The following is a 72089-nucleotide window of genomic DNA, read 5'->3' on the forward strand; positions in this document are numbered from 1 at the left end:
ATCTGATGTCAGCAAGTAAGCAGGGTCTCTCTGGGATGGGAGAGTCTTAGTGTTGTCATCTCTGCATTTCCCCTCCGCGTGCTCAGGGACAATTTGCTCGCTAGTAAACGCAAGTCAGCCCTTGTTCCATAGATGACAGATTCTTTTGTTTATTGGATATTTTATGTACAGTTCCCCTTTCTCCCCTATCCCTTCTCCCCTCCCCATGCTTCTATAATGAAGCTCCCACTCCTACCCACCCACTCCCACCTCAACACCCTGGCATTCCCCTACACTGGGGAAACGAGCCTCCACAGGACCAAAGGCCTCTCCTCCCATTGATGCCAGACAATGCCATCTACATCTAGCTACATATGCAGCTAGAGCCATGGATCCCTCCATGTGTACTCTTTGGTTGGTGGCTTAGTCCCTGGGAGCTCTGGGGGATCTGATTGGTTGATATTGTTGTTCATCCTATGGAGTTACGAACCCCTTCAGTTCCTTCAGTCTTTTCTCTAACACCTCCATTGGGGTCCCTATGCTCAGTCCAATGGTTAGCTACAAGCATCCTCATCTGTATCAGTAAGGCTCTATCAGAGCCTCTCAGGAAACATCCAAATCAGGCTCCTGTCAGCAAGCACTTCTTGGCATCAGCAATAGTGACTGGGTTTGGTGGCTGCATATTGGATGGATCCCCAGGTGTGGCAGTCTCCAGATGACCTTTCCTTCAGTCCCTACTCCACTTTTTGCCCTGTGTTTCCTCCCATGAATATTTTGTTTCCTCTTCTAAGAAGGACTGATGCATCCACATTTTGGTTTTCCTTCTTCTTAAACTTCATATGGCATGTGAATTGTTTTTTGGGTATTCTGAGCTTTTGGGTTCTTAGGGGAACAGAAAAAGGCAGCTTCATGGTGAATTCACAGGACTCAGAAGCCTCTCTAGTGCAGAGTGCTGATGTTACTGCCTTAGAGCTCATTTAATTTCTCATGTGTCAGTTATTTTTTCTCTTAATTTTGTAAAGTTACATTTATTGTATTTTTTGATGCTATGTCACTCTTTTTTTATTGGATTATTTTTATTTACATTTCAAATGTTATCCCCTTTCCCAGTTTCCAGTCCATAAACCCCCTATCCCATACCCCTTTCCCTTCTTTTATGAGGGTGTTCCCCCTCCCGAACCACCCACCCCTTCCCACCTCCCCACCCTGACATTCCCCTACCCTGAGGGTTCCAGCCTAGAAATGCCCAACATCCTTAGTCATCAGGGAAATACATTTATTATATTAATTAATTTACTGTGTGCTATTTATTATTTATATTCTTTTTCTCTCTTGTGTGGGTATGCATGTGCGTGGTGTGTGTGTGTGTGTGTGTGTGTGTGTGTGTGTGTGTGGAGGTCAGAAGTCACCTTGAGATAGTCAATCATTTTCTCTTTTTACTATGTGCATTCCAGGTATCAAACTAGGGTCAGTCTTCAAGCTTGGTAGCAAGAGTCCATACCTAATGTGCCCTCTTATTGGCATGGCTGCCTCAAGAAAATTCTAACAATTAAGGGTAATTATCACCCCTAGTTAGTACCTTAGACAGCTACAGTGTTAGAATTGAATGGAACCCTGGGAAGAAAGAAGAAAGCCGGGCAGATTCTCACTGTGAATGCTAATTAGTTTCAAATGATTCCGTCACTGTCTTCCTAAGAGACCTGTCTCTATCATACTTTTCCCCCTCTTCCTTTTCTCCATCTTCCATGCCTCCCTGTCCTCCTTTACTTCTTCCTTAATACTTTACTCCAAATGCCACTGCATCTGAATGGCTAGAGCATACAGCTGGTTAGGTGGGGAAATTCAGCATGGAAATGTTGTGGGCATGGATACAGAACATCTTCAGGATACTGAAATGCAAGCTGTAGAAGTGTGGTGATCAGTGAACGGGAAGAAGGCTTTGGAAAGGAAAGACAATCTGTTAGCTCAGATTAAATAGGCATTTCAAGAAGCTTCGATGAACTATGCAGAGTGAGATGAAACTAGCCAACCAGATTAGGGGCCACTTTGGACCAGTAAGGCATTTGAGCAGGAGTGTCGGTAACAAGATGTCACAAGCCACGTGAGGTGGTACATGGATTTTGTTTGGGAGGCAGACACCTGCAGGAAGAAGCTTGGGGATGGCACAATGAGTTCCTAGATAAGCAATGGCAGTGTCCTTTTAGGGAGCCAGAGATGATGTCTAGTGAGATACTAAGAGTGTGAACAAGGTTGAGACTGTATCAGATGGAAGGGTATGGCAGAAGGAAGCAGGCTAGACAGATACAAATGTAAGTCACGTGATAAATGGATACTCAAGATATAGCTATAGTCTGTTTCTCATTATTGTGGGCAAAGAGTTTACAAATGTAGAAAAGAGCATGCAGAATAAAATGAATATTTAGTAATTGATTCTAAATTCTAATCATCAGCATTATCTCATGAAGTTTGATGTATGACTATAAACATAACTAACAGCTCAATATACTCATTTTTCTTTCGACTGCCTTCATGATATTTCATTAACTGTGCATAAATCTTTAAGACACATTATTTGTCAATATTTTCTTCAAATTCCATGAGCTGTGTGTTCTAACTGGTATTGTCCTTAGAAGCACAATACTTTTGGTCTTGATGATTTTACCAATCTTTCCATTTGTCCCTTGCAATTTTCTCACCCTTAAAAACCATCGCCTGCCCAACATTGTGCAAAGTTAGCCCCATATTTTCTTCTATGACTTTAATAGTCATAGATAGCATAAGTAATTATCTCTCTGCTATCTCTTGAACCATTTTGGTAAGTGGTATAAGATAAGGTTCTTATTTCATTCTGTGTGAATATTTCAAAACTCTCAATTGGAACTAACAAAACGAGGTTTGGTTACATCGGGTCTAGAAATGGAGAGAAGACATAGACTTCATGCTATCACCTATGCTCTGGCACGGAGCATACAGACACACATTGGAGTTGGGGGAGGGGCTGGGCATAGAGAACTGACCCAGTAAGCTTTGACATACAGCATCGACAGACTGTATCTCATCTCACATAGAAACGCTCCTGTTCAGTGATTAGAACAATAGACCTATTCATATTTAATACATGCCAACAGCTCAGCATCTGCCCTGTACCTGTACCTGTTTCACTCTATTTACTTTGCATCAAGTTTTATTTCCACATTCTCTCTCGTTGTCTTCTTGTGGTATGAGCTTTTCTTTTCTTTTCTCTTCTTTTCTTTTCTTTTCTTTCCTTTTCTTCCCTTTTCTTTTCTTTCTCTGTGTGTGTTGGCTTTTTGAAATCCAGTGATTCCATTTATAAAACTTTTGAAAATTTGTGGGAAAGTACAAAAGGAAATGATTCTGGCTGTTTGCTTTACACAATTCTGGCAAAATCACAAAAGGATGCACTTCAGTTGTTTTCCTGGGGATCATATACACATCAGTTCATATTTATTGAAATGCTCACTCTTGGAAGTTAACTTGCTGTGATCTAGAGTCAGTTAAGAGCCACATCTTCTGGGTAGGTTGGTAAGGATAGTTCCAGGATTAATTTAAGAGTAAGACTCTCACAAGGATGTGTGATATCTTCTGGCCACAGAAGAGGGACTTTAAGACACTAGTTTCAAGTCTACCTTGAAAGCAGAATAGAATAAGTGGAAGTCTTACAAAGTTTGCTGTTAAGCTGTAATATTTTCCTAAGGATGAACCTTCTCAGATTTCTGAAAATGCATGAATCATTTCAAAGTTTGCAAAGAGGATTTTGATGCCACGTGTCAGTATTCTTGTTACATTTATTAAGCAGATATGGAGAGGCCCTTGTCTCACCATTCATTAAAATGTATTCTCTACCTTCCTTTTGAATGGGTCTGTTGGTTTTAAGTCATTTCAGTATCAACACCAAAATGCTTATTTAACTCACTTCCAGATGTTTTTGTTTGTCCTTCTCTATGTTTGGCTTTTGGTTGTGTAAACTTTCATTGTTAGCTGAAGGCCAAGGCAATCTGAAATCTGTGCATGTTTCTCCTGTTGCATTGGTTTGTTCTGTCTCTTTCTCTCTGTGTCTCTGTCTATCTCTGTCTCTGTCTGTCTCAGTGTGTCTCCCTGTCTCTCTCTCTCTGTCTGTCCTCTCTCTCTCTCTCTTTCTCTCTCTCTCTTTCTGTCTCTCTGTCTCTGTCTCTCTGTCTCTCTGTGTCTCTGTCTCTGTCTCTCTCTCTCTCTCTCTCTCTCTCTCTCTCTCTCTCTCTCTCTCCCCCCTGCTGTCCATTGCAGTCATAACAGCCATCCTTCCCTTTACCTGCAATACCCAATAATAGCACTGTCTTCCTGGGAACAAGACAGATGCCCAGTGTCCTTTAAACCCACACTCTTCTTGTTCTTCATTAGCAGGTCCATGTTGCTATTTACCCCACAGATTTCTTAAGCTCATGATCTCCAGTGCAGGGACTGCTTCATTAAATTTCTATTTCACCACACAGGACTTATATCACTAATTTACCAGTGAAAACACTCACCCAGCTTACTGATTGCTGACTCAAGTTAGTCAAGGCTAAACTCATTTTTGAACAAACAGCCAAAAGCTCATGTAACATTGAAATCTTGAAGCAAAGAATTAATAAGGACAGTTATAGTGTTTGTTAAAAATTAGGGTGCTTTCAAAAATACACTTATTCCTTAAATATAAAGCAAAGATTGTGTTTTTTCTGAAAGTTTTCCAAAACACACCCCCTCCCAATACTCCTCACTCTCCTTATGTATTTTGTTCTAGAATTTTTCAGTTCCTAAGCTATTCTTTGTGATGTTAAAAAAAAATCACCATTTCAGTAGCTACGATGCTACTTAATTCCACTAGAGGGCACTAAAATGGCTCTCTTTTTAGCCATTTTCTCCTTTGCCATTTTTCAGATTGTTTCCCATATTGGTTTGTAAGGGAGAGTCACAGTTAAATGCTCCGTGAACACAGACATGACATATTTACATAGAGTGACATCAAACATTTATACGTTTTAGAAGTAGGGAAACAGGAGGGTTTCACTCGTTTAATTGGGGAGACCACAGCTGTTTAGTAGAAGTTTGTCCTGGAGGTTGCAGGACACCCGGGGTTTCCTCATATGTTGCACCTGTTTGCTACATCCAGCCTAAAGGGAACAACTAGAGACAAAACAAGGCTGGAGAAAATAAGGAAGATAGATGTCTAAGAAGATTATAAAGAGCTTATAACCATACTAAATGTTGTTTATTAAAATAATAAGTAGAGATGATATGAAATATTTGATTTTCTAAAGTTTAGAAAGTAATCACGGTGGAAAATCAACACAGATTATTGTTATTCTTTGAAATCACAGCATCTTTTTTATGCAGAATACACTAGTAAAGCTGACTTTTGGCAAAGGTGATTGTATTTGTCTGTCTCTCCTTCTGTCCATCCATCCATGCATCCATCCATGCATCCATCCATCATCCATCCATCATCTATCTGTTTATCTATCTATCTATCTATCTATCTATCTATCTATCTATCTATCTATCTACCTACCTACCTATCATCTATATATCTATTGTAAGGTTAGATCGACCCAGGAAGAAAAGAAATAAGTATGACTAGCCAGGGATGAGACCTGTACCACTTCAGTCTCCCTGGACATTCTGTGCATCATCTTGACTCATGAGAATCTTCCTGGCTCACCTGGTAAGACATCGAACATTAGAAATGTCGACTTAGGCTAAGATGTCCAATTTAGAGGTACTTATAACTGTCCATTAGAGAAATGATTCCCATTTTGAAAGTCACTAATTGTGAAGAGATTCTGGGCATCAGAGTAGAGTATTATCTTCATAACTTTTTCATTATCGCCATAATGGGTAGTAGTCCTTGGATTGGAAATGGCTTCTGAGATCACTAAAATTAACACCTGTTTAATAAATCTGTAAGCACCATTGTGCAAATAAATGATGGATTATATCTCTTCCGGCATGACATCCATGAATGGGAAAATATTTCAACTTCTGTTGATACAATTTTTGTTTATTTTAATTTTATTTACTGTATTTTTGACCCACAGGCATTGATTCATGACTTTCAAAGATAACTGCTTTAGTCACTGTCTTGCATCTCTCAGTACTAAAACATTATTTCAATAGAGACAGAGCAAAAGGTGAAAACAGACACATCTGTGTGAGAATCACTGTAATTTGATGCCTTGCATTTGGAAATTTCTTCTCATCAAATCTCTGTAAAAACTCTATTGTTCCTTTGGGGCTGTTGAACTGATATTTTGGGTAATGTAAATTTCCTTTTTTTTTTATTAACTTGAGTATTTCTTATATACATTTCGAGTGTTATTCCCTTTCCCGGTTTCCGGGCAAACATCCCCCTCCCCTTCCTTATGGGTGTTCCCCTCCCCATCCTCCCCCCATTGCCGCCCTCCCCCCCACAGTCTAGTTCACTGGGGGTTCAGTCTTAGCAGGACCCAGGGCTTCCCCTTCCACTGGTGCTCTTACTAGGATATTCATTGCTACCTATGAGGTCAGAGTCCAGGGTCAGTCCATGTATAGTCTTTAGGTAGTGGCTTAGTCCCTGGAAGCTCTGGTTGCTTGGCATTGTTGTACATATGGGGTCTCGAGCCCCTTCAAGCTCTTCCAGTTCTTTCTCTGATTCCTTCAACGGGGGTCCTATTCTCAGTTCAGTGGTTTGCTGCTGGCATTCACCTCTGTATTTGCTGTATTCTGGCTGTGTCTCTCAGGAGTGATCTACATCCGGCTCCTGTCAGTCTGCACTTCTTTGCTTCATCCATCTTGTCTAATTGGGTGGCTGTATATGTATGGGCCACCTGTGGGGCAGGCTCTGAATGGGTGTTCCTTCAGTCTCTGTTTTAATCTTTGCCTCTCCCTTCCCAGCCAAGGGTATTCTTTTTCCTCATTTAAAGAAGGAGTGAAGCATTCACATTTTGATCATCCGTCTTGAGTTTTGTTTGTTCTAGGGATCTAGGGTAATTCAAGCATTTGGACTAATAGCCACTTATCAATGAGTGCATACCATGTATGTCTTTCTGTGATTGGGTTAGCTCACTCAGGATGATATTTTCCGGTTCCAACCATTTGCCTACGAATTTCATAAACTCGTTGTTTTTGATAGCTGAGTAATATTCCATTGTGTAGATGTACCACATTTTCTGTATCCATTTCTCTGTTGAAGGGTATCTGGGTTCTTTCCAGTTTCTGGCTATTATAAATAAGGCTGCGATGAACATAGTGGAGCATGTGTCTCTTTTATATGTTGAGGCATCTTTTGGGTATATGCCCAAGAAAGGTATAGCTGGATCCTCAGGCAGTTCAATGTCCAATTTTCTGAGGAACATCCAGACTGATTTCCAGAATGGTTTTACCAGTCTGCAATCCCACCAACAATGGAGGAGTGTTCCTCTTTCTCCACATCCTCGCCAGCATCTGCTGTCACCTGAGGTTTTGAACTTAGCCATTCTCACTGGTGTGAGGTGAAATCTCAGGGTTGTTTTGATTTGCATTTCCCTTATGACTAAAGATGTTGAACATTTCTTTAGGTGTTTCTCAGCCATTCGGCATTCCTCAGCTGTGAATTCTTTGTTTAGCTCTGAACCCCATTTTTAATAGGGTTATTTGTTTCCCTGCGGTCTAACTTATTGAGTTCTTTGTATATTTTGGATATAAGGCCTCTATCTGTTGTAGGATTGGTAAAGATCTTTTCCCAATCTGTTGGTTGTCGTTTTGTCCTAACCACAGTTTCCTTTGCCTTAAAGAAGCTTTGCAGTTTTATGAGATCCCATTTGTCGATTCTTGATCTTAGAGCATAAGCCATTGGTGTTTTGTTCAGGAAATTTTTTCCAGTGCCCATGTGTTCCAGATGCTTCCCTAGTTTGTCTTCTATTAGTTTGAGTGTGTCTGGTTTGATGTGGAGGTCCTTGATCCACTTGGACTTAAGCTTTGTACAGGGTGATGAGCATGGATCGATCTGCATTCTTCTACATGTTGCCCTCCAGTTGAACCAGCACCATTTGCTGAAAATGCTATCTTTTTTCCATTGGATGGTTTTGGCTCCTTTGTCAAAAATCAAGTGACCATAGGTGTGTGGGTTCATTTCTGGGACTTCAATTCTATTCCATTGGTCTATCTGTCTGTCTCTGTACCAATACCATGCAGTTTTTATCACTATTGCTCTGTAATACTGCTTGAGTTCAGGGATAGTGATTCCCCCTGAAGTCCTTTTATTGTTGAGGATAGCTTTAGCTATCCTGGGTTTTTTGTTATTCCAGATGAATTTGCAAATTGTTCTGTCTAACTCTTTGAAGAATTGGATTGGTATTTTGATGGGGATTGCATTGAATCTGTAGATTGCTTTTGGTAAAATGGCCATTTTTACTATATTAATCCTGCCAATCCATGAGCATGGGAGATCTTTCCATCTTCTGAGGTCTTCTTCAATTTCTTTCCTCAGTGTCTTGAAGTTCTTATTGTACAGATCTTTTACTTGCTTGGTTAAAGTCACACCGAGGTACTTTATATTGTTTGGGTCTATTATGAAGGGTGTCGTTTCCCTAATTTCTTTCTCGGCTTGTTTCTCTTTTGTATAGAGGAAGGCAACTGATTTATTTGAGTTAATTTTATATCCAGCCACTTTGCTGAAGTTGTTTATCAGCTTTAGTAGTTCTCTGGTGGAACTTTTGGGATCACTTAAATATACTATCATATCATCTGCAAATAGTGATATTTTGACCTCTTCTTTTCTGAACTGTATCTCCTTTTGTTGTCTGATTGCTCTGGCTAGAACTTCAAGAACTATATTGAATAAGTAGGGAGAGAGTGGGCAGCCTTGTCTAGTCCCTGATTTTAGTGGGATTGCTTCAAGTTTCTCTCCATTTAGTTTAATGCTAGCAACTGGTTTGCTGTATATGGCTTTTACTATGTTTAGGTATGGGCCTTGAATTCCTATTCTTTTCAGGACTTTTATCATGAAGGGGTGTTGAATTTTGTCAAATGCTTTCTCAGCATCTAATGAAATGATCATGTGCTTTTGTTCTTTCAGTTTGTTTATATAATGGATCACATTGATGGTTTTCCGTATATTAAACCATCCCTGCATGCCTGGGATGAAGCCTACTTGATCATGGTGGATGATTGTTTTGATGTGCTCTTGAATTCGGTTTGCCAGAATTTTATTGAGTATTTTTGCGTCGATATTCATAAGGGAAATTGGTCTGAAGTTCTCTTTCTTTGTTGTATCTTTGTGTGGTTTAGGTATAAGAGTAATTGTGGCTTCGTAGAAGGTATTCGGTAGTGATCCATCTGTTTCAATTTTGTGGAATAGTTTGGATAATATTGGTATGAGGTCTTCTATGAAGGTTTGATAGAATTCTGACTAAACCCGTCTGGACCTGGGCTCTTTTTGGTTGGGAGACCTTTAATGATAGCTTCTATTTCCTTAGGAGTTATGGGGTTGTTTAACTGGTTTATATGTTCCTGATTTAACTTCGGTACCTGGTATCTGTCTAGGAAATTGTCCATTTCCTGAAGATTTTCAAGTTTTGTTGAATATAGGTTTTCATAGTAAGATCTGATGATTTTTTGAATTTCCTCTGAATCTGTAGTTATGTCTCCCTTTTCATTTCTGATTTTGTTAATTTGGACGCACTCTCTGTGTCCTCTCGTTAGTCTGGCTAAGGGTTTATCTATCTTGTTGATTTTCTCAAAGAACCAACTTTTGGTTCTGTTGATTCTTTCTATGGTCCTTTTTGTTTCTACTTGGTTGATTTCAGCTCTGAGTTTGATTATTCCTGCCTTCTACTCCTCCTGGGTGTATTTGCTTCTTTTTGTTCTAGAGCATTTAGGTATGCTGTCAAGCTGCTGACATATGCTCTTTCCTGTTTCTTTCTGCAGGCACTCAGCGCTATGAGTTTTCCTCTTTTTTTTTTTTCACATGCCATATAGTTTATTCATTTGAAGACAGTGTTCAATGGTTTTTTTTTTTATTAACTTGAGTATTTCTTATATACATTTCGAGTGTTATTCCCCCGGTTTCCGGGCAAACATCCCCCTCCCCCCTCCCCTTCCTTATGGGTGTTCCCCTCCCAACCCTCCCCCCATTGCCGCCCTCCCCCCATAGACTAGTTCACTGGGGGTTCAGTCTTAGCAGGACCCAGGGCTTCCCCTTCCACTGGTGCTCTTACTAGGTTATTCCTTGCTACCTATGGGGTCAGAGTCCAGGGTCAGTCCATGTATAGTCTTTAGGTAGTGGCTTAGTCCCTGGAAGCTCTGGTTGCTTGGCATTGTTGTACTTTTGGGGTCTCGAGCCCCTTCAAGCTCTTCCAGTTCGTTCTCTGATTCCTTCAATAGAGGACCTATTCTCAGTTCAGTGGTTTGCTGCTGGCATTCGCCTCTGTATTTGCTGTATTCTGGCTGTGTCTCTCAGGAGCGATCTACATCCGGCTCCTGTCAGTCTGCACTTCTTTGCTTCATCCATCTTGTCTAATTGGGTGGCTGTATATGTATGGGCCACATGTGGGGCAGGCTCTGAATGGGTGTTCCTTCAGTCTCTGTTTTAATCTTTGCCTCTCCCTTCCCTGCCAAGGGTATTCTTTTTCCTCATTTAAAGAAGGAGTGAAGCATTCACATTTTGATCATCCGTCTTGAGTTTTGTTTGTTCTAGGGATCTAGGGTAATTCAAGCATTTGGACTAATAGCCACTTATCAATGAGTGCATACCATGTATGTCTTTCTGTGATCTGGTTAGCTCACTCAGGATGATATTTTCCGGTTCCAACCATTTGCCTACGAATTTCATAAACTCGTTGTTTTTGATAGCTGAGTAATATTCCATTGTGTAGATGTACCACATTTTCTGTATCCATTTCTCTGTTGAAGGGCATCTGGGTTCTTTCCATTTTCTGGCTATTATAAATAAGGCTGCGATGAACATAGTGGAGCACGTGTCTCTTTTATATGTTGAGGCATCTTTTGGGTATATGCCCAAGAAAGGTATAGCTGGATCCTCAGGCAGTTCAATGTCCAATTTTCTGAGGAACCTCCAGACTGATTTCCAGAATGGTTTTACCAGTCTGCAATCCCACCAACAATGGAGGAGTGTTCCTCTTTCTCCACATCCTCGCCAGCATCTGCTGTCACCTGAGTTTTTGATCTTAGCCAATCGCACTGGTGTGAGGTGAAATCTCAGGGTTGTTTTGATTTGCATTTCCCTTATGACTAAAGATGTTGAACATTTCTTTAGGTGTTTCTCAGCCATTCGGCATTCCTCACCTGTGAATTCTTTGTTTAGCTCTGAACCCCATTTTTTAATAGGGTTATTTGTTTCCCTGCGGTCTAACTTCTTGAGTTCGTTGTATATTTTGGATATAAGGCCTCTATCTGTTGTAGGATTGGTAAAGATCTTTTCCCAATCTGTTTGTTGCCGTTTTGTCCTAACCACAGTTTCCTTTGCCTTACAGAAGCTTTGCAGTTTTATGAGATCCCATTTGTCGATTCTTGATCTTAGAGCATAAGCCATTGGTGTATTGTTCAGGAAATATTTTTCCAGTGCCCATGTGTTCCAGATGCTTCCCTAGTTTGTCTTCTATTAGTTTGAGTGTGTCTGGTTTGATGTGGAGGTCCTTGATCCACTTGGACTTAAGCTTTGTACAGGGTGATAAGCATGGATAGATCTGCATTCTTCTACATGTTGCCCTCCAGTTGAACCAGCACCATTTGCTGAAAATGCTATCTTTTTTCCATTGGATGGTTTTGGCTCCTTTGTCAAAAATCAAGTGACCATAGGTGTGTGGGTTCATTTCTGGGACTTCAATTCTATTCCATTGGTCTATCTGTCTGTCTCTGTACCAATACCATGCAGTTTTTATCACTATTGCTCTGTAATACTGCTTGAGTTCAGGGATAGTGATTCCCCCTGAAGTCCTTTTATTATTGAGGATAGCTTTAGCTATCCTGGGTTTTTTGTTATTCCAGATGAATTTGCAAATTGTTCTGTCTAACTCTTTGAAGAATTGGATTGGTATTTTGATGGGGATTGCATTGAATCTGTAGATTGCTTTTGGTAAAATGGCCATTTTTACTATATTAATCCTGCCAATCCATGAGCATGGGAGATCTTTCCATCTTCTGAGGTCTTCTTCAGTTTCTTTCTTCAGTGTCTTGAAGTTCTTATTGTACAGATCTTTTACTTGCTTGGTTAAAGTCACACCGAGGTACTTTATATTATTTGGGTCTATTATGAAGGGTGTCGTTTCCCTAATTTCTTTCTCGGCTTGTTTCTCTTTTGTATAGAGGAAGGCAACTGATTTATTTGAGTTAATTTTATACCCAGCCACTTTGCTGAAGTTGTTTATCAGCTTTAGTAGTTCTCTGGTGGAACTTTTGGGATCACTTAAATATACTATCATGTCGTCTGCAAATAGTGATATTTTGACCTCTTCTTTTCTGAACTGTATCTCCTTTTGTTGTCTGATTGCTCTGGCTAGAACTTCAAGAACTATATTGAATAAGTAGGGAGAGAGTGGGCAGCCTTGTCTAGTCCCTGATTTTAGTGGGATTGCTTCAAGTTTCTCTCCATTTAGTTTAATGCTAGCAACTGGTTTGCTGTATATGGCTTTTACTATGTTTAGGTATGGGCCTTGAATTCCTATTCTTTCCAGGACTTTTATCATGAAGGGGTGTTGAATTTTGTCAAATGCTTTCTCAGCATCTAATGAAATGATCATGTGGTTCTGTTCTTTCAGTTTGTTTATATGATGGATCACGTTGATGGTTTTCCGTATATTAAACCATCCCTGCATGCCTGGGATGAAGCCTACTTGATCATGGTGGATGATTGTTTTGATGTGCTCTTGAATTCGGTTTGCCAGAATTTTATTGAGTATTTTTGCGTCGATATTCATAAGGGAAATTGGTCTGAAGTTCTCTTTCTTTGTTGTGTCTTTGTGTGGTTTAGGTATAAGAGTAATTGTGGCTTCGTAGAAGGAATTCGGTAGGGCTCCATCTGTTTCAATTTTGTGGAATAGTTTGGATAATATTGGTATGAGGTCTTCTATGAAGGTTTGATAGAATTCTGCAATAAACCCGTCTGGACCTGGGCTCTTTTTGGTGGGGAGACCTTTAATGACTGCTTCTATTTCCTTAGGAGGTATGGGGTTGTTTAACTGGTTTATCTGTTCCTGATTTAACTTCGATACCTGGTATCTGTCTAGGAAATTGTCCATTTCCTGAAGATTTTCAAGTTTTGTTGAATATAGGTTTTTATAGTAAGATCTGATGATTTTTTGAATTTCCTCTGAATCTGTAGTTATGTCTCCCTTTTCATTTCTGATTTTGTTAATTTGGACGCACTCTCTGTGTCCTCTCGTTAGTCTGGCTAAGGGTTTATCTATCTTGTTGATTTTCTCAAAGAACCAACTTTTGGTTCTGTTGATTCTTTCTATGGTCCTTTTTGTTACTACTTGGTTGATTTCAGCTGTGAGTTTGATTATTTCCTGCCTTCTACTCCTCCTGGGTGTATTTGCTTCTTTTTGTTCTAGAGCTTTTAGGTGTGCTGTCAAGCTGCTGACATATGCTCTTTCCTGTTTCTTTCTGCAGGCACTCAGCGCTATGGGTTTTCCACTTAACACAGCTTTCATTGTGTCCCATAAGTTTGGGTATGTTGTACCTTCATTTTCATTAAATTCTAAAAAGTTTTTAATTTCTTTCTTTATTTCTTCCTTGACCAGGTTATCATTGAGTAGAGCATTGTTCAATTTCCACGTATATGTGGGCATTCTTCCCTTATTGTTATTGAAGACCAGTTTTAGGCCGTGGTGGTCCGATAGCACGCATGGGATTATTTCCATCTTTCTGTACCTGTTGAGGCCCGTTTTTTGACCAATGATATGGTCAATTTTGGAGAAAGTACCATGAGGAGCTGAGAAGAAGGTATATCCTTTTGCTTTAGGATAGAATGTTCTATAAATATCCGTTAAGTCCATTTGGCTCATGACTTCTCTTAGTCTGTCTACATCTCTGTTTAATTTCTGTTTCCATGATCTGTCCATTGATGAGAGTGGGGTGTTGAAATCTCCCACTATTATTGTGTGAGGTGCAATGTGTGTTTTGAGCTTTAGTAAGGTTTCTTTTACATATGTAGGTGCCCTTGTATTTGGGGCATAGATATTTAGGATTGAGAGTTCATCTTGGTGGATTTTTCCTTTGATGAATATGAAGTGTCCTTCCTTATCTTTTTTGATGACTTTTAGTTGAAAATTGATTTTATTTGATATTAGAATGGCTACTCCAGCTTGCTTCTTCTGACCATTTGCTTGGAAAGTTGTTTTCCAGCCTTTCACTCTGAGGTAGTGTCTGTCATTGTCTCTGAGGTGTGTTTCCTGTAGGCAGCAGAATGCAGGGTCCTCGTTGCGTATCCAGTTTGTTAATCTATTTCTTTTTTGGGGAGTTGAGGCCATTGATGTTGAGAGATATTAAGGAATAGTGATTATTGCTTCCCATTATATTCATATTTGGATGTGAGGTTATGTTTGTGTGCTTTCATTCTCTTTGTTTGGTTGCCAAGACGATTAGTTTCTTGCTTCTTCTAGGGTATAGCTTGCCTCCTTATGTTGGTCTTTACCATTTATTATCCTTTGTAGTGCTGGATTTGTAGAAAGATATTGTGTAAATTTGGTTTTGTCATGGAATATCTTGGTTTCTCCATCTATGTTAATTGAGAGTTTTGCTGGATACAGTAACCTGGGCTGGCATTTGTGTTCTCTTAGGGTCTGTATGACATCAGTCCAGGATCTTCTGGCCTTCATAGTTTCTGGCGAGAAGTCTGGTGTGATTCTGATAGGTCTGCCTTTATATGTTACTTGACCTTTTTCCCTTACTGCTTTTAATATTCTTTCTTTATTTTGTGGGTTTGGTGTTTTGACAATTATATGACGGGAGGTGTTTCTTTTCTGGTCCAATCTATTTGGAGTTCTGTAGGCTTCTTGTATGCCTATGGGTATCTCCTTTTTTAGGTTAGGGAAGTTTTCTTCTATGATTTTGTTGAAGATATTTACTGGTCCTTTGAGCTGGGAGTCTTCACTCTCTTCTATACCTATTATCCTTAGGTTTGATCTTCTCATTGAGTCCTGGATTTCCTGTATGTTTTGGACCAGTAGCTTTTTCCGCTTTACATTATCTTTGACAGTTGAGTCAATGATTTCTATGGAATCTTCTGCTCCTGAGATTCTCTCTTCCATCTCCTGTATTCTGTTGGTGAAGCTTGTATCTACAGCTCCTTGTCTCTTCTTTTGGTTTTCTATATCCAGGGTTGTTTCCATGTGTTCTTTCTTGATTGCTTCTGTTTCCATTTTTAATTCCTTCAACTGTTTGATTGTGTTTTCCTGGAATTCTTTCAGGGATTTTTGCGATTCCTCTCTGTAGGCTTCTACTTGTTTATTAATGTTTTCCTGTGTTTCCCTAAGTGTGTTCATGTCTTTCTTGCAGTCCTCCAGCATCATGATCAAATATGATTTTGAAACTAGATCTTGCTTTTCTGGTGTGTTTGGATATTCCATGTTTGTTTTGGTGGGAGAATTGGGCTCCGATGATGGCATGTAGTCTTGGTTTCTGTTGCTTGGGTTCCTGCGCTTGCCTCTTGCCATCAGATTATCTCTAGTGTTACTTTGTTCTGCTATTTCTGACAGTGGCTAGACTGTCCTATAAGCCTGTGTGTCAGGAGTGCTGTAGACCTGTTTTCCTCTCTTTCAGTCAGTTATGGGGACAGAGTGTTCTGCTTTCGGGCGTGTAGTTTTTCCTCTCTACAGGTCTTCAGCTGTTCCTGTGGGCCTGTGTCTTGAGTTCACCAGGCAGCTTTCTTGCAGCAGAAAATTTGGTCTTACCTGTGGTCCCGAGGCTCAGGTTTGCTCGTGGGGTGCTGCCCAGGGGCTCTCTGCAGCGGCAGCAACCAGGAAGACCTGTGCCCCCCCTTCCGGGAGCTTCAGTGCACCAGGGTTCCAGATGGTCTTTGGCTTTTTCCTCTGGCGTCTGAGATGTGTGTGCAGGGAGCAGTCTCTTCTGGTTTCCCAGGCTTGTCTGCCTCTCTGAAGGTTTAGCTCTCCCTCCCACGGGATTTGGGTACAGAGAACTGTTTATCCGGTCTGTTTCTTTCAGGTTCTGGCGGTGTCTCAGGCAGGTGTCCTGCCGCTCCTGGGCCCTCCCCCACGGGAGCCCAGAGGCCTTATACAGTTTCCTCTTGGGCCAGGGATGTGGGCAGGGGTGAGCAGTGTTGGTGGTCTCTTCCGCTCTGCAGCCTCAGGAGTGCCCACCTGACCAGGCTGTTGGGTCTCTCTCTCACCGGGTCTGGGAGCAGAGAGCTGCTGCGGGCCGGCGAGTTTTCCTCTTAGCACAGCTTTCATTGTGTCCCATAAGTTTGGGTATGTTGTACCTTCATTTTCATTAAATTCTAAAAAGTTTTTAATTTCTTTCTTTATTTCTTCCTTGACCAGGTTATCATTGAGTAGAGCATTGTTCAATTTCCACGTATATGTGGGCATTCTTCCCTTATTGTTATTGAAGACCAGTTTTAGGCCGTGGTGGTCCGATAGCACGCATGGGATTATTTCCATCTTTCTGTACCTGTTGAGGCCCGTTTTTTGACCAATGATATGGTCAATTTTGGAGAAAGTACCATGAGGAGCTGAGAAGAAGGTATATCCTTTTGCTTTAGGATAGAATGTTCTATAAATATCCGTTATGTCCATTTGGCTCATGACTTCTCTTAGTCTGTCTACATCTCTGTTTAATTTCTGTTTCCATGATCTGTCCATTGATGAGAGTGGGGTGTTGAAATCTCCCACTATTATTGTGTGAGGTGCAATGTGTGTTTTGAGCTTTAGTAAGGTTTCTTTTACATATGTAGGTGCCCTTGTATTTGGGGCATAGATATTTAGGATTGAGAGTTCATCTTGGTGGATTTTTCCTTTGATGAATATGAAGTGTCCTTCCTTATCTTTTTTGATGACTTTTAGTTGAAAATTGATTTTATTTGATATTAGAATGGCTACTCCAGCTTGCTTCTTCTGACCATTTGCTTGGAAAGTTGTTTTCCAGCCTTTCACTCTGAGGTAGTGTCTGTCATTGTCTCTGAGGTGTGTTTCCTGTAGGCAGCAGAATGCAGGGTCCTCGTTGCGTATCCAGTTTGTTAATCTATTTCTTTTTTGGGGAGTTGAGGCCATTGATGTTGAGAGATATTAAGGAATAGTGATTATTGCTTCCCATTATATTCATATTTGGATGTGAGGTTATGTTTGTGTGCTTTCATTCTCTTTGTTTGGTTGCCAAGACGATTAGTTTCTTGCTTCTTCTAGGGTATAGCTTGCCTCCTTATGTTGGTCTTTACCATTTATTATCCTTTGTAGTGCTGGATTTGTAGAAAGATATTGTGTAAATTTGGTTTTGTCATGGAATATCTTGGTTTCTCCATCTATGTTAATTGAGAGTTTTGCTGGATACAGTAACCTGGGCTGGCATTTGTGTTCTCTTAGGGTCTGTATGACATCAGTCCAGGATCTTCTGGCCTTCATAGTTTCTGGCGAGAAGTCTGGTGTGATTCTGATAGGTCTGCCTTTATATGTTACTTGACCTTTTTCCCTTACTGCTTTTAATATTCTTTCTTTATTTTGTGGGTTTGGTGTTTTGACAATTATATGACGGGAGGTGTTTCTTTTCTGGTCCAATCTATTTGGAGTTCTGTAGGCTTCTTGTATGCCTATGGGTATCTCCTTTTTTAGGTTAGGGAAGTTTTCTTCTATGATTTTGTTGAAGATATTTACTGGTCCTTTGAGCTGGGAGTCTTCACTCTCTTCTATACCTATTATCCTTAGGTTTGATCTTCTCATTGAGTCCTGGATTTCCTGTATGTTTTGGACCAGTAGCTTTTTCCGCTTTACATTATCTTTGACAGTTGAGTCAATGATTTCTATGGAATCTTCTGCTCCTGAGATTCTCTCTTCCATCTCTTGTATTCTGTTGGTGAAGCTTGTATCTACAGCTCCTTGTCTCTTCTTTTGGTTTTCTATATCCAGGGTTGTTTCCATGTGTTCTTTCTTGATTGCTTCTGTTTCCATTTTTAATTCCTTCAACTGTTTGATTGTGTTTTCCTGGAATTCTTTCAGGGATTTTTGTGTCTCCTCTCTATGGGCTTCTACTTGTTTATTTATGTTTTCCTGGAATTCTTTCAGGGATTTTTGCGATTCCTTTCTGTAAGCTTCTACTTGTTTATTAATGTTTTCCTGTGTTTCTCTAAGGGAGTTCTTCACGTCTTTCTTGAAGTCCTCCAGCATCATGATCAAATATGATTTTGAAACTAGATCTTGCTTTTCTGGTGTGTTTGGATATTCCATGTTTGTTTTGGTGGGAGAATTGGGCTCCAATGATGGCATGTAGTCTTGGTTTTTGTTGCTTCGGTTCCTGCGCTTGCCTCTCGCCATCAGATTATCTCTAGTGTTACTTTGTTCTGCTATTTCTGACAGTGGCTAAACTGTCCTATAAGCCTGTGTGTCAGGAGTGCTGTAGACCTGTTTTCCTCTCTTTCAGTCAGTTATGGGGACAGAGTTTTCTGCTTTCGGGCATGTAGTTTTTCCTCTCTACAGGTCTTCAGCTGTTCCTGTGGGCCTGTGTCTTGAGTTCACCAGGCAGGTCACTTGCAGCAGAAAAGTTGGTCTTACCTGTGGTCCTGAGGCTCAAGTTCGCTTGTGGTGTGCTGCCCTCGGGCTCTCTGTGGCGGCAGCAACCAGGAAGATCTGCGCTGCCCTTTCCGGGAGCTTCAGTGCATCCGGGTTCCAGATGGCCTTTGGTGTTTTCCTCTGGTGTCCGAGATGTATGTGCAGAGAGCAGTCTCTTCTGGTTTCCCAGGCTTGTCTGCCTCTCTGAAGGTTTAGCTCTCCCTCCCACGGGATTTGGGTGCAGAGAACTGTTTATCCGGTCTGTTTCCTTCAGGTTCCGGTGGTGTCTCAGGCAGGGGTCCTGCTGCTCCTGGGCCCTCCCCCACGGGAGCCCAGAGGCCTTATACAGTTTCCTCTTGGGCCAGGGATGTGGGCAGGGGTGGGCAGTGTTGGTGGTCTCTTCTGCTCTGCAGTGCCCGTAAATTTCCTTTTAAGTCGGAAAAATAGCATAAGATTTGATCATGAATAATAATGACTTGTAATTTAATATGTAAGAAAAATATGATGAAAACATAGGCATTGGCTGTCCTGCACATTTTATTTATTATGTTCACCCTGGACACCATTTGCAGAGCTGTGCTGCAGTCACCATTATCTCTTGTCTTTACCCCACAACCCAGCCAGCAGCTAGAAAAGATGAGAAGGGGAAGCTGTAACTTTCGTTACCAAGGACTAGCAAATCTTGCGCATCCCACCAAAACACAAGAGCTCGTTGTGAAGTCTGAAAGTTATTTCATTTCTGGCTACTCCACACATGGCTCCTTGCCATTCACAGGAAACAGCACTTACTATTTGGACAGATACCTGGGTCTTTATCCCAATCAGAACTGTGCTTTCAAATCTCTTCATCTCTGGAAAGGATTTTAGTACGTTAATGATTTCTGACTTTAAGGAGAAAGGAAACCAATCTGATGATTTTGTGGGCTGGTGTGTGTGAAGAGGCAATGTATGTGCACAAATATTTGTGTGTTTGAAATAACAGAAATTTAGTAAATCGGTCCCATGGTCTGTTTCTTTCTCTTTAGTAGTTTGTGTACTTGTGTGAAAAAAAAAACGAGATGCCAATCAAGGATCAGTGCTGTATTAATATTATTTTCATGACTGCAAGGTCACAAGAGGGAGAAAATTAATCTTCGAGGTTAAGTTTATTTGCCATTTGTTGTCCGTGTTGTATGATAAGAACAAAATTAATGGGATGGGGTTTTTCTGGACGTTGGGAGTAATGAGTGGTGAATAAGGTTAATTTGAGTGGGAGGGGTCAAAGTCTTTGAGAACACCTTAGCGTCTGAAATGACAGCCACGATGGTACAGCTCTTCTTTCATGAGGATTCAATCATTATATCCAACCACCTCTCATTAAATGTAAGTGTCAATACATATTAAACTCAAGGTGATATGCTTGGCGCTCTAAAGAAAAATGTATAGCACAGGAAATGATGTCATAGCATTTATTATACTTAGAAGTCTAAGGCATCTTCCAATATCGGGACTAGAAACTGACTGCAAAATTCTACTTCCAGATGAGGAAAATGAAATTTAGCCATGCCTAATCAACCAAGTCCTGTGCATCTATTTAATTTCTCAGTTGTTTATGTTTACAGGGAGCATTTTCTAGGACAAATTTAACAAGGACACTTTATGAAGGGACAGGAAGATGGTGTGCAAAATGGAAAATGGGAAGTGATTTCAATTTAGATATGCACTTGGCTGGGCCCTTGGTATATGGGGTGAGTGAAGCATTCCCTTCAACAAAATACATGCAGACATTTATCTTCTATGCTCCGAGCATGACTCTTTATGCATACCGCAGATTTGCCCAGATTCTCTTATAGCATGTCTAAGTAATTATTACGTTCCCCAATGGCTTGAAAATCCACTGCTAGGAAAAATGTAATTTCTTGTCATACGCCTAGAAAATAGATGTGACGGCTGGTTTTGGTTGTCAACTTGAGAAGAGAGAACGTATCAACATAGGAATTATCTACACCAAGTTGGCCCGTGAGCATGCGTGTGCATCACTTCCTTGATTGTAATTGAGGTAGAAATGCCCCGGCAACTGTGAGAGGTGCCAGCCCCAAACGGGTGGAACTGGGCTTTATGAGAAATGTAGAAGGGCTTGAATCTTGTTGTTCTTTTTTTTTTCTATTCTTTTATTGGATATTCTCTTTGTTTATATTTCTAATATTATCCCTTTCCTGGTTCCCCTCCGGAAAACCCCCATCCCATCCCCTGCTTCTATGAGGGTGCTCCCCCCCATGCACTCCTTTCCTCCTCCCTGCCCTGACATTCCCCTACGTTGGGGCATCGCACCTTCACAGGGACAAGGGTTTCTCCTCCCATTGATGTGGGACAAGGCCATCCTCTGCTACCCATGCAGCTGGAGCCATGGGTTGTTCCATGTCTTTAGTTGGTGGTTTAGTCCCTGGGAGCTCTGGAGGGTCTGGTCGGTTGATATTGTTGTTCTTCCTATGGGGTTGCAAACTCCCTCAGTTACTTCAGTCTTTTCTCTAACTCCTCCATTGGGGACCCTGTTCTCAGTCCAATGGTTAGCTGCCAGTATCCGCCTCTGTATTTGTTAGACTCTGGCAAAGCCTCTCAGGAGACAATTATTTCCAGCTCCTGTCAGTGTGCATGTCTTGGTATCCCCAATAGTAATTGGGTTTGGTGACTACATATGGGATGGATCTCCATGTGTGGCAGCCTCTGAATAGCCTTTCCTTCAGTCTCTGCTCCACACTTTGTATTTCCTCCTGTGGGTATTTTGTCCCCCCTTTTAAGAAGTACTGAAGCATCCACACTTTTGTCTTTCTTCTTCTTGAGCTTCATGTGGTCTGTAAATTGTATCTTTGGTATTGAGTTTTGGGGCTAATATACACTTATCAGTGGGTTCATATCATGTGTGGACTTGAATCTGAAAGCAAGCCATTAAGCAGCAGATCCCCCAAGGTTTCTGTTTCAAGCACTTTTGTTGCGCTCCTGCATGACAAACTACAAGCTATAACCTAAATCAATTCTTTTCCTCCCGAAGTTGCTTTTGGCAGTGTTTTATTACAGCAATCAAAAGCAAACAGGACAAGAGAGTGCCTCTAGATTGGTGATCTGCACTAATGTAAAGATTGCAGTGAATACAATTGTTCCAATTTAAGGAAGAGCAAGACAAATCAACATGAAGAGTTGTAAAATACAAACCATAGTGTAGTGGTCTCATTCACATCACACCTCAGGGAGGCCTTGAGAAACCATAGACACTCCAACAGACAGATATATGAGCAAGTCGAATGGCTTGAGTCTTTTTATTATTTTTTTCTATTCTTTTATTGGATATTTTCTTTATTTACATTTCTAACCCTTTCCTGGTTTCCCCTCCAGAAAACCCCCATCCCATGCCCCCACCACACCCCCACTCACTGTGGATTGAAACACAATCAATACCAATGTATAGGAAAGAATTATATTGAACCAGGAAATAGTCTACCCACAATACTTCATTATATACTCACTGCAAATTAAATTGCAGACATATGCATTTGACACTGAGTTCCTTTCATAAAATGCTGTCACATTGACATATCATAGAGTTTCTTAAAGACATGATGTGTTGTATTAAACTGGCATGATTTGTTGATATTTATTTCGGCATGCCAGGATACAGAAATGTATCTCTCTCACCCACATCTGCTATAATATATTAGAATAGCACTCCCCAGTGTAACATAAGAGGCTCTTTCTACTTCATTAATATTAAAAATTTTAACCATAGAAGAGGAAAAACCTGTATATGATTAGTCTTAAATGCTGAGATTCTATACTTGAAGAATGGCCCAATAGTTTAAGGTTGAATGATGATAATGAAATGAATATTTAAATATAAATACCAATGAACCAAAACTTTTTTATTGGATACTTTATGTATTTACATTTCAAATGTTATCTCTCTTACCCCCTCTTCCCCCTCCCCCTGCTCCTATGAAGATGCTCCCACTCCCACCCACCTACTCCCACCCACCCAGTCCCACCCACCCACTTCCACCTCAATACCCTGGCATACCCCTACACTGAGGAAAGGAACCTTCACAGGACCAATAAAGCCAAAACTTTTAATACATTTTGACTTTTTGTCTTATTTTATTTTTTTAAGGCAACTGACCACATGCTTAGACCCAAGAAGATTGCAAGTTAGAAGTAGACCTTTGAATGTATCCTAACATCCATATGTTGAAAACTCAATTTCTAACACAACAGTATTGTGAAGTGGAAATTTCTGGTTTCTTTGGAAACTCAGTTGTGCTACATGGTGGTTTTTTTGTTTTGTTTTTTCTTTTTTGTTTTTTTTTTGTTTGTTTGTTTTCTGGAAGCTGTCTTGTGAGAGGATGTTTTGCTGAAACAGACATGTGGGAGTACATGTGATGTTTTGCTAGAGCTGACACTGGAGAAGATGCATGATGTTTGGGAAGTGTATAAATAGTCTACATACAGTAAGTAGATGTCCTTGCATTTTGATATCATGCAATGCTTCATTGATCTCTGCTGGCCTGCAATGCTTGTCTTGTCTTGCTTACTCACAGGTCTTTGCTGGTCTTTACTTCACAAAGAACTTCTCATGGTATTGTGGCTGGCTCTTGTCACTTCTGCTGACTTGTGCTGATTCAGCAGAGCCTTGTGGTTTCTGCTGCATCAACCTGCTGTTACTGATTTGTGTTTAGTATTTGCTATTGGACTGGACTGTTGCTACCACTTCACACTTGGTGTTTGCTATTGGACTGGTCTGCTGATATCCGCAAAACAGGTCCACAAAGTTCCTTTCCTTCTTTCTTCCCTACCTCTCTGGTCAGTGGTCTACAAGCATTTGAGCATCTAGAAGCATCTAGAAATTGAAGCATTTAAGAATCCTATATAAATTAGGTTTAGAGAAAAATGTATGCCTACAGGATTGAGGGAAGGAAGCTATGGCGATGAAAAAATGGGTTATTATATTGTCCAAGTCCATTAATTATTGTGAGTCTAAGATCTTGATTACAAGATGTACTTGCTTCATTTCCTTCATCCCACCTCCGTTAATTTTCACACTTATACCTTCAGCTAAACAGTTATGTGGCAAGAAGACCAGATATTGGTCAAGGGACTAAGGACTTCCCAGCAGCCTTCATCGTATAAGATATTGATTTCCTATTTTCTTCATAAATTGAGTCTGAGGTATCTTGAAATAGTTCCAGAGAACAGACCTAAGAAACAAAGGAAGAAAATGTGTGTGATGTATTCCCAGACTCTAATATGCACATAAGTTCCTAGAGATTTCACTAAAATGGATGACCTGATATTCTGCATGCCTAATATGTTTCCAGTAACTGATGTTGCTATGTGGATAATTCTGAGTAGATCTAAGCTAATATACTTTAAAAGGAATATGAACCAGAGGAACATATTAGTTTCATAATCATCCAGACAGCAGAAATACAGTGGTTGGTACTTACCCTATGCCACATGATCCAAGTAAGTAGATCTTGATTAATTTGGATTTATAAACATTTCCCAAGAGATTCCAATGTGGAACCAGGTTTCAGGGCTGATTAATGTTACCTTACATAATAATGTGTACTTTGTGGTATTTAATCATAAAATTTCAAATCATACCTGAAAAGTAGGCTTTTCTTAATCATGAATCGACATAGACTATCAAGACAACTGCATAGAGTAATATAGCAAAAGATCTGGAGAAATACTTGACACAAGAAGGGACCCCAATTGAGAAAATGCCTTTATAAGATCCATATATATGGCACTTTCTTAACTAGTGGTTGATGGGGTGGTGGTAGGGCAGCCCAGTGGCCTGGGATTCTGTAAGAAAGGAGGGTGAGCAGGCCATGAAGGACAAGCCAGTAGGCAGTGCCTCTCCATGGCCTCTGTGTCATTAGCTCCTTCTCTAGGTTCCTGTCCTGTTTGAGTTCCTGTCTTGGCTTCCTATGGTGATAAAACTTTTGATGATGGACAGTGAAAAGGAAGTGTAAGCCTAATAAACCCTTTCCTACCCAACATGCTTTTTCATCCTGGTGCTTCATCACAGCAATAGTAACCCTCACCAAGACAAACCTTTTAAAGAGCAACCTTTCTTTTGTGTTTTTAACATTTGTGACGACATTTAATAAGTAGGGATGGCATGGAATCTTCCTGTTACAATATCCATTGAAACTCTGAACATTTTGTTTATGTGTTATTTTCATTACTATGGGCTTCAATTTCCACAGATTTTTTTTTTCAGATCCCAAAGTACGTGTACAAACTTAAGTTTGATAAGACATGAACAAAGAGAAATATCCTCCAAGATGTGTTACTGCTCTGTGGTAGTTATAGAAATGATTCTGGTGGTTCATCAGAAGCATGAGTATGTGTGTTGAACCCTCACTCCATAAGTCATGTATCTCCAGTTGTAGAAGCAGGATAAAATCACATGTCAGAGAGTGACCACGATGACAAGCAGGGCATTCAAACACAGTTTCTTAAAGAGCGAACATTTTGAAGTGCGTATTGGAGCTTTATTGTCCATAAATCAATCGAAAAGGTCTTAGTGCTCCGTGATTACTGAGTATTAGTATGCATATCACATAAGGCAATTTTGCAACCTCAGTAAAAGTCAAGTATGTCCTGACCCATAGCAATGCATTGCTTTGTCTCTCTGCTTGTCCTGTTATGGGATTAAAGGGTCTGGACCATTGTTGTTTGTTTGGTTGTTTGTTTGTTTGTTTGTTTGCATTACAGTTAGCAGTAACACTAATTTTGTGTGATATGCATGCAGCAACCTCCAACCAAAACACAAAGTGAGAATTCCTTTCTTTTCTCCTAAGTCATCTCATTCTAGCTCAGTTGGAAGCAGTGTTGGCTAATGGTGAGGAATGCAAACCTGGGGGCCAGGGTGCTGACATTTAAATCACCTGAAACCAATCTCTCACACTCTGCTTCTTCATTTACAAAACACAAGGGAGAACAGCAAGTTGGATTAAGTTGTGATGTGAGGCAGAAGAATGAAAGTGTTTGGCAGAGTGCCTGGTTGCAGCCAGTGCTGCTTGGATGCTAGATATCATGGGTAAACCATGGGAAGGAGCAGAGTGCAAACATAAACATCACTCCTGCCTGGTGGATGGCTACAATTTTGCAAAGTAACTGATCATAACCTTAACAACCTACCATGATCTAGCAAGCAGAAGGAACACCAATTGCTTATTTTGGAACCGGATATTTAGAATAGAGTCCCTGTGAGTATATGCACATTAGAGTCAAAAAACCTTAAGAGTGTTGTTGTAGACTTATGCATCAACAGAAATGAACTGAACTGGAGATTGTAGATTAGATTGCTGTCAGGTTACCATTTTGAAAAACTAAGTCATAAAAAGTTATTACAAATGTCAGCAAACACGTAAGTAAGCATCATTGTATTATATTGGCTTGGCTTCTGTGACTCGAGGTGATATCTATACCCAGTTTGTATAACAAAGATACATTTAATATTTTTTCTATAATACATACCTGTCCTGTAGACCAGGGATACAGTAATATTTCCTAATCAAGTCCTTCAAAAGAGTATAAACCATTTTGACATTGTTTCTTCCAAGTGCTTTCTCAGTTTCAGTCCTGTACATGGAGAAGTAGGAACAGAGGCAACTTTTGACATCAAAGGACTCGTTTTGGAAAAGAGTGGTGTTGCCGCATTGTCAATGTCTTTGAAGATAAAAATATTTCAAATCACATACTGCTATCAGAAACCCCAGAAGAAAGCTTCTGTACTATTCTGACTCCCCCCATTAGAGTGCTTCAGAGCATCGAACCCCTAAAATAAGGATTAGATTCAGACAAATCATTGCTAGGATGGTTCGTTAATATGCAGACTATGAGCTGTAAAACAAGCAGAAGTAGTCATTTAAAAAGTTCCCTGGATCCATCCCAGAGATCCTGAGATGGATAAACATACTCAAACCAATAAATACAATTCAGCACATAAAGAGACTCACCACACACACACATACACACACACACACACACACACACAATCTTCATCATCATCACTATCATCATCATCGTTGTCGTTATCATCATCTCTTAAGATGCAGGAAAGATCATAACATTAATCCTACCAGTCTAGAAATATGGACTTTGCATCTTTTTTTAAACTTTGTTAGTTTTTAATTCTGAAGTTTTCACTGTATAAGTCATGCATTTCTTGGTTTTGATTTATTTCAACATAATGTTGTGAAAAGGATCATCTTACCTAAAGCAATGTACAGACTGAGCACCGCAATTGCCAACAAAATCCTGATGCAGAAATGAAAAACCCCACAAGATTCATATGGAAACACAAAAGCCCAGGAGACCCAATGCTGAACAATAAAAACCTTGTCAGAGGTAGCACACTTCCAGATTCTTTGTTATATTACGGAGATATGACTACAAAAGCAGCTGAATACCAGCATAACACATAGACATTGATGAGTGGAACAGAACTGAGGATTCAGATAATGGCCTGCATTCCACCTGTTGCTCAATTTTTGATAAGGAGGCCAATAATAGGCGTTGAGGAAAAGACAGCATCTTTAACAAAGGCTACTGGTCAAACTAGATAGCAACCTGTAGAAGAATGAAATAGGATCCTCATTTCTTACCTTGCATAAAATTTGACTCCACATTGATCAAGGGTCTTGCCCTAAGATCTGATATCCTAAATCTGATAGAGGAGAGAGTAAGACACACACACTGAAGTTAGGAAGACACACACAAGGAAGGATTTTCTGAATAGAACATCAAGTAATCCAGGCATTAAAGCCAAGGATTCAAAATGGTACCTTGTGAAACCATTAAAAAAAATCTTCTGTACATCAAAGACCACTATTACATAAGTGAAAAAATTAGCTTACAGAATGGGAAAAAAATCTGTCCCACCAAACCATCTGGCAGAGAACTTGTCTAGAAAAGACAAAGAACTAAAATAATAATAATAATAATAATAATAATAATAGTAATAAAATAACCCAATTAAAAATTGCGTCACAGAACTTAACAGCAAGTTCTCAAAAGAAGCAAGATTGTCTGAGAAATATTTTTTGGCTTTCAATTAATTAATTAATTAATTATTTTCTTTGTTCATATTTCAAATATTATCCCCATTCCGGGTATAAACCCCCAACTCCATACCCCTCCACTTTGCCTCTAAGAGGCTGCTTCCCAACCACTCACCCACTCCCACCCCTCCCCTCTAACATCCCCCTTCGCTGGGGCATCAAGCCTCCATAGGGCCAAGTGCTTTCCTTCCCAGTGATTCCTCTGCTTCATATGTAGCAGGAGCGGTGGACTGGCACACGTATACTCTTTGGTTGATAGTTTAGTCCCTGGGAGCTCTGAGGGGTGCGGTTCACTGATACTATTGTTCTTCTAAACTTCCTGGGGCCTCCAGTCCCTTGAGGGTTAGGTACATCTTCTCTGACTGAACCCAGACCTGGCAGTCCTCTGTTGTGTATGTGTTGGGGGTCTCATCTCAGCTGGTAGATGCTGCCTGGTTCATGATCCAGTGTCTAAGAGATCTTGGAGGTCCAGGTTAATTGAGACTGCTGTTCCTTCTACAGGATCACCCTCCTCCTCCTCTTCTTAAATACTCAAATCCTTGGCTAGAATGGGAGTGCAAATTAAAACCCCTTTGGGATATATCATGTTCCCCAGCTCAGAATGGCTAAGGTCAGTAAATCAAATGACAATGAAGGTTACAGTGGATGCAGGGGGCAAAATAATCACTGTTAGCGAGAGTGCAAACCGCTGCAGCCACTGTGGAATTCAGTCGTGGGTTCCTCAAAAATTAGAAATAGGCCTACTACGTGATTCAGACCTGCTATTCCTGCATAGATTTCCAATGACTATATATCTCACTGAGAAAAAAAAACACCTGCTCATTCATGCGCATTGATGCTTCATTCACAATAGCTGGGAAATGAAAATGATCTGCATATCAATTAATGGATGAATAGATAACAAACATGAATTTATATAGAGTATAAGAATCTATTCAACTCTAAGGAAAAAAAATCACACTTAAATGGGTGGAGCTAGAAATGATCATTCTGAAGAATGTAACCAGAAAGACAAACACTGCATGTTCTCTCTCATGTGGACATGCTAGCTATGAATCTTTAAATGTGTGTATTTAAATTGGATTAAACATAAAATCAGAAAACTATTAAGGAACCTGGGGGATGCTTCAAAATAAGGCAACTAGGACCCAGGCTTTATCAGAAACGAAAGGGAGATAACATAAATGGTTAAGTGGGGTTCAGAAGTGGGGGTATCTTGGGAAGGAGGGATTACAGGGAAGGGTAACTGACACTGAAGGACTTTGGAAACACTTCTTGGAAACCCACTGTTGGAGAGATTTCCTAGAATATATGTGTATAGAAATGGAGTTTGGGTGGAGTTACATTATAACCTGGAGATAAGGCCTCCTCCAGACTCTCACTATAGGGTATAAAAAGCCCAGACTTAGGTATGGGTTATCTCTCCTAGTTCATGATCAATAGAGTCCCATAGAACCCCCCAAGCATGACAGTCTATTGGGTTTGGAGCCTCCTTCCCTGCCAGAACTTGATGGAAATACCTTACTGGTGAAGACACTACATACCGTGGTCATTGAGCATGGAGAAACCAAGCTGGTACTGAACTGGCAAGTTCATCCATCCTGCTACCTTTCATAGTTCTGGAGAGTTCTACACATGGATTTTGGGGAAGAAAAGCCCAACTGTGAATCTTGTGAATGATAATAACTGCCTGTGTGTCAAGGAATGCCCAGGTGGGGCAGTGTAATTGATGCACAAATGTTTCGGATTCATTTTAAAACTCACTCTGCAAGCAAATGAAATTCACAAGTGGAATGAATGCATTCACCTGATATCATCAACGGGCCATAAAGTCTATGCTTGGCCTACATTATAGACCTTAAAGGAGAACATTGTAGTATTATTCTAAGTGAGCATAGTAATAAACTTCTCCTGAGTTCTTACGGCTATACCCGTTGATGGTTGTATCTCTCAGCTCTCCTCAGAGAATCTCCTTCAGTAGATCATGATGAATCCAGATCCACAGCATATCCATGTGTATAGAATGCAAGACTGTGATGTACTCAGCTTAATAGGGTGGCTATGTAACACTCCCCCGTTCACCATTCTGGAACCATCATGAAAGAGAGGGCGAAAAGACTGTAAGAATCAGAGGAAGTAGGTACTGGTATAAAACAGTATTTTGTAGACATGGAAACTCAGTTGCATGCACTAGCTGATAGCAGCTATGACGATATTCCTAAGATTTGCTCAAGATCAAGCCATACCAGATCCTAGTTTCTGGCGGTGGTGGGGGAGGTCCAATGAAGTACCACACTTATCTGAGGAGCTACTGAAAATTCTGCTAGGGATGTAAAAGTCGGTTTACTACAAGTCTGCAGGCCCAAAGAAGATGTCCATGTTCCAGTAGATGGCCCCATGCTAGTGCACAGATAGACAGTACTAAATGTCTCAATGAGTATTAGAAGAAAAACCAAGACAGTCTACATGCTACTGGGAGAAAAAAATGAGCACATAGGTGAAGAGTTGGAAGGAACAGAATGGACGGTAGATTACTCAAAATGCATTATATGCATGCATAAATATTAAAATACTAAAAAGTAAAATGAAGCAATGTCATAATGATCATGAAAATAAATCACCTTATATTCTGTGTTGTTTAAAATGGTGAGTAGTACTAAACTCTGAGCTTCAAGAAGCTTAAGCTAATAAAGTTTAGATGTCAAGTATGAAGATTTCACACAATGGGAATGTCTAATTAATGACATTGAAACTGATCACTTCCTTAGAAATAATTTATAATGGAATAATAGAAGGAAATGCCATATGTAAGTGTGTCATTTGGAGAGGTCTTTGATTTGAGCAGTGGGAGCTAAAACTCATCAGAGTCCCAACTGTCAACAGATTTAATTGGAAAACCTCCCAAAAGCAGTTTAACAACCACTGATTTCATTAACATTCCGGGCAGCCTAGAAGAAAGGCTGTGATTGTCCAGGTCTTTGGCAAACACTGTTGATTACTTTCCCAATATCTGTTCTCTTGCTGACTTCTACCTTCCTAACAAGGTCTAACCAGGTCACCCCTCTTGCAGGAAATCTCAGGCTCACAAATGACTGCTCTTTGCATGTATGTGAGTGTGTGTGTGTGTGTGTGTGTGTGTGTGTGTGTGTGTGTGTGTGTGATTCCGTGAGTCATACAAATCTTCCAAATATTGATTAATTTCCTCATACAACAGCAAACAACTCATATTGTTAAATGCGCGCGCACGCACACACACACACACACACACACACACACACACACACACACACAAAGGTGCCTGCTCTCAGGGCATCTTCTTATTCTTTCAGGATTTATAAGGATCTTTAAGATTTTATCTATTGATATTTAGTATATCCAAGGTGATACAGAGTGATTAAATACCGTTTAAAAATTTCTGTAATAGGCATTATTATTATGTTGTATATCATGTTAGTAGAAGTACATATTTTATGGCCTAGCACTTTTTTCCCAAGTTAAAAACTATTATTTTAAAAAGGGATGCTCCTTTCAGTTGAACATATAGCTCAGTGGACTGACTTTCTGCCTAGCACGCCCCAAACCCTGGTAAAATCTCCAGCAGAACATGAACTGGGTGTAGTGGTATGTTACCTATAGCCTTAGCATTCGGGAGGTGGAGGCAGGAGGTTCAGGAGTTCAAGGGTAGTCTGGGGTAAATTCATCAAATTCTCAATAACTAAATCCAAATGGCCACAGCTAGCAAAAATGACACTGTTCTACATTGTCTAAGGTAAATGACTCTGTTCTTTAGAGGATAGTCGTAATATCATCCTCAAGACTCGTGCCCTGCATTTCATCATTTGGGTGCTAGAGTGTGAATACACTAAGGCCTTTGGAATCCTCCATTTTTAGGTAAAAGAAAGGCACAGTTCAGTAGCACACCAAAGACTTGTATTTATTCTACTGTGATCTAACCCCAAATTTAATAGGTGGGAATCTCCTAACAGTGGAATTGTGGGACTTGAAAGCCCATGAACAGACTATTTCTATCAGTATCAAAACACCTCGAACTATACTGAAATAGCAACAGCTTCTTCTTCCACATTTATATTTATAACAGCCAATATTGGTTTGGAAAATAATGATTCTGTGAGTCGTACAAATATTTCAAATGTTGATTAATTTCCTCATACAACAGCAAACAATCATATTGCTAAATGCACTCATCAATTTCATTAGAAAATTCTTCAAATATTGAGGTGTTTTCTAATTCTTTCTGACAAAAAAGAAGCTTTTCTTGATTTCAGCTTTTTGCCTGAAGAATTCATATTTTGTCACGCATCAAGAAAAATAGTGTCAGTTGTTTTCCTGGTAGTCACAGACACACTTTGTTCATTTGTTCCAAGTTTCCCTGTATTTGGAGGTAAGTTATGCACTAAGAAAAAAAAGTGGTGGTGGGCATGAATAGCCTATAGCGCAGCCCGTGACCCAGACAAGTCCCCGAGGCTTTTCTAACTCACACTCACCCACATTTTGGTGGGAAATATTAATGCTTGCATTTTAGCATGCAAATAAAAAAGATACATAGTCACAGTAGAAGCTTCAATAAATCAAGAGTTTTAGTGGTTCATCAATGCTTTGTTTGCATAATATATAAAATCACTTTGTGTCATGAGCACACACACGTGTGTGTGTGTGTGTGTGTGTGTGTGTGTGTGTGTGTGTGTGTGTGTGTATGTATGTGTATGTGTAAATTTGGGCCCAGGAGCATGCCCTGGTTTACATCTAAAGATCATAGGATAATGTCAACTATTGGTCTTCACCTTCTTCTCTTTCTTCTCTTCTCCTTCTTTTCCTCCTCCTTTCTTCCTTTTCTTCTTTCTCTTCTTCCTTTTCTCCTCCTCCTCCTTCCTCCTCCTCCTTCCTCCTCCTCCTCCTTCCTCCTCCTCCTCCTCCCTCCTCCTCCTTCCTCCTCCTCCTCCTCCCTCCTCCTCCTTCCTCTCCTTCTTCTTCTTCTTCTTCTTCTTCTTCTTCTTCTTCTTCTTCTTCTTCTTCTTCTTCTTCCTTACTCCTCCTCTTATTTCTCCTTCCTTCTTCCTCCTTTCTCCTTCCTTCCTCCCTCCCTCCCTTCCTTCCTTCTCCTCCTCCTCCCCCTTCCTTCTCCTCCTCCTCCCCCTTCCTTCTCCTCCTCCTCCCCCTTCCTTCTCCTCCTCTTCCTCATCTTCCTCCTCCTCCTCCTCCTTCTACTGCATGCTACAGTTGGCTGGCAACCTTCTAGAATCCTCTTCTCTCCACTTCCTACTTCACCTAGGTGTGCTGGTATTATAGGCACATATTCCAGTGTCAAGATTTGCATGGAATCTGGTAATTCAAACTCTGTCTTCACCCTTCCATGGCTAGCCTTTACCTCCTGAGCCATTACTCTCTCATCTGACTTGTGATTGCATAGTGGTAAAAGGTGCAGTTAATGCTAGTGCAGTTTGACATTGCTTCTTGTTTGGAACCAAGGTTCTAGCTGGTTTATTTCCCATTGCGTTTTGACAAAAGAAGAAAGACAAAAGACCACTATATCAAAATTCTGGCACTACTCCTAAGTGATTGGGGCATTCTTAGCACCCCAGTTAAGGATAGCTCAGTCATATCACAGTGGCTGTGACACAGTGGACACACCATAGAGTACCAGGGAAAGTCCCCTTACTTGTTGAAAGACAGATAGGCAGAAACCGTTCTGTGTTTGATGTCATGAATATAAGACCTTACCTTGCTGTACATGGACCAATGAGGCTGTGGACAAGCTGTCATTAGAAAAATGTCAGAACTGGATGTATGGAAAGAACGAGATAGTGCACTGCATGCAAGTCTCTAAGGTAGGGACATTCGTTCTCTGAAGTCTTGCTTTGGAGATTCAGAATTGGCATCAGATGTGTTTTCTTGTTTTCGTTTGGTTGCAGGCTGAAGGAAGGCAGCCTAATGCACTAGCTAGCAAGAGGAAAGTCATTAGGATGGATGTTACTGTAGCCCAAGTATCATGTAAGGAAAGCAGTAAGCAGCAGCTACAACATTTGAAATGGTAATGTGGAGTTTATTTGAGCAGATGGTCCCACTTGCATCACCCAGCTGGCTCGAGTTCTCTCAAAGGACACTGTTTTCCCCAGGGAACAAATTTATTATGCAACAAATCCCCAGGTCAGAGGAAGAGCTGTTTAACCCAAATTATGGCTGAGGCTCTTCCTTGACTGAACTCATTACAGATATATTCTCTGTGATAGACTTACCTGACAAAATACAGTTACTCTGAGGGTGGTTCATTTTTACAGATAAAAATTGGAAACGTCCCAGTCAAACCGAGAAAGAAAAGCAAGCATGTGAATGCTGAAATGTGTTTTAAGTGGAATCATCGCATCAGCAAAAATATTGTAGTTTATTACCTCCAATCTGTCCATCGTTCCCCAACAATTTGCTTCAAATTTCCAAATATTTATCTAACATATGTGGGAAGTAAAAATCTATCCCAGATTATGTAACTAGCAATGATGGTTTTCAGAGTGATCGTTAGTATTGATCTCCTCCTTCCGGGAAATGGAGCATAATTGCAGATCACACTGCTGCATTGATGAGTCTCCTTCTTCCCTGCTTCCCAGACACAGAGCTACTGTAGGGACACGAGAGTGACTGTAAAGTAGTATTCAGCCTTGTTATTAAAACATGGATCATCTGATGCCAGCACTAATTACCTAAGGACATTATCTGAATCAGCCTTCAAAATGCTCATAGCTGTGCCATTCTGTAAACAATTGGCCTGTTTCCAGCTAGTATCAAAGAAGACTTGTTTCTCGTGGGAATATTAGTATAGCTGTGAACTCATCTTTGATTATTTAATGTTATGAATACATCTTATTAAATATATTTAAAATATCTTTGTATATTTAATATCTATGCTAATTCTAAAAGTTAATGAGCTAAAATTTTCACTTTCCTGTATTCTTAACACACTTCCTCCCTCCCCTCCCTGCCTTTCCTTCCTTTCTCCTACACCTTCCCCTCTCCTCTTCCTCTCCTGATCTCCCTTTCTGTCTTCCTTTCTACTGTGAAACTGGAGTCATTTTCCAGCTCTATCCCATTGTACTTCATTAGCCTTCTAGCTGGATGTTAGCTAATTCTGTCTAACATTCAATGTCTCCTACAGAAATCTATCAAATTCCAACACACAGATTGTAGAGTTCATGATGGAAGTCTGAGGAACTAAGCTAGATGGCTCTCCCTGCCTGAATCCTTTCTAAGAGACTCACAGTGCTGTTACCCAGGTACTCAGGGCTGAGCTACACTCCATGCTGACCTCTAGATGTTTTGAAAAGCAAGAAAGCTAACATTTACACAGAATTGCTCAGTAGAAGTGACTTTATGCAGACTTGGCTGATGAAGCCTGTCTTAGGGATTCTAGATAATACCCTACTGCTCCAATACTGGCTGACTTGAAACAAAGCAAAATGAAACACTGGCTAACCCCTTACATATATTCATGTACATTTTGACCGTACCAGGATTTAAAATGTGATAATCTAGTACTGAGCATTCTTTGTGAAACATACACACATACACAGACACACACACACATACACACACACACACATACACACACACATACACACATTTAAAAATGTCTTGAACAAAATACAATCCTGAAAATATGTAGCTTTTTGGTTTTCTGGATGGCACAAAAATGAACCCAATATTTTTTCAAATTCTATTGGAATCCTTCTTATGCATGAATGCTCAACTAGAGGGCAAAGAAAATGAACTTAGAACAATGAGGCAAACTCAGCTGTCTTGTGCCCTGGCTTCACCAGGCAATGAGAAGCTAAACAGTGTCTCTCTCCTCTGTCTCTGAGAATAAAAATGTGCAGCTCCCTACATTAACAGCTGAAGGTGTGAATTACTTACTGTGTGAAACTTTATTTCTTCTTGTATCCATATTTGTCTGTGGTCAAAATGTGGGAGCTAGTCACTGCAGTAATTATACTCAGTAATTACGGTGCTTGCCCATCATGCATAGTGTCCTGGTTTCCATTCCAAGCACTGTATAAAACCAGGCCTGGTGGTGCATGTCTGCAACTGGACACAAGGAGGTGGAAGCTGGAAGAATAAGGGCCCGTCGCATGCCAGCAGCAAACCACTGAACTGAGAACAGGACCCCCGCTGAAGGAATCAGAGAAAGAACTGGAAGAGCTTGAAGGGGCTCGAGACCCCATATGTACAACAATGCCAAGCAACCAGAGCTTCCAGGGACTAAGCCACTACCTAAAGACTATACATGGACTGACCCTGGACTCTGACCTCATAGGTAGCAATGAATATCCTAGTAAGAGCACCAGTGGAAGGGGAAGCCCTGGGTCCTGCTAAGACTGAACCCCCAGTGAACTAGATTGTTGGGGGGAGGGCGGCAATGGGGGGAGGATGGGGAGGGGAACACCCATAAAGAAGGGGAGGGGGGAGGGGGATGTTTGCCCGGAAACCGGGAAAGGGAATAACACTCGAAATGTATATAAGAAATACTCAAGTTAATAAAAAAAAAAAAAAAAAAAGAAAACAGACAGAAAAAAAACCAAATAAAATTAAAAAAAAAATAAGGGCCCGTGGTGGAGATCAGCCCGAACTACAGGAGGTTCTGTTTTCAAGTACAAAAGAGAGGCACAAGACAAGCTCAGCAGGTGAGGATACTTGCTGAGAAGTCTGACGCCTGACTTCATTCATTGGACTGCAAGGTAAAAGAATAGAAAGTTGTTCCCTAGCTTCCACATGCACACCATGGAGTTGAATGCACACATCATCGCAAAGCCCTTCCCCACACTGAATTAATAAATAGGTGCTTTAAAGGATAACTGTGGATAGCATAGATCTTGTTGTAGCATGCGTTCTTTCTTCTCTGAGGCTTTCTTTTCTAGCCCGTTTCCCATCCCTTGTCCATGCTGATGTGGTTTTTAATTAATTGTGCTCATTACTAAGCCACGTTCTTCAATGACATTTCATAATATTGGCACAATTATTAACCTTCCATCATGTCAGGGAGCAAACTGCTTTAAAAACAAGGTACTGCTTGCTTTCTCCATCTTGTAACTCTACTAATTACTTCGTCTATCTCTAACATTAGGACAGTCCTCCTAACTTCTGCTGGAAAGCTCTTCATCCTTCTTTGCAGGATGAGCCCTGAGTCCTTTGACTTTTCAGTCTTCTCTGCAAAAGGTCATTTTGTCATTTTTACCTCTCCTTCAAAGATCAAGTCAAATTCTACCTCTGCTAAAATACTCAATCTCACTCCTCACAGGAGGGAAGTAAATCTCTTTCTCCACAAAAAAGATGACTTCTCTTCCTAATTTAGTATTTCTCCCAGTCTTGGTTGAGTCTAGTTTATGAGTACCTTCTCTCTTGATAAAATATAAGTTCAATGACCATGTATAATTTATCCCACCAAACCCTCATATCTTCATCATAACCTTTTGGACACTCTATCCACAGACAAATCCTTCTTGAAATGAACTGAGTTTAGAAATTAAATCAATAACAATAAAAACAATTATAGACGCTGAAAATATTTTTACTTAAATGATACTAGATGAAATATTGTCAAAAACACGTATCAAAAGAGTGATCGTGGAGCTAGAGAGATGGAACAACATGTCAAAACACTAGATCCTCTTGCAGATGTGGGTTCAATTCTCAGCACCCACATGGCAGCCTACAACCTTTTGTAACTCCATTTCCTGAAAGTCTGATGCCCTTCTGTGACCTCCATAGGCACTATATGCACATGTCCATTGAGGGAAGATATTTATATACATATAGTAAAAAGAAAATAAATCTTTAAAAGGATAGGGATGAAATAATTTTTTGTCTAACTTCCATTTCCATCCAACTTCCATTTTTATTTCTAATGAAAACATGTGAAATTTTACTTCCGACTTTCCTTACAATGACCATTAATACACTGATAATCTAAATGTGATCGAAAAGCCCTCAAAGATGACATCTCTTGGAAGATAGATACAAATTCAGAATTTCAGGCCAACAAAAAGTCTGCCAATCCAAAAAAATCTAATGCTATCCAGATTCTATGATTTGTTTCCCTGTGTACCAATTAAAGAAAAATTGCTATGCTGTATTTCAAAACACATTTCGTCTGACTGATCCTTTTGTTAAGTAAACTCCGTTCACTCACTGGTTCATTGAGATGCACATCTGTGTGGATTTACTTTTTACATCTGTCATTGGAGCCCTATCTAGGGTTGTAGATGTTTATACATGGCTTCTCAGACAATGTTCATGCAATAATCATATGTGCACAAGACAAACCACACATGCACACACACATACACACACATGCACTCATATACATACGTAAAAGCCACACAGACAGACAAACCAACAGGCACACACACACAAACACACACACACACACACAGCCACATACATAAGCCCCATTTAGTTTTGGTTTCTAATATATTAAGAGACTTAATGAATGCTTTTTCATCTGGTGTGTATTTATGAGAGATTTTCTTGGGTGTTGAGTAGAGGAGTTGTTCACATTACTAACTCTTGTTTGCTTTAGGCTTTAATTACTTATTTTATTTCAAGCCTTGGTTCAAGATTAAATGCAGCATTGTACCTTATTAGTGAAGTAAAAATGATCTATAGGCTAAAACAATTACTTTTGGCTTTTCATTCTGTAGATTTATCAGTCCTGTTCTAGATCATGCTGATGATATTAAAAGAATTTATCTTGGCTCACAGTTCAAAGAGTGCAGTCGGTCTTGACAGAGAAGTCATGGTGGCAGGAGATTGGAAAACTCACATTTCCCCTCAGTACTCACATTTTCTTCTCAGTCAGAAATCAGGGATGAATGCTAGCTCACTTTCTTATTTTTCTTCAGTCCACCACTTCCTTCCAGGAAATGTTGCTGGTTATAGTCAGAGTAGTTCTTCCCTCTACAGTTAATCCTTTCTGGAAAGAACCTCACAGACAAGCCCAATAGCTTGTTTCTGTGGTAATTAACACAGATCATTTCAAATTGGCATTTTGAGAGAAAGGTATTTTCCTAGAATGGCACACATCAAAATCTGTAAGACTTTGATGAAATAGGGACCAGTCTATAAGAGTGCATCATTAAAGAGAAACAGATCTCAGTTCTGGTATTTATTCAAAGTTTTGAGACTAAGATTCCAGCTTTTCTATCTGTATGTACTGAAGGACCTGCCTCTAGGTTCCCATCACAATGGAGGTGAAATTGTGAAACTTAACTGCAAGGGAAGAGAAAGGCACCACTGGGTTTAGTACAAAGTATTGACCACTGTCGAAACTCAGGGAATGATGATAGCTATAGCAAATAATACAGACATTGTAGTTATTTGATTATTTTCTTTTCACTATTCAAATACATATTGGCCTATTTTGTAGTCTGGTTAGGATGGGGAGAGAGTTAAAGAATTAGAAGAGAGGTAGGTTAAAACTTTCAAAAAGTACTATTTTCTATCTTAAAAACTCATCGCAAGTGTGGGGCCATGCAGAACAGGCTCTAATTGACTGAGCTTAAAACCAGCAGTAATGTGGTTAATCATTTCCTTTTTCAGTTCACACAAGGAGGTCAACCCATGCAAAGCCCCAGGAATCCCAGGTAGGACATAGTTTTTGCGCATACTGTCAAATCTGTCAAAGTCTCTTTGCTCTTTTCCTGCTCTACACATCTTGTCCCTTCATATAGTGTGTTTTAACCTTTCCCTAAGTTCAATTTTAATAACAACAAAACAAAACCAAACCAAAATAACACAAACAAGAACAATAAGGAAAGAAAACAAAATAACCAACCTTCCCTTTCTTATACCCTGTCATTGACTCTTTGTCTGAAATTGTGTTCCAGAGTGACATCACCAACATTAAGGTGAATCACTTAAGAAGCAAAGAAGCTCTCCAGAAGCAGGTTCTGTAGTAGAGTTAGACAAAAGCTCTCTAAAATATAAACATAGCTATTCTTGTCATTATGATATGAAGTTAATAAATACATCGCAAACATTAACGGATCACTGAATTCCAACAGTCACATGCTCTTTTAAAGACCATAGTTTATATCAAAACATTTTTGGCATCTGACTTGCAATGTGAAGCCTTGCTACTTCCTTTGAATTTAGATGTTGATGGCTTTTAGTCATTGTTTCATGTAGCTAATCAGATGTATGAGGATGTCAGATTCTCTGTGTTAATTGATCTATGTGAGTCTGTGAGGCTCATGTTTAGATGATATAGTTGAGAATGGCAGACAAACAGCCTGTGACCCATGGGCACCACATTCTATGCCACATAGCTTCATTTCTAAGTATCATAGCAAACTGGACTAGTGATGGGTATCTCATTTCATTAGATAGTCTGAGCATTGGTATAAGGGGAAATCTCTGTGTAGGATACTTCCTACACAGTGATTATGTTTTACATAGTGTCAAATTCACATTTGGAATTTAATATGCATCCTGAAGCATCAATGGAGTAGACACAACCCAAATGAACCTTTTAGATGTGGGACTTCTTGGATGTGATGTGGTTTACATACAGTCATTACTATGGACACACATGTCCAAATAATGAGGACTTTGTAAGTGACAGAGGAGACAAGGACACATACACACAAGCACAAACACACACACACACACACACACACACAGAGAGAGAGAGAGAGAGACAGAGACAGAGATAGAGAGATGAGGAGGCTCTACCATAAGATGCCCTGCAATCCTTGGGACTAACATCAAAAGGCTATCGTAAGATGCCATCTCTGGGCCAAGATTTCTAAACCCATGAGCGAAAATAACTCTCCATTCTTCAAAACATACTCTAGTATGTGATATTGCTTAATCAGAGGCAGAAAGTGGACAGGTACAGACAATGCTGTACTAAGACATGGGGTCAGGGCTAATGAACATGTGTAAATGTGGCTTTGATTTGGTAACTGAAGCTGAAGCTAGGGTTGCAGTTGAGTGCTGGGGTTATCCATTGTAAGAGGTTGAAAGAAATTGGAAGAGTTAAAAAAAAAAACTCTACCCAGCCAAGAAATAAGCAAATGAACATTAAATAAGGGATGTTCTACCTCCTAAAGAGATAATGTATGGCAGCTGGTTGCTCTATGTGAAAGAAGCCTTTTGAGTATCTCATGTCATCAAGCTTTAGGACTACTCCTCTCATCACAGGCTTGAGGCTAGCAGTCCTCACCCGGTGGGTAGTGACCTCTTTGGAGGTCAAATGACCCTTTCATGGGGGTCACTAAGAGTATAGGAAAGGGACGAAGTTACAAAAAAAGGAAAAACACAAATATTTACATTAAGATTTGTGAACTAGGAACCAAAATAACATTATGGCTAAGGTTACCACAACATGCCAAAACTATATTCAACGGTTGCTGCACTAGGAGAGGTTTACAACCACTTCTCTAGCATTTTCAAGGCAGAGTTATTTCAGGCAAGATTCTCAGGGCAACACAGATGGACTCATGGCTCTTTGGAATCCTTCAAATGTTCTGTCCTCTATAGCCAAGGTCCAAGCAGGGATGTGTGCTGGTTGCTTTGCTTAGAGATCTTGATATCTCTATGATGCTGTTTGCAGACAGGTACAATGCAATGCCACGACACCATGGTGATGCCTTTCCTGAAGTTACATGAAAAACTGAATGGTGGGCAAACATGAACAAAAATCCCTGCAGAGATTCTCCATTACATGTCTCCTAGAGTTGGGGGGTGAGCACAGAGCTGGTGTATTTCTATTCTAATGTTACAAGCATTCCTTTAAGTGTTAATTTCTCAATTGATAATATGATTTGATGCTCAATAAAAATAAGCCCAGCGATTTGGGGAGCGCATTTCCTGTAGAATTCAGAGTTTGGCCTCTATCAATGGAACAGGAGGGTTTACAAAATACCTGTTTACCTAGGGCGAGGTTTAGTGTTGGCCTTGGCTGTCAGCTTGTGTTGAATGAGAGACAACCATGGCCGATGTACTTGCCTGCAGATCCCTTTCAAAGACACATGTAGGACAATGATCGGAGCCACAGAAGCATCTCTAATGTGGCAGCACCTGCCAAATCCAATTTGGAAAAACAGGAAGTCTAAATAAAAAGCACTGTCGACACATCATTCTGAGTTAGCATAACGATGGCATCAGACCCCAGATTCCTTAGCCTTTCGACGTGCACCCAGTAAGAGAATTTCTCAGAAGTTTCTGGTCTTCCGGCATCAGATTGGGATGTCTGACTACCTGGTTTTGTATGTCTTCAGTATGAGAATTGCTCAGTTACATAGACTCTATCAAGGTTTCATGAAGACCAATCAAAAAATGTCCCTTTGGAATGTTTGTATATGTAAGTGTGTAACGTTCAGGCACAGGTCCTCTTGGTTTAAGTCCTTCAAAGAATATTGCCTAATCCATCTGTCTATATAAAATTGTGAATTCTTAAAAATCTTTCACTAAAATTTCATAATTAAGTTTGTTTATTTCTGGATTGAGTCAAATAGTGAAGGCAAGCCGTTGGAAAATTTGCTTGTAGCATGAATAATGAAACACCTGAATCTTGTGTCTGTAACTCTTTCTATTGGTCAGAAAAATCCTGGGTTTATAATTTTACACTGCTAATGACTGTTTCTCCACAACTCCACTTTTCTTCCATGCTCTTTTCTCACTTTTGAAAGCATGAAACATAACCCTTGAATAAACTTAAATATTGAATGTTTGAGACGTAGGACTTAGAGTTAGGCAGGTATAAGGAGTTTGGGGGCATCGGAGTCTATGAAGCAAACAACAGTTATTCTGTGAGCTTTGCAAACCTCTATTGCTAAAATTCTTCGCGTCCAGTTTTGCCTTGATGTCTGGCTCTAACTTCCACTGTCCAGACAATGAAACAAGCAGATGGATAGTATTTAGGGAATGTAGCCAGCAAAGTTCAAAGTCTTTGCAACAAGCTTTTGCAGCAAATGTAGCTTGAAGGAACTAAAGGCGATGTAAACACAAGAACAGCATCCGCAGTGAAAGCTGTACTACTGAGTAAAAAGAAATAAAGACAAACATGACTGTTTTCCATCGTGAATGCATCCCTTGTGTACAGGACCAGAAATATCCCTGGAACTCACACTGCTGTTGATTTTTTTTTAGATTGATCAGATACACAGGTGAATAATACCTTTTGAGGTTGACTATTTTTGCCATTTTCACATCTTGTTGGTGAATTCATGCAGCTGCCTTTCTTTGCTGACATAAGAACCAAGATTCTTCAGCTTCCTTTCCAACTTGTACAGGGACACAGCAGCTCTCCAGGTTGCTCTAGGTCTTTTGTGCCAGAGTCAGAGTGCTCAGACATCCAGTCTCATGGACTGAGTAGCTACCCAGCCTTCAGCTTTTACAATGTGAAGACGATCACTACCACACGGCACAAACTATTGTATGAGCAGATCCAATAATTTCCCTTTCACTATACAGTTACTCTCTTTATTCTGATCTCTTAGAGAACCTTGACTAATCCAAAGACTGAACAAAATATTTTTGGTTGCAATAACCAAGGAAATGTCTTAAGAGAAGTAATTGAATTCCACCTTGAGATTGCACATAGAATGTAGAAAATTGTGCAAAGCAGACGCTGGGAAATAGAAAAAGACAAACTTGGAAGGAATCCATGGATTTCAAAGCTTAAGTTAATGAGACAGAAATATAAAAAGGATCATATACCCTGAGTTGAGAGAGATTCTGATCTATTGGACAGAATTTATGAGAGTAGAGTTATTGCATTTAATAAAATCCATGATACCATTAATTATCTGCATCACTATTTTATAGAAGGGTAAAGGGGGAGAGAAGATGAATATTTTGAATCATTAATTATATGATTCATCCAATTTAATTTGAAAAATTATATATACAAATAGAGAAATATCAAACTAGTAAGAAAATGTGCCCTATATTTCATTATAAATATATTAAGTTTTTATCTTTTTGACATCCCCAAATAAACATTTCACTTGAGAGTTGTAGGATGCAATGTTACATAAGATTTAATAGTCCTGCAGGTAGTTAGTCAAATAACTTTTGCCAAAACTCCAGCGGGTGGTGGATAGAACACAGCTATATCAAGCAGCAGGCAGCATACAGTGTTACCACAACTATGTGCTTCACAAGTGATGAGGGACTAAAAGCTTCGCTTCAACTCATTTGTGTGAAGTTTATATCATCATTTAAGCAGTCTTGTGGCTGAATTTCAACAATTACATTCCTTGGGCTGTGCCTCTTCAATACATGGCCATAAAACTGACAGAAAACCATGCAGTTTTTCTTTGCCAATTATTTCACTTTTGCCCATCTGCTGAGAAAGTAACAAATCTTGAGGGATTGTGTTTTGTACTGTAAGTTAAAATGAAGAGTGACTCCTCCTATGTCTCTGACATGGTTTTTTTTTTTTTTTTTTTCTAAATTAGTGAACTCGTGGGCTTAGCTTGACTCCAAATGTCTTACCACATGTTGGTGTTTTTGACACTCTTTTGGGGGGAAATCATTGTTTTTAAAAATTGAAATAAGAAGGAAACGTGAGAAAATAATGGGCTACATGGGTTGTAATGGAGCCTCAGAGAGCTGAACATCTTTGTACTAGTTTTTATTTTGTTTGGTTTTTGCATTAATCCAAAAATTTATAATAGGTAAATCAAGTAGTTAAGGTTTTACTTTCTCCTTGGGAAAATATGCTTTTTCTGGACGGATGTGCATTTTTTAAAATGTGCAACTGGTGGAAAATTAGCAGCTGACAAATTGCATTAATTAGTTTCTTTCCAGGGCATGCATACAGCCATGTTAATAAATATGAATATGGAAACTAAGAAGCTGTGATAAGCTGTGCTTACTGTCATGTGGAATATTATTTATGAGAATCAGGACCGGGAATCCTCCCCATTGATGTATAGTTATGTGACAATCAGTTGTAAAAAGACATTAGAAATCTATCAGGTATCTGACCTACAGAATGGCAACTCAATGGTGTGTGTGTGTGTGTGTGTGTGTGTGTGTGTGTGTGTGTGTGTGTGTACGTGTGTGCATGAGTGTGTGTGTGCATGAGTGTGTGTTTATCAGATATATATTATATATATTATATATATACTATCATACTTACAAAATATCCCTGATTGAAGAATCTAAAATTTGTTACACACTAAATTTTTTAAAATAAAAACCTAAAATTTATATATATTTCAAAAATTTAAAACTGTGTGTAGGCAGCTGTTTAGCTTATACAAGAAATGACAACACGTTTGCATTGTCTTATATCAATTTTATCATCTGATAAATATAAAAACATAGTACGCCTCTCTATAATCAATCTCATTCTTTTCTTAGCTAATGCTGTTAGGTTTCTGGATTCTATTTAACACTCATCTTTATTCATGCTAGTGAATATATGTGTTGCTGTGTGTGTCTATTTCTGTGTGTATGTCTGTTTGTGTGGATGTGCAAATGTGCACATGAGTGAGTGACAGTTTCACTGAAACCAGAGGAGGGTATTAGACTCAGTTGAACTGGAGTTATAGACAGATGTAAGACCCTTCCTGTGAGTGATGGCAATAAATCTCAGGTCCTCTTCAGGAGCAGCAAATACTCATAGCTGTTGAGCCATCTCTTCAACCTCATCCTTTCTATATTTGAACAAGCCATTACACGTATTGACATTATTCCCATGTATTTCCCTTCCCTGTTGTGTCTTAATGAAAGTGTAGATGAGGCATGAAGCAATTGAACAAGTATGAGTGGGTCCCAATTTGAATGAGTTTAAGAGTTATATAATGAAATCTAGACTAGATATATCGTTAGGTGGTGAAAAAATCTATTCATGAAGATGAGGAAAACGTAATGGCATAAGGCAGTTCCCAGGCTGCTAAGTGTCAGGGGCTTTGTGGAGGATGCAAGACTTTTCTGTTGTCTTCTGCCGTGTCTCATGGATTTGCTTCCCTTCAGGAAGATGAACCTGCAATTTCAGCTAGAATTCTAGGAGTCATACAAAGACTTGACGAATTCCACAAGGAAAGGAACAACGTGGACCAAGACAAGACATCTGCTTCAGAGTATTCTAGCATCTAATTTTATCTTGGGCACGATTGTTCCTATGCTGACTCTCCTTTAAAAAATTACAAGTTAACGATATATAATTGTGGGACTTTACAGCATGAAAAGTGATGCAAAGGCTTATGTGTGTAATGTGGAGGAATTCCATCACTGATTTAGCTTATCACCCATCACCTCAATTACTTAGCATTTCTTTGTAGTGATAGCATATACACTGATTGTCTTTGCAATTGTGAAACAGGCAATGCTGTTACAGGCAATGCTGTTATTAGCAAACTGATCAATAGATCGATCTACAAACCAACTAAACAAACAACAGGAAAAGAAGGAAAAAAAAGTAGCTACATTTCTCCTGCCTGAGGTTTTATGAGCTCTACCATCTTGCCCTCAGGTGCTTTCCTCCTGCCTCCATAACTCCCACTAAAGTCACTGCTTTGGGAACTTCCTTTCTCCTGTAGGTGAACACTGCCTAGGTAGACCGGATGGCCATAGAGGGCAGAGAAAGCACATGGCCAGAGGGCAGACTTAGTATCTATTTAGCATAAGCATGTATAAGTGTTCTTTTTTTTCTTTTTCCAGCATAATTTGTTACTTATTTATGGACTATATCCACAATAGAATACAGATTCTGTGACTACAGGACATTTTGTTTATGACCTCTGATAAATCTTAAAAATATTAGCTATTACTGCACTGTACAGTCATATAATAAATATTTTTTCTGTTTGTCTCCCTACTTTGTGTGTGTGTGTGTGTGTTTGATATTTTGTTTTACATTTGGCAGGTTTTTTTTGAGAATTTTTTTTATTATTCACTTTACAACGGGCAAACTGTCCTCCCCTTCTTGTCATCCCATCCCATAACTGTCCCCCTATAATCCCTCCCTTCTTCTCTGAGCAGGTGGGGGCTCCCTCTGTATTTCCCTACCCTGACATATCAAGCGTTGAAAAGGCTGCATGCATTCTCTCCCACTGAGAGAGACAAGGCAGCCCAGCTAGAAGAACACATCCCATGAACATGGGGATGAGGATATGGAGCAAGGGGAACACTTCTTCCATTACTGGGGGGACTGCAAACTTGTACAGCTACTTTGGAAGTCAATTTAGTTGTTTCGTAGAAAACTAAGAATAGTTCTACCTCAAAACCCAGCTATACCACCCCAGAGCATATACCCAAGAGATGCCCTACCATTCCACAAAGACACTTGCTCAACTATGTTCATAGCAGTTTTATTATAATAGCGAGAAGATGGAAATAACCCAGATGTCCCTCAACAGAATCATGGAAAAAGAAAGTGTAGTACATCTACACAATGGAATACTATTCAGCTTTTGAAAACAAAGATATCATGAATTTTGCAGGCAAATACATGAAACTTGAGAATATCATCCAGAGTGAGGTAACCCAGTCTCAAGTACAGGCATGGTATGTACTCACTTATAAGTGGATATTAGACATAAAATATAGGTCCCAGGCTACACTCCACAGACCCAAAGATACTAAATAAGAAAAAAGTCCCAAGTGAGTAAGCTTGAATCTCACATAGAAGGGGGAATAAAATAGTCATAACAGGCACATGGAAGTGGGGAATTGGGAAGGAGGGGTATGGGGATGGGAATGGGGGTTCAGGATCATGTGTGAGGAAGGACAGAAGAGATGGCTAGATAACTATGAAAATGAAAACCTTCAACTGACAGGTGTGAGGACGTGGGGGGATATCTCCTAGATGTGACAGAGACCTGGGATAAGGGTGGTACCCAAGAACCAATGGGGTGAACTTAATTGTGACACAGCATTGTGACCTGAAGAGGCCACATCCTGTAGCCAGGGAGGAACAACAGTAGAGCCATAGGGCCAACTCACCCAAAAAATCCATTGTCCCAGAATTTATCCTACAAGAATTTATCTACAAGAAACACAAGGACAGGAAATAGAGCAGAGACTGAAGGAATGGCCAACCAATAGCCACCCAACTTGAGATCCATCCCATCGGCAAGCACAAATCTCTGATACTATTGAGACTCTGTTATGCTTGAACACAGGAGACTAATATGACGGTCCTCTGAGATACTCTGCCCAGCAGCTGATTCAGAAGGACAAAGAATCCACAGCCTAACAGTGTGTGAAGTTTGGAAACCCTTCTGTCAGATTAGGTGGGGAGGGGAGGAGATTGAAGGCCCAGAAGGGGATAGGAACTCCACAGGGAGACCAACAGAATCAACTCACCTGGACCCTTGGAGCTCTCAGAGAGTGAACCAACCAAACATAGCCTGGCTGGACTTAGGCCTTTCCACACATGTGTAGCAGATGTGCAGCTTGGTCTTCATGTGGATCCTGAACAACTAGAGCAGAAGCTGTCCCAAAAGCTGTTGTCTGTCCGTGGGATAAGTGATCTATATTGCATTTGTTCACTAATATATACCAAGAAACTATTTCTGTGTGTATGATGAGTAGGCACAACTATAGACAGGGGAGAAAAATAGAAGGGGCAGGGTTAAATAGGAAAAGCTGCCAATTTCACCCTTAAAATGTGAAACTTGTGCAACTAGTAAGTGTGTGTGTTGTGTGAAGCCAGCTAGCTTCCTTATTGTCTAGGTCATGACCTCAAACATTTACCGCTTTACAGTCTCTTATATCTCTCTAACATTTGTATTTTATTCTACAAAATGTTACTCTCCATTTGTCTAACATTATCTTCTTTTGAATGCATGCCTCATTTCACTATCTAGTACCATCATGTACTTGTCCTTTCTGGACATCTGCTTCTCCTCACAGTCCTCACAGGGCACTTCTGTATCTCGGCACAGTAGAACTCACTGGCCTTAAGACCTCAAGTGCTTTTCTCAAAGGCAAGCAGTAATCCCTTCCTTATCTGTCTTCCGTGTATTTAGCAGTGACAGAACATGGTTGTGGGCATTTGCTCAAAAGGAAGGAACCAGATGGTGACTCTGTGGAGTACCCTACTTGGCAGTTAGCTATAAGACAGAAGCATCTAGTGATTCCAATTTTAACATTTTATTGTGAAAAAATACTTAACTATTAATCTCAATCTAAACAACATATTATCTTCTACAGAAGGTGCATTTCAGGCACTTGATTTATCCTGGTTTATATGATTCTCAGAATACCCCTCCCCTCCTATCTCCCCTGTCTTCCCCTCTCCTTTTGGTATGTCTATTTCTATTCTTCTTAATGATGTTAAATGTCAAAGCAGAATAAGAATTTACCAATGTCAGAGAGCTAATAAGGCTAAGCCTTCATGGCCATGGATACACTCTGATGATCCAAAATGTTAATTCCTTATTTGTGTCCAGGAAGTAAAATTACCACTTACTTCCCCTGAAAGAACTTATTCATCAATAAACAAATACTGTTAAAAAAATTAATGTCAGGTTAAATAAGATATTCAAGTAGATTTGGCTGGATAGAAACTTTTTCTTTTAAACATAGAAGCAGAGAGTGATCATCCAGGAATCAGTAGGCTACCAGATGACACACCCTCATGTGGCTGCATAGCATCTATTTTCCTGATAGGTTTTACCATCTTCAGATACTAACAGCAATGATAACCCTCACACTCAACTTCAGTTTTCTATTCCATTTCTAAAAACTTGTCGGTCAGACATTTTGGACCAATAGTCACATTGATGGTTCTCTCAAGTGCCTGTGGTAAAGGCAGCTTGAGTCTACACTTCCATATCTATTAATGAGATATTAGCAGTCTGTATAATCTAGTCTACTCAAGATACAGCATTAAAATTCCATAGAACGAGTGTCTTATAATCAATGTAGACATTTTTCCCCAGAGTCTGGGGACTGGGAAGTCCAAACTCAAGATACTGGCAGATTTGGTATTGGGTAAGAGCTAGCCTCCGGTTTAAAGAAAGCATTATTTTTCTTTTTGGCTATGTCCTCCTGTGAAAAGGGGACAAATGAGTCTCACCAGTTCTCTTCCCTGAGAAGATTGATCATATTCATGAGGAATGTGCTTTTACAAGTCCAACCCTTCCCCAAAGGACCCACTATTTAATATCATCACCGTGGGATTAGGATAAAAATCTATGAATATGCGAGAACAAAAAAAATTCAAGTCATGCACTATATCTTTTGTTTAGGTCCCCAAACCTTCCTATTAAGACTCTAGACAAAGAATAAGCGAGTCTATTAAAGATTATGTGTCTTCTGTTTGTCTCATCATTTTAATCTTTAGTTCCCACTCAGTGACCAGCATAGGGAATTTGCTATAGCATCTAGGTCATAAGAAATTCAGGGTCAGGAAGTCTTAAGAATTTAAGAGTGTGTTACATTTCCCTTATACAAGAGGCAACTGTTCCTGAATAGACGGCTTTTATGGAATATGCTTCTTTTTCTGAGGCTGAAGCAATAACCTGATTCTTACAAGGCAGGAATAGGCTGACCACAGGTTAATTATAGAACTGACATTATCTAGATACCAAAATTCCAGGAGATATTACATACACATTTATATATGAGAAGCCAAAAGTATCATACAAATTTATACCTTCTTGCCTTTCATTAAAGGCTACAAGGAATTTATTCACTTGGGCAGATATCAAGACAACTTTACCAGCACCTATCGAGTCATGAATCAACCTAAGTCAAAGTATTTTTAGAGAAAATACTTTTTTATTTTTCCATGAAATTTTGTAAAATTGATTAAATAAGGATCTTAGAGTCAAGAGACTATCTTGTATTATCTGCACAGATAGGCCCATTATATTTTAAAAAGTTCTCATAAGAAGAGAAAGTAGGGCCCTTCAGACAAAATCAATATAAGAAAAACTAGGGGAAAGAAGACCTGGAAGAAAATGATAAGAAGCTACTGACCTAGAAGAACAAGGGGGTGGGAGTAGGATGGAATCAGGTAGTGTCTCGAAACCAGAGACGGCGAGCAACCATTCCCACATTGGACCTTTCCTGCTCACCCTTGAATCAGTTTGTTATCATCTACTGACAGCAGCAGCTTAGAGGGAGGGGTGGTTCTTTCCTCCTCGATGTCTTAGACTATCCAACAACGTTTCTGAAATCTTCCCGTTGAATTGTTCACTGCCTACGTGTCCACATACTTCAGCTTTATTTGATTGAATAGTTAAACCAAGAGAAAATAGAAGCAAAGGGATAGGGAAAGTGGCAAAGAAGAAGGGGAAGGGAGAAGCAGGAAAAGGAGCGAGCTGGTTCCAGCAGGAACTATCCTTCAAAGGTGACATAAACTTATGAGCTATGCTGACAGGACATGTCAGAAGGCGAGCCTCTACAGGGAGTCACATGAAAGATGAGTTTCAAAACAAGTAGATACTCTCGTGTCAAGTGTAATAGAATCATAAATTATATAAATGGTTTCCAGGATCCCATTAAAGAATGAGAAGCATAAACTCTGCTGTTCTTGATCTTCTGGAAAGAATGATGAGGCAGGAACCTCTCTGTCTTTTTGAAGAATCGACAGTAATTCCAGGAGGTGGAAGAAGCCCTACATGTTTTTCCCAGAGGAGAGCTAGGATACAAATTGTCATCTGATCTTAATGTTTCATGGTGTGATGGTGTGTGTGTGTGTGTGTGTGTGTGTGTGTGTGTGTGTGTGTGTTCTCCAAGAAGAATAACTCCACTGAATTGCTGTAAGAAATATAGCTCTGTTTTCCCACCTCATAGCCTGGACCTTGCTCTACTATGTAGTGACGTTTTGATGTCCTTTCTTTTCAGGTATTTGACTATAGCAACAAGAAAAGGTCTAGTTTAAAGAGTTGGACTTTAAAGGAACATGGTCCCAGAGTAGTCTACCCTTGCAATTAACATGGCCCCTCCATCTTTGGCACTCTCTTAATGGGTTCGTTTTTGTAGCTGAACTTCTCTCATTTATCTAGATAACCGGGATTATGATTAATTGGCTTTTAAACTATGTTTCATGACATCAGATTCCATACTAGACATGCAATTCCTGTCATTTATTCTTTAAGCTTCTATTTGTTCTGTCCATGTTAGCTATTGCTGTGTAAGAAGCCAATGCAATCTCAGGAGATTAAAAAACCCAAGTGCTTTTTATTGCTCAGAGGTTTTAGGTAAGCAGGACAGTTCTTTTGGTTTCGTAAGGCTTATGCACATAGTAGCAGTTATCTCTTGGTGGGGAAAACACCCTGGCTGTCATTGCTGCTGTCTTTCACGTTCCGCAGACAGTTGTCATCAGATAAGTCCAGGGTAACCTCTTCCTCATGGCTTTTCATGCCCTCCAGCAAGTGTGTGTTTGTTCATAGAGCAGTAGCTAGGGAGGCAGGGAGAAAGAAATGATGCTTGAGTACTGTTGACATTTTAGTTTGCCAGCACTAGTAGCTTTGTAAAATTGTGAAACTCATACTGATACAGTTTCCTTTGAATGATCAAAGCCATTGGGTAGGGGAGAATTTAACTTCCTAGTTATTAGCTATTAGACTTGAAATATAGGCACTCCCTTTCACAGAAATCTTTTAGTCAATCAGGCAACTAGATCACCTCAGGCCTATACCAGCCAGCCATCTTCCAAAGATGTCTCAATATGATGGCATAAAAGATGACCACAACTTCTGGAGTTCTGAAGATACAGCCTCCACATGGGATATCTCTCCACAAAGTTCAACAAACCATTTCTACTTTAACAAGCAGTGTAGTTAAGTCTGAAAGGATTACTGTGAGACGGTGGCTCAGCCCTAATTGATCCAAAACACAGTCTTTATGATGCGATTGGTCACAGTAATAACAGTGTATGTTACTCAGGTTCACTTAATTTGAGGGTCAGGAGTAAGTGCCCTGGGTTACCTACCCCACGTGGCCTTTCCTTATAGTGAAGATCAACCTGGAACAGAATAGCAAAAAGTGACACAGAAGTGAGGTCTGGTGCAGTGGGCCACCTCTTCTGCTCATGGAGGTATCTTGAAGACTGGATCCATTGCGTGGAAGCAATGCAGAATAGCTTGAGAGCTAAAGATCCCATTGTCACCACAGGGAATCCACATGACAGATGGGAAGGGAAGCTGATACTGCCTGATTCCACTCATTGGGGCCTTACAGTTGCAGGGCTCTTATACATCTTTATTCTACACTGAGATCCCGAATAGCCCTGCTTGTGACAGAGGTTTCTCCATTCTTCAGGAAGCTCCCTAGCACAGAACATCTACAGGTGACAAGTGACAACTAAAACAGCAGTGGAACATATCAAAGTCTAAGAAGCTGCTGACACTTTCCAGAGACTGCAGACTGGAACCAGAAGAATCCACAGGTGTGAACCACAGTGACTGCCTACTGATTGAGTCTGTGGATCCTTTGTGAACCTCCTGGATAGTGTTGGGAAATGCCTATGCCTGAGTGACCCCAGCTATTGCCAATATTCAATCAGTAGTTTGGCCTTTTGGTATTGTTCCAACAGAAGCTTCTATCCTGAGTTGTGGGGCCAGTGACTATTGGCAACTGAAAGAACTCAACAGTTTATAAACAGTTGGAACAAAAAGAGGAAAAGAAATGGAACCAGAGACAAGAGAAGAACAGAGATACAGGAGGTTTTAAGGATCTAGAGAACTGTACTTAGGGTTGAGAGCTGTAACACTAGCCCCTATCCAGGTAAACCCTACAAGTTTTAGTGCTAGAGGTCTTCATGGTACTATAACATGTGTAGTGGTATAGGTCCTGATAATTCAGGCCAGCAAGGGGACTGCAATCTTTGAGGGTACTACTTGATGCCATGTCCTCTACAACCCCTTCCTACTGTCAGACACACAAGGGAAATGGAAATATACCAGAAGGCAGCGTTTCACAAATCTTCTTGCTACCCATGATTCCTGTCCAAGAAAAACAAACCAATCCTCAGCTTATTAGTGGCCATTAGACCACCGAGGTGAAGCTCAAAACTGTGACATCATTGCTTTCAATGTTCTATTGTCTAGTACAAGTCCCAAGGTCATCCCAAGGTAGGAGAAAGAACGAGACATCTTAAATGGATGAGTTAAAGAGGACTTCTGAGGGTTTAGAATACTTTAGAAACTAAACACATTTCCTTATGTGTAAAAACTACCCAATGCCCTATTGCAGCCTTAACAGAGGAAATTACCATAAACTCTGTTTTGAAGACTGGATTTGGATCAATGGTTTTGACATCTCAATGTAAATCTTTGACATGGTTTATCACTCAATTTTTACTTGTCAAACTACTCTTCAGATATCGTGGAGAACAGTAGTCTTAGATAGATGAAATAGCAACAATAACAAATTCGGTGTGTGAATCTTAACTCTTTGCTTCATTAGATGTTTCTATTTTCATCTTTTTGCTTCTATTGTGTGTTTTAATTAAAACAGGGCACAAATGAAACAAACAAAACCGGAACTGTCTAATACAAATCTATGGTTCTTCAATTTAACAAAATTGTACAATCTTTACACAGTATGAACTGTGTTGTCCATATGTGTAGGTGTTCCTGTGTGTGCCTCTGTGTGTGTGCAGATGTCCCAGTGTGTGCCCATGTGCATGTGCAGATATCCATGCCTTGTGTGATTGATTGTGTCAGTGTGTGCAAGTGTTCATGTGTGTGAATGTGGAGGAGTTACTGTGGGCACTGGTGTAGGTGTAGGTGTAGGTGTTTCTCTGTGTGTCTGTGTGCATGTAAGAGTTCCTTTGTCTGTGTATGTGCACACACATGTATGCTGGTGCTTGCATGTATATGTGTGCAAGTTACTGTGTATGGCTGTGTGTGTGCAGGTGTTCTAGTGTGTGCCTGTGTGTGTGCAGCTGTGCCTGTGTGTGCCTGTGTTTGTACAGGTGTTCCAGTGTGTGCTTGTGTGTGTGCAGGTGTTCTAGTGTGTGCTTGTGTGTGTGCAGGTGTTTCAGTGTGTGCCCGTGTGTGTGTAGGCATTCCTGTGCGGGCCTGCATATGTGTAGGTGTGCCTGTGTGTGTACATGTGTTTCAGTGTGTGCCTGTGTGTATACAGGTGTTTCAGTGTGTGCCTCTGTGTGTGTGTGTGTGTGTGTGTGTGTGTGTGTGCACATGCTGGTGTTCCGTTGTGTGCCGGTATGCAGGAGCATGTGGGGGCATGTTGCTATCAAGTATCTATCACTCCCTGCTTCATAGTTTGATTTGATCTCTCTTTTGTTTAGATATCACCCAGTTTTGAATGGTTTGGCCAGCAAGCCCTGGGTTTTCCCAGTTTCTGTCTCCAAAGTGCTGAAATAGATGATAGGTGCGCAGTGCTTTGCCTGTCTTCTCTGGAGACACTGTGGGTTTCAAACTCAGTGGTGTAAGAGCCTCACTCCCAGAGCCATCCCCTTAGCCGTTCCTTGCTACTTGGTTTCATTTTTCTGATGTTTTAATTTTTAAAGATTTATTTATGTAATACGTGTTTGTGTATGTGTATGTGTGTGTGAATTGAATGTTCTATCTTTGTACAGCAAAAGAGTTCATCAGATCCCATTAAAAATAATTGTGAGCCACCATGTGGTTGCGAGGATTTGAACTCAGGACCTCTGGAAGAGCATCCAGTGCTCTTAACCACTGAGTAATTTTTCCAGTCCACTTTGTTTTTTAATCTGTGGTCTGAATTGGAGAATTTCAGCACCCTATGTTATATGCTTCTACAAGGAACCATAACTCTTTGTGCCTTCAGGGCCAGCTTTGCATATCTCTTCTCAGAAGCTCAGCAGTTTCTTCATGCCTCCCAGTGGGCAGCCACTGTTCTTTGGAGCCAATGTGAATTCTTTTCTCCAAGACCTGAGGGATGCAGTTTCATTTGCCATTTCTTGGAGACTTCTCTTGATAAGGACATCAGAGGTGGGTCTGTTAACCACTGGGTTTTACCCCTAGCTTCTGCAGGCTGTGACCTTCTGTACAAGTCTCCATATGCACAGTTTCTGAAAAAGCGAACAGTCCTACAGAAGTCCTGGTTATTCAGTTCTCAGGATGTTCATCATGTGTCTCTTGGGAGCCATTTGCTTCTTTCAGTGTGGCCTCATACAGGCTGCACGGTAAAGGGGTTCCGTAAAACTTGAACAAAAATCATATTGAAGGGATAGATAGATAAGCAGCCTATAAGGACAATCTTAATTCTTTTAAATTCACAGAGTTTCTTTATGTTTAGTTACCAAAGTCTTATTTTCAAATATTTATGCACCACAACACACACACACACACACACACACACACACACACACACACACACACACACAAAACCCTACAGGAAAAGATTTCCGTTTAATTACAGTGCATTCTTGTTAATAGCTTGCAAAGGTCCTCCAGGCTTTTCCTTAGTGTTGATTAATTATGGATACGCTAGATAGAGAGAGTCAGTAAACCGATGGGGATAGTTTTGATAAAGGCTCTTAATCACAGAAACCTCACTTCTGGTTTCCCCCTGAGTGGTAACAGGGCAGTTGCACTTTCTGGAGGCAATAATCCTGAATCAGAGTGGTGACACCGTAAAAACCAGCTGCAATACACATTAGGGTTCCCTGTCCCTTCAGACTCATTCCTCCAAACTTTAATTTCATGAGATAAAGCACCGGAATGGTCTAGTCAAAGCAAACACATTCCTCAATTTAACATCCGGCTTAAATTGCCCTTGCTTTTGCTTCCTGAAGTAGGAAGTCTGAGCTACCCCCATTTCTCTTTGTTGAACTGCAGTCTAGAGATGCCCAGTAGAGAACCTTCTGTGCTGGATTCTCTGTAGCTCTGGGAATAAGTCTCTTTCTCGTAATTAGAACTAGCTCCATTCGAGCTCCTTCCTATATGACAAAGAAGAGTCATTATGTTTCTGACTTTGAGGCCTCTTAGAAGGCCTTGACTTGGAGTGAGATGTGGAGAAAACGACCCAAAAGCAGGGCAACCATAATCATGGCTGATTTATTTCTGACAAAATGTTTTGTTCACTTTCTTTGGAAAGAAGCTTTTAGGAAGCATTTTATCAATCTCTCTTCCTCTGTTTGACAAACCAAACAATATGTATGCTCTGAAACTCCAACTTGATCACTCATTGTTTTGTTTTCTGGACTGCTAAACAGAGATAAGGTAGAGGTTACCTTAGTTTATAAATAAAAGTGCAGACGTTCAGGTACATTTTGATTTGATTTCAGAGAGCAACATTTCAAAATATGAGCATACCCCATTGTGTTGTGCCTTGGTCGTCAGTCTCACGGGATCTGAACTCAACTACATGACAAGCCTCTGGGGATGGTTGCCCTGTCCTGTCACTGTAGCTGACTGTATTGAAGTAAATTGACAAATAGACATCATGTCTAATTATTGTTATGAAAAATTAATTAAAGAACCTGGAAACCTAAGACCATTTCATCATTTCAGATGCTACGAATCATTTATCTAGCTGTGTACCTGACTTCAACAATGGGATCCTGAGCTCGTTAATCTTTCAATTAGTCGTTGAGCCTTTACATTCAGAGGAATGAATGCCAAAAAGGTGCAATGTTTATTGTTCAGAAGGCTCAGGGTGATTGCTATTCCTTTTCTTTTCTACCTTTGTGTTGTCACTGTTTTCTGTGATCTAAGAGATCTGTCACATGGTTGCTTTGACGTGACGATGTCTCTGGAGTCAGGTTATAACGGCAGACTCTACAACGGGGAGGTTTTCCCTGGTCATCGCTGAGGTCGAACCAGGATTAGTCCTTGGGGAAGGTTGTGATCCTGATTTCCTGTACCTGACTTCCTTCCATCTAGAGGCTTTGTTTCAGCGTCTATGACCTCCATGCAGAGTCTTTGCCACTCAGGAGAAGGCAGTGAAGAACAGTTTCTCTTCAGGGGACCTAGAGTTTCTTAATGCTTTGCCAAAAGTTGAAACCAGGGAAGCGCCATACTGGACAGACAGCAAGAAGAAATCACCCACCTAATCAATACATATTCCCCAAAGCCTATCTGAAATGAATCCATAATGAATCACAGTCTCCACCCTATATAAATGTGATCATAGAACTATATCACAAACCAATGGAGCCCTGCAAACAGTGGCCTCATTCTCACCAGGATGTTGTTGAGGATGCTATGTATTTCACTACCCAGGTACAAGGGATGCTGGAGAGGGTGTAGAGGGTGTCAAATTATTTGAAAAGCCCAGAGATTTCTCTGGAACCCTAACACATGGAATAACCCATGTCTCCTCCAGCATCTATTTCCTTCTATCTTCTTAATACTATGAGTTGCACGCCATGTGTCTGTATTTTCTGTGCTTGCTGCAAGTTCAGGGAGAACTTGATGCTCTGAAGATGAAACTGAGCTGAGAGCTAAATTTACTTTTAGCTTCAGGTACAAAGATCCAGGGCACACTTCTCCCCCTCCTCCCGTTCTTCCTCTTTCTTTCTTTCATTTTCTGAGTAATATTATCTCTGCAATAATCTTTCTTGACTTCTCTTCTGATATCCTGACCTGGTTTTGGTTATGTTGTTAGTGAAACTCTATAAAGGCATTGATGTTAGACATACTTTTTTTTTTTAAAAAAATGTGATACTTAGTAAAATTGTGTTTTTAGGTTAAAAATGGGTAGAGTTAGCAATAGCCTAAAAACTGTGGGTGTGAGGCTGGAGAGATGGCTGAGCAGTTAAGCACACATAGTGATTTTCCAGAGGGTATGAGTGCAGTTAACCAGCACCCAATTAGGTGCAGCATAACTGCAATTACCCTCACCCACACACTCATAATTTAAAGAAAGCATTGGCTAAAGACAACTGTGGCTATAAGTTTCTCTCTTGTTCTGGGCATGTTACAAGTGTATAAACATGTATTCCAATTCTACCTGTTTACATGTGTTTTTAAACATAAGAAACTGTTATGTTTCCATATCTGGCAATGTAGAATTGTTTCATGAGTCTGCTATGATTTATTAGAATTCCTTCTCTATAGTAACAATTGACTTTCTTTTTTTTCTTTAATTTAACAAATTTCTTTAATTTAATAAATTGGGTATTTATTTATATTTCAAATGTTATTCCCTTTCTCAGATTCCTGTCCATCAGCCCCCTAACCCCTCCCACTCCCCTTCTATAAGGGTGTTCCCCTCCCCATCCTCTCTCCATTATCCCCCAACAAATGATCCCCTACACTGGGTGTCCAACCTTGGTGGGACCAAGGGCTTCCCCTTCCACCAGTGCTGCCAACAACCATGGTGTTTGTGCGTGGCCTTTGCATAAGTTCCCAGCTCTGGGAAAAGAAGGGAATAAATGAGCAAAGTGAACAACTGTGTTAACCTTATTGTAACTAAAATTACTTTACATTTAGCTACAATATGCTCTTAGTGCAACAGTTCTAGTCATGAATATGCATTGAAAATATTCTGCATCCTAATTTTCTTTCTTTCTTTCCTTCAAAAAAAGTTATTCTTTTTCCTTTTCTCAGAAGAATTCCCAGTATGTAGTAAAGACCAAATACCTAACTTAGAGTGAAAAAAATTAAAAATTGTACTTTCCAATACATTATTCTCTCTCATGCATCATATACATATACACATACACATACATATACACATCATATACGTATAATGTGCATATACATATACATTCACATATACATACATATACATATGCATATATGCATCCAGGTGTGGTACTAGAGATACAATATCACTTCTAACTTATCTAACTCAGTGACTATGTGCAGTACAAAGAATGTGTTCAATCCCAGAATGCACATCCAAACGCTCTTTATTTGTGAAGTTAAAAATGCCTTGAGTTCTGCTTTCCCTCAAGGAGTACAAAGCTCCCAAAGAGTGAAGCCTCCAACCAGATGATTTAAACAGCGACATAACCTCTCCAAGTTGAATGTTTTACTGCTGTGGTTCATTGGGCTGCAGAGGTCTTATGGCAAACAAATGAACTCAGCTTCAAACTGTGACAAGCCGTTCCAAGGGGATTTGGAAACCTGACCTATTTCACCTTTGCAAGAGCAGAAGAGGAAGGTGGAGGGTGGGTGGATGGGGAGAAGAGACAAAGATTAGACTGCCCCAGACTTCAGTAAGAGGAAGTCTAAAGCAGTAGAAACTCCTATCAGCCATATTCTTTTGTTATGGTCTCAACACCAATGGGGACTCCTGTACACTCAGAAGTTCTTTACAGAGACTTCTTCCAAGTACTTGTGATTGCGTAGATGTAGCAAAGAGCTTCTAAGTGGCACAAAGGTGACTGTTGGCCACCCCAGGGTAGCATGGAGCACTAGTTACTTTGATAAACCCTTTTCTCATAGGAAATATCACAGAATGCTCCCATTTCCTAACCTTAGAAAAATATCCTTTCTTCTTTACAATAAGTAGTTGAAGTCAAATGCTGACTTTGCATGGGACCTAGATACAAGCAGAAGCACTAAGGGCAGTCCAGTTCCCCCTGGGCAGAACTGAAGAGGTCCCACCTCCAAACTTTGCCATGATACCAGGAAAAGATTGTATTTAAATGCGGAGGAAGAGAAAAAATGGTGACAAAGATGCACAGCAGGTCCCTCTATGCTCAGGAGAGCTGGATAATGAACAATTGTCCTGTGGCACTGCAAGTTTGGTATCAGAAAACAAGCCTTTATGTGTGCATTACCATCAAAAAGACAAGAGCTCAGAGGAAGACATCTTGTGTGGTCCACATAAGCAGGGACATCTGAAAGCCACCTTCCCTCCATGGGCTTACTGTCTGTTCTCTGAGATAGAGGGAAAAGTGCTCCTGGCTAAGCAAAGGAGGTTGCACAATACTCAAAGGCAGATTTGCTAAAGATTGCTGACATCAGATCCACAAAGTCCTATAGGACTTCCTTTATAAAATCATCAATTATAGTGTCATGTCTACTGTTTCCATAAACCACCTTAACCAAAAGCCACATAGGAGAGCAAAATGTCTGTTTGACTTAAGACTGCAGGTTGTAACTTGGGTGTAGTCCATCACTGAGGAGAAGTTGAAGCAGGTACTTATGTTACTAGTCATCTTATATCGATTCATAATTACCTAGTCAGGAGCAGAGTGAAACCAATGCCCCATGCTGTCAGCTGGCTTATGCTCTCATCTAGACTTCCATGCCTAGGGAATTGAGCCACCCACAATGGGTTGAGAGTTCCTACTTCAAATAATAATCAATACAATCTTCACAGAATTGCCCACAGACCAAATTGATCCAAGCCATTCCCCCACTAAGGCTTTTTTCCTCAGGTGATTTTAGCTTATGACAAATTGACCTTTAAAACTAACCAGCACATCACAGTTAATAAATAGTTAATTTGACCTTCTTAATAATATTGTAATAAAACAAGTATCATAAAAGGAAAAATATACATTTTCTTACAGCTTCAGAGCCCATAAGCTAGCAGACCACATTTCTTTCCCTGGAGTCTTTAGGGAAGAATCAATGCGCAAGTTATAGTTATGGCTATAATCTTCTGTGATCCTTAACTTACAAATTCATCTCTCCCAACCCACTCTAGCTTCACATGAACACTCGTCCTCTGTGAGTGTCTGTGTCTCCACATCTCCATCCCTACATAAAGACTGCAGTCATGGCATTAGGGCTATTTTAAAAGGATATGGTATCTCTTAAACCTGATTATCCATGCATAAGCCCTAATTTCCCTAAAGGTTTCAGATCTTTAAATTCTGGAATTAGCTGATCATTTCACCTCACAATTCAACACAGAAAAGGTGTCTGAGATTTAACTTAAATGAGTACATACTCTGCACTTAAAAATTGGTGAATTGTTTTTTTTAAATCTCTAAAGTTTGATTAATTGGTTATGTGAATAAGGATGTGATTAACAGAAAGTACTTTAGTGTAGAAAAGTAAGCTTTGCAGATAATTTATTTAAGAGATATGAATTTTTCATTAAACCTTAAAATCCAACTAAAAACTACACTAGGAACTTGAGAATGAATCAATCAAGCAAGTACAAATTTTTGAAAAATGTTCACTGATTATTACTATGAATAGAAATAATTGAAGACAATGCCAAAAGTAAGAATATTTATATTCTGTTTTGAATCGCTTTATTGTTGCCACCATTGTTATTTACAGTTCCTATTGGCTTTTTAAATGTTTTGAAAATTCATGTGCTCGTGTTGGCATGCATGTGTGCAGGTGTTTGTTTTGCTGTAAGTTTTATAAGAAATGACATTAACATGAGATACAGACATACACAACGTGGACTAGTGCATCGGTCCTGTTTCAAGTCTCACAGGCAGTTAATATAAACTTGGAAACTAGCCTTAATAGAGTTTTCTTGTTCAGGCCCCTTGTTACATGCAGTGTCTTAGACCAAGGTGATAGTGTCTTCCCTTAATGGCATCTTTTGTCCCAGAGGCAATTTTTGCTTTAGTTACACAAAATGACATTGAAAATGACCTAGCAATGTTTTATTCATGAAAATAGATCTTGTGAACATAGCTCCCACTATAGCAGAAAGACAAAAATATCACTATGATTGCACCTAAAGTAATCCGTGTTTGCGTAACAAATTGACAGATAAATTAAATTTCCACTGCAAATGCTTGTTTCACTTTAATCTTGGAGAATTCTGCTGAAGTAATTAGTTTTCCTTGGGCTTCTCATTAGAGATCACCGAAACTAGAGCACAGTGACTCTATTCTTAACATGTGTCACACTGAGATGATTTTGAAGGAAAAGCGATAATTCTATGCCTATTCTACATTTCATTGAGTTTGATCAGCTTCCAGATAAGGTGTTATTCAAAATTTTAAAAATGTTTCTAGAGAATTAATTTGTCTCTATATGGGTTGATCTTCATCAGGTTTTCATGTATGTCTTTATCTCCTGCGTCTGCATCTACAGCTCTCTCTATACGAATGCACTTCTGTCTGCCTCTTTTCCTTTTCCCTGAATTGTGAAATCTCTACCCTAAAGAACTTTACTTTCCGGTGACTGATCTTTGGCTGTGGGAGTCTCACTGTAGCTGTGGTTAGGGAGATTACATCTTTCATCTTTGATTTCATCTTCTAAAGGAAAGAAAAATTGATCTATTTTAGTAGATGTTGTGAATTCCCCCTGGGGCAGAAAAGACAATTGATTTCAAAGCGCTGAAAAAAAAACATAAATATAAATGTGTGTGTGTGTGTGTGTGTGTGTGTGTGTGTGTGTGTGTCCCAAGCTCAAAAAAGTAAATACAGGATTGCTGTGGAAGCTAGATATAAAGTTTCAGTCAGTGTGAGAATCACTGACACAAAAGCCCAAGTAAATTGAGGATAAAAAATATCTCAAATAATATTGACAATTTACCTTGATTGTAGGGATTCTATCCTGAGGCCCAGTGAGTTAAAAGACTGAAAGAGGAAGCAGTCATTAAAGGTCTCCCAACCAAAAAGAGCCCAGGTCAAGACAGGTTTAGTGCAGAATTCTATCAGACCTTCATAGAAGACCTCATACCAATACTATCCAAACTATTCCACAAAATTGAAACAGATGGAGCACTACCGAATTCCTTCTATGAAGTCACAATTACTCTTATACCTAAACCACACAAAGACCCAACCAAGAAAGAGAACTCCAGACCAATTTCCCTTATGAATATCAACGCAAAAATACTCAATAAAATTCTGGCAAACCGAATCCAAGAACACATCAAAACAATCATCCAGCATGATCAAGTAGGCTTCATCCCAGGCATGCAGGGATGGTTTAATATACGGAAAACCATCAACGTGATCCATTATATAAACAAACTGAAAGAACAAAACCACATGATCATTTCATTAGATGGTGAGAAAGCATTTGACAAAATTCAACACCCCTTCATGATAAAAGTCCTGGAAAGAATAGAATTTCAAGGCCCATACCTAAACATAGTAAAAGCCATATACAGCAAACCAGTTGCTAACATTAAACTAAATGGAGAGAAACTTGAAGCAATCCCACTAAAATCAGGGACTAAACAAGGCTGCCCACTCTCTTCCTACTTAATCAATATAGTTCTTGAAGTTCTAGCCAGAGCAATCAGACAACAAAAGGAGGTCAAGGGGATACAGATCGGAAAAGAAGAAGTCAAAATATCACTATTTGCAGATGATATGCTAGTATATTTAAGTGATCCCAAAAGTTCCACCAGAGAACTACTAAAGCTGATAAACAACTTCAGCAAAGTGGCTGGGTATAAAATTAACTCAAATAAATCAGTAGCCTTCCTCTACACAAAAGAGAAACAAGCCGAGAAGGAAATTAGGGAAACGACACCCTTCATAATAGACCCAAATAATATAAAGTACCTCGGTGTGACTTTAATCAAACAAGTAAAAGATTTGTACAATAAGAACTTCAAGACTCGGTTGGGGATTTAGCTCAGTGGTAGAGCGCTTGCCTAGCAAGCGCAAGGCCCTGGGTTCGGTCCTCAGCTAAAAAAAAAAAAAAAAAAAAAAAAAAAAAAAAAAAAAAAAGAACTTCAAGACTCTGAAGAAAGAAATTGAAGAAGACCTCAGAAGATGGAAAGATCTCCCATGCTCATGGATTGGCAGGATTAATATACTAAAAATGGCCATTTTACCAAAAGCGATCTACAGATTCAATGCAATCCCCATCAAAATACCAATCCAACTCTTCAAAGAGTTAGACAGAACAATTTGCAAATTCATCTGAAATAACAAAAAACCCAGGATAGCTAAAACTATCCTCAACAATAAAAGGACTTCAGGGGGAATCACTACCCCTGAATTCAAGCAGTATTACAGAGCAATAGTGATAAAAACTGCATGGTATTGGTACAGAGACAGACAGATAGACCAATGGAACAGAACTGAAGACCCAGAAATGAACCCACACACCTATGGGCACTTGATTTTTGACAAAGGAGCCAAAACCATCCAATGGAAAAAAGATAGCATTTTCAGCAAATGGTGCTGGTTCAACTGGAGGTCAGCATGTAGAAGAATGCAGATCGATCCATGCTTATCACCCTGTACAAAGCTTACGTCCAAGTGGATCAAGGACCTCCACATCAAACCAGATACACTCAAACTAATAGAAGAAAAACTAGGGAAGCATCTGGAACACATGGGCACTGGAAAAAATTTCCTGAACAAAACACCAATGGCTTATGCTCTAAGATCAAGAATCGACAAATGGGATCTCATAAAACTGCAAAGCTTCTGTAAGGCAAAGGACACTGTGGTTAGGACAAAACGGCAACCAAAAGATTGGGAAAAGATCTTTACCAATCCTACAACAGATAGAGGCCTTATATCCAAAATATACAAAGAACTCAAGAAGTTAGACTACAGGGAGACAAATAACCCTATTAAAAAATGGGGTTCAGAGCTAAACAAAGAATTCACAGCTGAGGAATGCCAAATGGCTGAGAAACACCTAAAGAAATGTTCAACATCTTTAGTCATAAGGGAAATGCAAATCAAAACAACCCTGAGATATCACCTCACACCAGTGAGAATGGCTAAGATTAAAAATTCAGGTGGCAGCAGATGCTGGCGAGGATGTGGAGAAAGAGGAACACTCCTCCATTGTTGCTGGGATTGCAGACTGGTACAACCATTCTGGAAATCAGTCTGGAGGTTCCTCAGAAAATTGGACATTGAACTGCCTGAGGATCCAGCTATACCTCGCTTGGGCATATACCCAAAAGATGCCCGAACATATAAAAAAGACACATGCTCCACTATGTTCATAGCAGCCTTATTTATAATAGCCAGAAGCTGGAAAGAACCCAGATGCCCTTCAACAGAGGAATGGATACAGAAAATGTGGTACATCTACACAATGGAATATTACTCAGCTATCAAAAACAATGACTTTATGAAATTCGTAGGCAAATGGTTGGAACTGGAAAATATCATCCTGAGTGAGGTAACCCAATCACAGAAAAACACACCTGGTATGCACTCATTGATAAGTGGCTATTAGCCCAAATGCTTGAATTACCCTAGATGCCTAGAACAAATGAAACTCAAGACAGATGATCAAAATGTTAATGCTTCACTCCTTCTTTAAAAGGGGAACAAGAATACCCTTGGCAGGGAATAGAGAGGCAAAGATTAAAACAGACACAGAAGGAACACCCATTCAGAGCCTGCCCCACATGTGGCCCATATATATATATATATATATATATATATATATATATATATATATATATATATATATATACAGCCATCCAATTAGACAAGATGGATGAAGCAAAGAAGTGCAGACTGACAGGAGCCGGATGTAGATCACTCCTGAGAGACACAGCCAGAATACAGCAAACACAGAGGCGAATGCCAGCAGCAAACCGCTGAACTGAGAATAGGACCCCTGTTGAAGGAATCATAGAAAGAACTGGAAGAGCTTGAAGGGGCTCGAGACCCCATATGTACAACAATGCCAAGCAACCAGAGCTTCCAGGGACTAAGCCACTACCTAAAGTCTATACATGGACTGATTCTGGACTCTGACCTCATAGGTAGCAATGAATATCCTAGTAAGAGCACCAGTGGAAGGGGAAGCCCTGGGTCCTGCGAAGACTGAACCCCCAGTGAACTAGATTGTTGGGGGGAGGGCGGCAATGGGGAGAGGATGGGGAGGGGAACACCCATAAAGAAGGGGAGGGGGAGGGGATGTTTGCCCGGAAACCGGGAAAGGGAATAACACTGGAAATGTATATAAGAAATACTCAAGTTAATAAAAAAAAAAAAGACTGAAAGAGTGCAAGTATCTCTTCTCAAATTTTTTGAGTTTGAATTTAAAGCTAGGATTTACTTATTTGTGTCTTAGTGTTATTAGTGTGATCCTTTTAAGAATTTAACAAATTAACACCTAAATGGTGGTTTATTTTTACAACCTTATTCTATTTAAATTTTGTGTATTTCTTCTGAATTGAATTGAATCCCTAGGTAATCTGCTTATCTTTCCTTTCTTTAACATTTTTTTCATATTCTATATCATGTGTTCATCAATTAAAATATACATTCGGTATATACATACACACACTGAAACACACACACACCCCCCCCACACACACACATACACACACACACTGAAAAGTAGAAGCTTTTAAAGACATTTTTTTCAGTAGTAACATTGAGGTGGCCTTGAATCACTGTCCATTAGCTGCCTCTCTTTTGCTGAGATAAAATACCATGACCAAAAACAACCTCAGGAAAAAAACTATTTTATCTAGGGTTCCAGAGGCATAGAGTATATCATGACAGTGAACTATGGAGGCCAGAGAAGGTGCTGATTGATCACATATCATTCCATCCATACACACAGAGGTGTGTGTGTGTGTGTGTGTGTGTGTGTGTGTGTGTGTGTGTGTGTGTGTAGGAGAGAGAGAGAGAGAGAGAGGTAGAGAGAGGGAGAGAGGATGAGAGGGAGAGAGGGAAAGAGATGGAGAGAGGGAGAGAGGATGAGAGGGAGAGAGGGAGAGAGAGGGAGAGAGAGAGTCAGTGTGTAAGACCTCAAAGTCTGCACATGGTAATGCATCTCGTCTGCCAAGGCAGTGGCTTCTGAAGGTGTTATAACCTTCCCATACCATGATGTCCTCTGAGGACAAAGTATTTACATATATATGCCTATGAGAACAATTCCATTGACACTACCACACACTGTGTCTCCTGTGCCTCCCTTTTGTATCGTTTTTCTACACATAAGGGCACGTTTTCTATGAGCAATGGAATATAACTGCAGAAGTGTCAGGTAATGAACCTGGGCTGTTTGGCATCATGGACTAGGCCGTCTCTAGAATCAAATCACAGACAAGCCTCTAGGCATGATGATAGATGTTCCAGATTAGGTTAATGAAGTAATAAGAACCACACGTACATTGTGTGTACCATTCCTAGGCATGGAGTCCCACCATGAGTACAAAGGAGAAAACACTCTGAGCACATATTTCCATCTCCCTCTGCTTCCTGACTCCAGGCATATATGTAACTAGACATTCCATTTCCTGACTGCCGTGTCTTCTACCCTTCCCTTCCATGATGGGCTCCAACCCCACACTGTGATCTTGAATAAACACTCTCTTCTTTAATCTCTATTGTACGGTGTTTTGCCTAAGGAATGAGAAAATAATGCAACACAGTACCCATCTCTTCATTGTTTTTCTAGAGGATTTTCATAGTGTGTTTTGATCATATTTGCCTCATGCTTCAACACATCCCCAATATTTCCTTCCCCTACTTACCAAGGAATGATCAGGTATTGGGTTGGGGGAGAGGACTGAAGCCAAGACCTGACTCCATTACTGAGGCTAGGAAGTACTCATAAAAAGGGACCCATCATGACTGCCCTCTGAAAGACCCAACAAGCAGCTGAAAGTGTCAGATGCAGGTATTTATCCACAACCAATGGACAGAAGCTGCTGATGTCTGTGGTAGAATTAGGGGAAAACTGGGAGAAGCTGAGGAGGATGGAGATCCTGTAGGAAGACCAGCAGTCTCAATTAACCTGGACCCCCGATATCTCTCAACACTGGATCACCAACCAGGCAGCATACACCAGCTGATATAAGGCCCCCAACACGTTTTTAGCAGAGGATTGCCAGGTCTGGGTTCAGTCAGAGAAGATGTACCTAACCCTCAAGAAACTATAGGCCCAAAGGAGTGAGGAGGTCTGGTGGGGTGGGGGAAGAATTCCTTGTGGAGACAGGGAGGTAAAGGAGTTATGGGGTGTAGAACAGTCAGAGGATGGATCAAGAGTGGGATAAAATCCTAAGCATAAAAAATGGGATTAAATAAAATTAAAAAAAGAAACAAAAGGAAAAACAAAATTACTAAAAGCAAAAATCAAACAAACAAACCAACAACAGCAGCAACAACAACAAAACATTAAAGTTAATTTGATTCCCACATGCCTGTAGTTGGTATGGTCTTCCACGGGAGATTGCTTAATTTTCCAGGGTCTATTGTCTTAGAGAAAACCGACTTTCTTTCTCCTAGTACATAACAACTGCCGATATCCTTATGCTAGTGGTGGGAGTGTGTCTAACTCCCTGCTTAGTCTTGCACAGATTTAGTGAATGCTGTCCCAACCACTGTGAGTGGAGAGTCCATCTTTCCTACTGCCCGCCCTTCAGAAGACACTCTTTCCCTGTAGTTTCCCAGTGCCTCGGGCTCTTACAGTCTTTCTACCTTGTCTTGCACAAAAATCTCCGTACTTGGGAGAAGGGAGTTCAGTTTGCATGGCTTCTTAGGAATGAACATTCTGCAGACCCTTACTGTCTGCACCTCTCATCTCAGTGTTAATGCCAGTCTTCTGCGTAGAGAAGCTTCTCTGACAAAAGTTAAGAGGCACATTAATCTATGTGTATGAGATTTTTATGCTATGCCCATTTGCTATTTTATTACAATGGTAGCACATTCTACCCTAGGACCTGTGACTTGCCTAGCTTCTTGGGCTGCTTATAGCTCCAGGTTTGGGCTTCAGTCTGTGGATGTGGTCACAACAAACATGACTTTTTGCCTTTATGATGTTTGTACAACTATTGCAGAGTCTTGCCAGCCCAGACATCACGGTCACTTACAGGGATCACAGCTGAGTAAGAAATCATATATATATATATATATAATTTGTTAGCATTAACACTCTCTTCCATTTTCATTGTCTCCCAAACTTTGTTTCCCATAACCTTTGTTTTATTGTAAAGTGAGTACGGAATATGTCCTTCTTACATGACAGCTACACAGATGTTGGCAATCCCAATTCCTCTTTAACTGCCTTTGCTTCTTCAATAGTTTTATCTGAATCTTTTTGGGGGGGGAAGGGATAAAAACAAATACCGTTTGCTACCCCTTTCTTTGAGTACTTGTGAAATTTCTGTCCGTTAACATCAACATCTTTCTTCTGTATTTCCAGAATTCAACTAGACAAATATGACGATTCCTTTCATGTCTGACTCTAGCTAGTTTTAAATTAAAACCATATTTTATAACGGAGAGTAAAAGCTGCTCAAGATTCATTCTATACCTGATAGTTGACACATGATGCTTCACAGCTAGATTAACAAAAGAGCAAGCAACCCTTTACTCGTGTTAAATTAAACCACTGAAAATATATGAAACCTCAGTAAACACCCTGAAATACATTTTATCTAAATGTTTTAATAGTTTTTAACCTTAAAACATTTCCACTGTAATTTACAAGAACTAATTAGAAGCCTCTCAAGATAATAAATTATCCAGTTTAGGAATTTTCTTGCTTGTCTTTATATTGCCTGACTCTCACAAAATGATATTTATTCTAAGTAGTTTGTGGAATTAACACGATTTGATCTTTTAAATTTCCAGTTCTGTCCCTCACTCACAAAAAATAATATTAAAATGAAATTACCACGATGAAAAGGAGTATATTAAGGGTACATTTAATCTGCACACTAGTAAGCAATGAGTAAATATCTGATGAGTATACACTAAAATATACTCCATGTGAACTTACTTGACATTGATCTTCAAAGAAAAGTAAATTGATTCTACGTATGCCCTGGATTTAAGTGAGGTGTTCATGTTCTCACCAGTTACAATCAAAGAACATAAAGGGCTAACATTCAATGGAAATGTTCAGGAAGCAACCATACAGATAGTTGAAAGTATTTAAAAGAATGTATTTGATCTTTTATATCCAATTCTGCGATTTGGTTAGTATACTTTTTGTACTAGAAATATTATTGGTGACATTCCTCTAGCTATTTTTAAAATTCCTACTCTTGTATCTAAGATCTTTCAATTTTTATTCTTACCTTCCATGCCAGATTAATTTCCCACTGAAACTGAACTTAGGTGTTATTGCCTAATTGACAGTATTTTTGAACTCACCACACAAAAATCAACTAACTTAAAAATGTTAAATTTCAATTTCATTGGAACAACCTATAATTTTTGCATGTATATACTTAGGCCCTAGAGAGTACATTTACCCTAGAATATATTGTTATTTCTCAGTAAAACAAATTTTACTGAGTATTTTATTGACAACTCTATACTATACAAATCTATACTGTATCATTTCTCTTAATTTTATATTTCTTTCGACCCCCATCTTGGGGTATTATCTGCTCCTCAAGACCAAAAACAAATGACCTTTCATTATGAATTGTTTCCTGATTGTCCTACAACAAATTTTTTCCCCTCCATCTTCATTAAATTGGGTATTTCTTATTTACATTTCAAATGTTATTTCTTTTCCCAGTTTCCAGGCCAACATCCCCCTAACTCCCCCTCCCCTTCTATGTGGGTGTTCCCCTCCCCATCTTCCCTCCATTACCACCCTCCCCCAACAATCCCGTTCACTGGGTTTCATGTCTATACACTCATGAAACATGACAGTTCATAAAACTAACATCTTTTACTTATTTCATGTTAATAAAATATAATTCATTTTGGATTATTATAAATTATCACCTAAAACTATGCCATAGAAAAATCTGCTAAACAACATTTTACCATATGCTGATAGACTAGTGTGATAGTTTGACTTAGTTATAAACTTGGGAAATAGAACCATCTAGGAGACAGGCTTCTGGGCGTGCTTGTGAAGATTATTTTGCAGACTAATTAAGTGGAAACGCATGCCTACTATGGGTGCCACCATCCTCTAGGCTGAGATCTTGTATTGGATACAAAGAAGAAAGAGGACTGAGCAGCATTTACCACTGTCTTCTTTCTTCCTGACTTGAAGTGAGGTAATCAGCCACCTCAAGTTCCTGCTCCCTTGTCCTCTCTGTTTGGAAGAAATGGTGATCCATGATAAGCCCACTCTCTATTAAACATCTTTAATTTTATCACATGGGAAAGAAACTAAGATATGTTGCCTGTGCTAATCATTGTCATTCTTCATCCATTTCCAAACTCCCTACAAATTAACAGTTAGTTGTAGTTCTTTCTAGAATTCTGTCTGTTATATAATTTAACTGCATATTAGAGAGTAAAATGAAATTTACGATCAGACTAACTTCTCTAAAAGCTAACCACATCTGTATTTCAAAGTTCTTTAAAATGTGAGCTTCATCAAAATGTTGTTGAATTATACAACAGAATACAAACAAAAAAACTGTAAAGACTTTAGGAAGCAATGTTGGTGCACCTTGCATTCTACCTATATTTGAGTTCTTAGTTCGCTTTAAAGGAGCTGATACTAGGAGACTATGGATCCAGAAGGAGATGTAGCTCGGTTGGAATAAGAGTGCTTACCTGGCATTCATGAAGCCCTGGATGCCATCCCAGCCCTGGGTTCAGGAGGCAGAGACCAGAAAT

Source organism: Rattus norvegicus, chromosome 11 (assembly GCF_036323735.1).
Source record: "Rattus norvegicus strain BN/NHsdMcwi chromosome 11, GRCr8, whole genome shotgun sequence".
NCBI lineage: Eukaryota > Metazoa > Chordata > Mammalia > Rodentia > Muridae > Rattus > Rattus norvegicus.